This window comes from Archocentrus centrarchus, chromosome 8, assembly GCF_007364275.1.
Source record: "Archocentrus centrarchus isolate MPI-CPG fArcCen1 chromosome 8, fArcCen1, whole genome shotgun sequence".
Taxonomy (NCBI): Eukaryota; Metazoa; Chordata; class Actinopteri; order Cichliformes; family Cichlidae; genus Archocentrus; species Archocentrus centrarchus.
In genome coordinates this window covers 21,171,479-21,241,495 of record NC_044353.1, presented here as the reverse complement: position 1 = coordinate 21,241,495, position 70,017 = coordinate 21,171,479, and the positions used below count along the sequence as shown (strand labels likewise).

The 70,017-nt window shown below is 40.2% G+C and overlaps 7 protein-coding genes across 8 annotated transcripts; 6 read left to right on the top strand and 1 right to left on the bottom strand.

Moving 5' to 3' along the window:
• Positions 1-9,779: 9,779 nt before the first annotated feature.
• notum1a (notum, palmitoleoyl-protein carboxylesterase a) lies at positions 9,780-16,597 on the top strand. The gene is made up of 11 exons (XM_030736099.1): positions 9,780-10,311; positions 12,783-12,835; positions 12,946-13,041; positions 13,382-13,442; positions 13,520-13,578; positions 13,667-13,769; positions 13,881-14,072; positions 14,405-14,502; positions 14,602-14,749; positions 14,833-14,880; positions 14,974-16,597. Exons 1-11 carry the CDS (start codon positions 9,983-9,985, stop codon positions 15,275-15,277), a joined length of 1,491 nt encoding a protein of 496 aa, XP_030591959.1. The 5' UTR covers positions 9,780-9,982; the 3' UTR covers positions 15,278-16,597.
• A 1,855-nt stretch (positions 16,598-18,452) lies between these two features.
• On the top strand, positions 18,453-20,827 carry myadml2 (myeloid associated differentiation marker like 2). The gene has a single exon (XM_030736396.1). It carries the CDS (start codon positions 19,298-19,300, stop codon positions 20,207-20,209), a length of 912 nt encoding a protein of 303 aa, XP_030592256.1. The 5' UTR covers positions 18,453-19,297; the 3' UTR covers positions 20,210-20,827.
• Positions 20,828-21,531: 704 nt separating this feature from the next.
• Positions 21,532-24,871, top strand: pycr1a (pyrroline-5-carboxylate reductase 1a). The gene is given in 9 exon segments (XM_030736022.1): positions 21,532-21,602; positions 21,891-21,962; positions 22,129-22,199; positions 22,332-22,511; positions 23,034-23,255; positions 23,336-23,428; positions 23,752-23,915; positions 24,222-24,265; positions 24,268-24,871. Coding segments are annotated over 8 exon segments (963 nt in total). The 5' UTR covers positions 21,532-21,602; positions 21,891-21,895; the 3' UTR covers positions 24,390-24,871.
• Positions 24,872-25,099: 228 nt separating this feature from the next.
• On the top strand, positions 25,100-39,913 carry LOC115785214 (transcription factor MafG). 2 transcript variants are annotated; one of them, XM_030736721.1, is made up of 3 exons: positions 25,100-25,271; positions 35,495-35,567; positions 35,666-39,913. In XM_030736721.1, the coding sequence occupies exons 2-3, from the start codon at positions 35,532-35,534 to the stop codon at positions 36,116-36,118; spliced, it is 489 nt and encodes a 162-aa protein (XP_030592581.1). In that variant the 5' UTR covers positions 25,100-25,271; positions 35,495-35,531; the 3' UTR covers positions 36,119-39,913. The 2 variants fall into 2 exon arrangements, with proteins under 2 accessions (XP_030592581.1, XP_030592582.1); XM_030736722.1 differs by lacking the exon at positions 25,100-25,271 and adding an exon at positions 25,984-26,109.
• Positions 39,914-42,114: 2,201 nt separating this feature from the next.
• LOC115784475 (ethanolamine-phosphate cytidylyltransferase-like) lies at positions 42,115-54,337 on the top strand. Its single transcript, XM_030735700.1, has 13 exons — positions 42,115-42,455; positions 48,358-48,446; positions 48,864-49,025; positions 49,120-49,186; positions 49,273-49,357; positions 49,459-49,500; positions 50,636-50,768; positions 50,903-50,985; positions 51,080-51,157; positions 51,260-51,325; positions 51,413-51,478; positions 51,563-51,651; positions 52,700-54,337. Exons 1-13 carry the CDS (start codon positions 42,325-42,327, stop codon positions 52,812-52,814), a joined length of 1,206 nt encoding a protein of 401 aa, XP_030591560.1. The 5' UTR covers positions 42,115-42,324; the 3' UTR covers positions 52,815-54,337.
• Positions 54,338-54,575: 238 nt separating this feature from the next.
• On the top strand, positions 54,576-66,352 carry LOC115784910 (guanine nucleotide-binding protein G(o) subunit alpha-like). The gene is made up of 10 exons (XM_030736315.1): positions 54,576-54,730; positions 56,341-56,476; positions 56,559-56,650; positions 56,758-56,850; positions 57,327-57,487; positions 61,629-61,757; positions 64,144-64,273; positions 64,394-64,465; positions 65,137-65,224; positions 66,128-66,352. The coding sequence occupies exons 1-10, from the start codon at positions 54,692-54,694 to the stop codon at positions 66,316-66,318; spliced, it is 1,131 nt and encodes a 376-aa protein (XP_030592175.1). The 5' UTR covers positions 54,576-54,691; the 3' UTR covers positions 66,319-66,352.
• Positions 66,353-66,952: 600 nt separating this feature from the next.
• LOC115785146 (neuropeptide B-like) lies at positions 66,953-67,953 on the bottom strand. The gene is made up of 2 exons (XM_030736630.1): positions 67,696-67,953; positions 66,953-67,081 (listed from the first exon to the last, which is right to left on the bottom strand). Exons 1-2 carry the CDS (start codon positions 67,951-67,953, stop codon positions 66,953-66,955), a joined length of 387 nt encoding a protein of 128 aa, XP_030592490.1.
• Between the last annotated feature and the right edge of the window lie 2,064 nt (positions 67,954-70,017).

The following is a 70,017-nucleotide window of genomic DNA, read 5'->3' as shown; positions in this document are numbered from 1 at the left end:
TGTGCTCATGCCGCTGGAGAGTCTCCTCCTGTAGAGCCATGGTCCGATCCAGGGGGCTGGCGGTCGACGCGTCAGTTTGTGGCTGGATCATTCTGTCACGTCCACAGAACGAAAAGACACAAGGAGGGTGAGCGTTAACAGGTTTATTAACAATAGAATGTGCGAAGGGAAGTGAGCAGGGGCGAGAGTGGTTGAGGGAGAGGAGAGGCTGCCTCCGACGAGGAATACGAATGACGGTGGTCCCAAGGGTCCGCAGGAGCGGGGGGGCAAGACGGTGGCGGCGATGGAGCGCGGGCAGGAATCCACAGCTGACCTGAGGCGAGAGACGAGGAGTTAGATAAGACAATTGGAACAGGTAAGTCATTAGCCTGATACTGAGCCGACACTGACTGTAACTCTGTCAATGATCCAGCAATGAGTCGAGGTCTGCTGTCATCTTAAGAAGGCTGTGCTGATTGCCCCAATGGAGAACAGGTGTGGAGCAGCTCCATGGAGGGACCGCCCTCACAGGGCATGACAACATAGCAGAAAGGGAGGGAACAACAACCAATTTTCTAGCCAGTTTCAGCATTGATCAGTTCCATCAGCACTGATTGTGGCACCAGTGCTAGACAGCTAGTTAGCTAACAGCAGCTATAAACAGATATATGCAGAATCTGCAGACAAGACTTGCTACTCATGGTTTCTGGTTTCTCTTTTTAGTCTGCTTGTAGCAGAGATCTACCGACTAATCAATATTCAACTGCTCAACCATGTAAGCAGTTAGCTGTATGCAGTCTTTGTGGAGAACAAAATGCCAACTGCGTTTGCTGAAATGCAGTCTCAAAACCAACTGCTATCATCTGTTGAAACTACCTTTGACTGACATTTTAAAATTCCTCTACATTCATAAATAATGACCGGTACTCAAAAATAGTAAGTCTTGAACTGGATATCTGCTAGCTACATACAGTAAGAACAAAGCCTACAAACTATATCATTGCCTACATAGGGTAAGTCAGCAGGCTAGCCATTGGTTTCCCAGCAGTGTTAATTTCACTGACGAACTATTTTCATCATAGTTTTTGTCAATGACCCTTTTTTTTATGACAAAAATGAGACAATAACAAAATAAAAACTACCTAAAAGGATAAAAACGATGATGAAATTAATTGACACTTTCGTCAACAAATGAAAATGAGACGAAAATGCTTGGCGGGACAACATCCAATCAGAACTGATTTAATTTTGTGACAGGGCGGGACAAGTTAGGAAAACATCCAATCAAATGCACAGTTGCACAAATATGAACCCGAGAAGGCCACACTAGCCTGTGAATCTGATATGTAGACAATGTCAGCAGGGAGAAAGAGAAGAGCCAATGTATGGACACAGTTCTCCTTTGACGTCATGACAAGCAAAACGATGTGTAAACCATGTGGGGAGACTATCTCGGGTAAAAACACGACAAATCTTAAATGACATCTGCAAGCCAGTCACCCAGATTTCCATGCAAAGGTAAGCATTTTAATGTCATGCAGGGGTAAAGTGTTTTTCCCATTTTAGCGTTTGTGTTTAGAGAAAATCACCACACCACGTTGGATTAGCCTTTCCTAATCTTAGTCCTGAACACTGCCCTGTAGCACTTACATTTTACACCCTTTATATTTTAGTCGACTGAATCGACTGTAGATTTAGTCAACTATATTCTAAAGCTAATTAGTCGACTAAAACTAGACTAAAACTAAAACTATTCAGCTGACTAAATTATGACTAAAACTAAATTACATTTTTGTCAAAAGACTAAAACTAAATCAAAATTTGCTGTCAAAATAAACACTGGTTCAAAGACTGCACATGTTTCGGCATTAACTGGTGCTTATGTATATTAACTTGCTGTTTTTAATATAGAATAATTTAGTATAATGTGTGGGCAGACCCTTGAGTTCTTGCCTAAATGTTTGCAAAATTCAGCAGCTAGTAGTGAAAATCATGGGCAATGTTATAATCGTACTTGTAATCCAATGTGCTACATTTGAAAACACAAACTCACAAAGTGTGGTCCATGGAAGTGTCAAAAAGCATGTATCCTAATTGAAATGCAGTGACTCTAACCTTAAAAGGTAAATAATGACTTTTGAACTTAATTAAATTAAACAAACAAACAAACAAACAAAATTAGTAAGTTGCTGATGAGGGAGATTTAGTTACTTGTAAGCAATCAAGCTGTTTCTTTTGTTACCAGTTTTGTACTTTGCATACGAATGGTACAAATTATCAATCTTTTCATTTAACTCTGAGCAATGAAGTGAATAAAAGATATCTCCCAAAATCTAACATTTCGTTTAAAGTTCACTTAATAAAACGCAACTGTTCACAGATTAATAATATACTGCTAATATATTACTCAAAAATATGATATGTTTTATATGATAATACATGGTCCTCGTGGTATCTGTACTGGGAGGGACATCAGCTACCATAAGGGAAAAAGTGACTTATCTGAGTGGTCTCCAAGCTTTGTTGCTTTTATGCTTTGAGCGGCTTAACAGTCAAGAGAAGACTTTTATTTGTCTTTGATAGCATCAGAGGAAGCAAAGCTATTTACCCCCTCGAGAGAAAAGTCAGGCGGTGTTTTTGTAGTACAAAGTGAGATACTACTGAAATCGTTGAAACACATCTGAAAAAAACCTGTTTATGATGAAAGACATAAAAAAATGCATTGTTGATCTCAACTCGAATGCTTCTCACACTAGTGCAGTTTAATTCTCAAGTCTTACAAAAAGAAGCCTTTGATCTTCTAACCCTATATTAGCATAACTGGCAAAAGGAATTGCAGGGCAAAGATGCCAGCTGGGTCCCCTTGCTCATCATGCGAAGGTCCGAAGGCCTTCTGTCTTTGTCCACATGTTAATCTTTACAGGGCACTCAAGGAAGTGGTGTTGACAGGCTAGATTTGAGGTCAAGAGGGGGCCAAGGGTCAAGCACTTCCTGCTGACATGAAAGCACATCCAAGCACACCTTGCTCTCGGTATCTGTCGCCTGCCCCCCTCACCATCTGCACCGACATAATCTGGGGTTCATCGTCCAAAACAAAAGCCATGTGTTAATTACCTTTGAAGGTGTAATGACTTCGGGGCCACAGCCGATCTTCATCTGGTTTCAAAGTGAGAGCTGGAGAACAGGTTACGCTTCAGACACGTTACAGTTGTCCTTTGCCTACCTGCCTGCCGTGCTTTCATTTGATATGGTTTCCCATATCAAATCCAGAGGTGCATAACTGCTTCACTCTCACTTTGGTGGACTCTTAAATAAGTAAATTAAGTAGAAATTTCTGACACATGAGAAACAGAACTACACCTGTCCTCCAGATGTGACGGCATTCACTTTGATGGAATTGCTTCTTGTTTTTTTGATGTTTGCACTCTACACTTTAGGATTATTACTTACTATTTTTTTATGTACTTCCATTATTTTCCAGGTCTACAGACCTACAGTGAAGAAAAAGGCAATGCTTTAGAGGAAAACTGACTAATGATCTAGACTAAATATATAGATATAATTTTACATTTACTGCCTTCCCAGCTACTTGTCAGGAAGAGTCCATCCCCAGATTCCAGGAATGTGAATTATGAAAAGATCAAAAATGGTCAGAGGCAGTGAACGGTGCTGGCAGCAATCTTCTCATTAGTCATCACAAGAACACGATGTGTCCTAAATGCAGCTTTCTTGTACTGCGTGAGTAAAGCTTGAGTAACACTTTCTTCTTCCCACAAATGACCAACTTGTTTCTGAAAGGGAAGTGGGTGTTGTATATTCCTAAACAGATACATCACCACATTTTGAATAAAGCAAGGTGATTTATTTCTACTATCTGACCACAGGTGACCTCAAAACCAAAGATGAAATCTTTGCAGGATGATGCACAGATTTCACCTGGGGTAGATGCTTTTACAGGAAGCGGTTCTTTACCTCATTTAAATTGCACAATGATACACCTACCAGAGCCGGTAAAAGGATACATGCTCCTGCATCTGACTACATCAAAGGGTAGTGCAGACTTGGCAGCCTCATTAGTTATGTTCTGTCTATCCCACTTCAGCCTCTTGAAGATATGCAGTCATTTTCTACATCCTCTCAGCTGAGAATAAACAAACTCTCTCTCTCTCTCTCTCTCTCTCTCTCTCTCTCTCTCTCTCATCCTTTGAAATGTTTTTCTTTTTGAAAATCCTAAACTCTAGTTTCCACTCTCAGGATGGTCAGGGGTGTGTAGACATCTTCTTGATCTTCAGGACATCTACAGGCGAGTCGCTGTGATGTGGGGAGTAGAGTCAGTCTGCTCCACAGACCTACAGGTGAACACAGACAGCAGTCCTGTGAAGCTGACCCTGGGCAGAGATGCAACGCTACTGGTTTGCCGGCGGAGAAGGAGGTTATAAATATCCACCTCACGCGGCAGTTTCCTCGGTTTCCTCCAAAAGCAAACACTTCAGATTCTACCTTGTAATTTATCACTGCTCGCTCTCTCTCTCTCTCTCCCACTGAGGGAAAATCTCAGGCAGGAAAACGCTGACTTGAATGATTGCATTCTGAAGCGCTGTTTTTGTTTTCCACGTTTCAGTTTGTGTCTTTGTGTTGCCTGTTTATATTTACTGAACTGGTTTTATGAGAATCACAAAGTAGCATTTTTTTTAAAGAATTGTCAAATAAAGCAAATTTCTCTATATTTTCATCTTTTTTTTTCCCCTGCCAGGTTGGGAAAAGTCTTAAGAGAAGCACCTCACAGTACAAATAGTGTACTGTGAGCTTGGATTATAAATACTTGATGTATGCCACACACAGTAATGTGTGCTTCAGATGTGTGTTTCTTTCATTCCCAAAGTAAGGGTGTAAAAGCAGGGATGATGATTTCAGATTCCTAGGAGAACATTCCCAGGCCTGGAAGAGCCTGTGGAAAGTAATCAAGTAGCAGAGTGATGTCACTCTGATGAAAGGCAGCTTGTCAGACAGTTGGCGACTATGGGCGCTCTTTGGCATCGTCTGCAGCCCGCTTTACACCAAAATATGACATCAAAGCAGGTACCAGTCCAGGCCAAGAGGCTGGCACTGATCATTGTCTTCTTTGATTACAGTAGCCTCATCTTCTTGGTGAGAGGATAAAAGAAAACGGCTGCTTGGTGTTAAAAGAGTGTTAGAAATAATGAGCCACATACCATGTGCTAATGGCGTCCCAGTGGTTCAGCGGACTGACGCTCATACTGTGTAGTCAGAACATTATGGGGCTGATTGTCTCAGACAGGGAAATCTGGTTCAAAACTATGATCTTATATTTTTTTACCTTTAGTCTTTTTATGGTGTTTTTTTTTTTTAAATCAATGTCCTCCAAACTGACACTAAAGGGTTTGAACAAATGAGATTCATGTTGCATGCCAACAGCTCTTTCTCTTTGATATCTTTTATTCTTCATAAAACCAAAATAAAACAAAAAAAAAAAAAAAAATGATGGTGATTATCAAATCTTCCTGTCCTGCTGCTTTAAAGTCTACATCTTAAAAAACAGCTACAAATACAGCTCTCACATAATTGAATAACGACCATGTTTTACAACAGGGTGTGGACTTCAAAAGAATTTCCCCATAGAGAATACCAGGTTAAGGGACGGAAAGTGAATAATGTGTTGCGGCTCTACTGTCATGACCTGTAATAAGGGCTTTTCCATGTCCTTTGGCAAATCTGTGGCATAAATAAACATTTCTGAGACTAAAGGGCCTGATTCTCCTTCTGTCTCGGTGGAGATGAGAATAGGCGCAGGGGCAGGAGGGCTGCCGCCTCTCTGATGATAATAATAGCAGGTCTTGAATGGTAATTGGTCTGTGTTCCCGCCTCCGTCACTACCTGGTAGAGGGCATCGAAAAGGGTGATTCAGGCACGAGCCACGAATGGAAAACTCCTGAAGGAAGGCCACACGCTCACGCACCAGTACCTCCAACACAACCTGGTCCACCGCGGTCATCCTCCAGTAGACATTCCTACACACGTGCAGGCGCACACACGAAACACGCATGTGCACCCACCCTGACAAGCACAGACATCCATCTTGCTTAGTATGAATGACGTGACAAAAATGTATAGAGGCAACAGCAGCTACTTTGTGACTGTCACTCAGACGAAAGATGAATAACAAGCAGCTGGACTGTCAGTTGAACTATTTGATTACCCCTCGGTGCCAGAGAGACCCCAAATGCAAGCTGTCCTATCTTGAAAGAGTTCATTTTTATCAAACAGGGCATCATCTGTAACCAATAGACCGCCTCCTCTCACAAAATGAGAGCCTGCTCGACAGATGTCTCCTGCCTTGCTTACTCTCTTACTCCCCATTTACATTCACATCTTAGATGGCACCTCTTGACTTAAGTCAAGATCAAGGTTGTTTACTAATTCTCTGGGTAATATCAGGAACATGTGGTGAGGGCACTTGAAAGGAACTCCACAGTTTGTTAACACCCCCCCCCTGAAAAAAAAAAAAAACCTCTGTACATGTTTGTTTTGGGTTTAAAACAATAGCTTCAACATGAAATTAAGGGGGCCCGTTTCCGGAGGTTTGCCTCAAGGTGACACAGAACAGAAGCCGAGGCTGAAAGCGTTTTCACGGGGGCGCAGCGTCAAAGCCCTCTAGCATTACAGTCACATCAACTTGTAAACGAAACTGTCATTAATGCTACATATTTCTATATAAAAAAAAAAAAGCATCTAAAATGAGTTTTTCTTTTTACGTGCGTCAATGTCAAGCACCTAGAGAAAATGTTGAAATCTGGAGAACAGGAGAAATTAAGAGTCATTACTATAAAACAAACAAATCTGCTGAAGGTTTCGTCAGCTTTTCAGCTAATTCGTAACACCTGAATTGTATCCCAAACATTTTCAGTTCGCCTTTTGTCATGTTTTATTAACAGCTTTCCACATTTAAACACTTTGTGGCTTAACACCACTAAGTCATAAGTTTTACTGTTGTGACCTTCATGGAATTTAGTACTTTGGTTGAGTCCCACAATGCTTAACCTGCCATCACATGTTTTATACTGGCGCTGTGTCGTTTGTGTGTGGGAATTTAAAGAAACTCTTCTATGAAATATAAAATTTTTATAGATGGCTATCTCTCCTTTGTTCTTCTGATGAGGACCTCCACCTGTTTCTGATGATGTGAGTCAGAGCATGTCCCATTCAAAAGGAGGCTGATCCCTCCTGATCTCTTTGATGTAACTTGACCTAACAGTTCCAACTAGCAGGATTTGATGATCGCGGATGGATCCTCGACAACAGCATGTGCAAATCAAAACTACCAGGCATGGCGAGATGGACGATGGGAATGTGCGAGCAGAACGAGCGGGCTGTGTAGACAGACAGAGCTATGATGTGTCTAAACACTAGGCAGGCAATGGTCACATGATCAATGCTGCCAGCCCAGACTTAAGCAGTAAAACCTGTGGATCTGTGAGGGCACATGCAACTGATCGGAGATGAAAGACAAGCTTTGACTTTCACAGGAGGCCTGGAGTTGGGGTGGGGGCTATTGGGGCACTTCTGAGGGACTGCCATCAGAACAGCTGGGTCATTTTCAAATGGCCTAATTCTAGGATTAATCCATTCAGACTTGCATGACTACATTTGTGTCTATCCTACACAAAGAGGATGGGAGGCAAAGAAAAAGGGCGAGAGAGAGAGAATTACTAGTGAAAGCCAAAAAGGCTTAATACTCAGAGTTCATACAAGGTGCTCAGCAGAGAACGAGCCACCGTGCACCAACAGTAGCAGGGTTACCGGGTGTTTCAAAGTTTGCCTGCCGCCTCAAGTTGTTGTGTTCAAATTAAAACAGAGTCCTTTACGTTCCTCTTTGAATCTACAGATTTATACCCTCAGAGCGAGAGCATCTGCAGCTCTCACTACTTCAGTCGGAGGATGTTTCACCGCCAGGGCATCTCCTCACATTAGTGAGTGTGTCAGGGGCCAGCATCCATCTGCGAGTGATTTAAGGGTTACATTTTTGAGAATGACGTGTGATAAAACAGGGCGGTATGGGTCAAAGTGACTAGGCTCAGTCTGTGACAGAGCCTCTTCTCCTGGGCCCTACCACATGTTTTAATCTATACAAGCCTCTGTTTGAAGTTCCCAATTAATACCATCCGTCCTGATGGTGACTTCATATCCATCTTACCTGGCTCAAAACAGTTTGACATACTTTAGGCACGCTGATTAACCGTGGGGCTACAGTTAGTGGGAGGCTCCCTCTGAAAGGATGTCAAGTTGTTTTAGACTGATGGTATTCTGTGTTTTGTGTCTACCTGATCCATCCGGCCTGCCCAAGTCAAACTAGTCTAACTGTATTTCAACATCTTAAAAAATTTTACTGTTCAAAGAGTAAGATACTTTCTTACAGCTTACAAAAATGAAGCTAACTACTGCAAAGTATATATTGTGAAAAAAAGAACACAACATGGAGTGTTCCAGGGTGGCCACAATTTGACCAGCCAGTTTCCAAACAGTTACAGCCCTCTCACAGCAATGCTGGAGTTGTCTTTTCTATTTCAGAGCACTTGCCTTCATTGATAACAGTTGTGATGAGTTGATACGAGGAGACTGGGCTTAGATAAATGTCATGACATCAGATCTCTGCAGTTCTCTTTCTAATCACTGCCGCAAGCTGATACAGCATTAATCAATAAGCTAGAGTTCACATCAGAACTCTTGTAAGCATGACAAAAAAAGTGGTGTAATATCCTTCTAAATTGGTGCAGCCTCATACAAATACTAACCAATGAATATAAATATATGTGTGCATAAGTAGTATTGAAATTGCACTTGACTTTAGAAATCCCTGCAATGTCCAGTCCTGTAAAACTAAACTGAATTTCCCACGAGCTCGAGTCAAAAAAGACAAACGTCACCAAAACACCATCATGAAGTCTCACTTTGATGAATGATCCCTTTTGCCCTGTGGGCTACACTTTAACTTAAATGTGTCCTTAAAATGAAAGGTTGTTCAAGGGAAGCCTACCTCAACTGTAACGAGGCATTCCTGTGTTAAAAAGCTGGCTTCCCATCAGGATGCTCTGCTTGACTTAAAATATACAGTAGAGCAGGAAAGTTTGGAAGAGACTGAAGTGGGAGGGAGGAGGTGAAAAGAGGGGGGAGAAAGAGTGATGGTTGCTTTGATCTTTGGAGGCCCCATCTGGATAAAGAAAAAAAAAAAGTGTCTAAGTCCCCTTTTCTAAATCTAAAGAAAACGTGAACAACTCAAATAGTCAGAGCTGGAATTGATTTTTAAAAAAGAGGTCTGCAGCTTTGTTTCCTGGGGTGGGTGGGGAGCATTGATAACAGAAAAATGCTCAACTTTTAATTTACACTTAAGAGAACACAAGTGCTAAAAATAACTAAAAAAAAATAATACAAATAAAAATAAACTCTAAAAAATAACTGTCTAAATATTGATGGGACCCTGACAGTTTTTTTTTTCCAAGCAAGTGTGTAACAAGATGCATATTCTCACTTCATAAATTTGTGGTGGAATGGGAAATGTGCATTTCAAGGCCAATAAAAGCCACCACATCAAATAAAACATTGCGGATCAAAAGAACCAACGCATGGACATTTTTTCCCTCTGTAAATTAAAAGGGGGGCAGTCTGCCAGGCTCGATCATGCCCTGAGTCCTGCCCCACTCCTGCGATTGGCTGGATGGTCACACAAGGGGGGAAAGTTTGAATAAAAAACAAGAGCATGGCACCAGTGTTGTCGTTCAAGCTCGTGTGCTTGGTCCAGAAGGGCTTGCGTTGAACCAGATAACTGACGGAGAAGTTGTAGGCGCACTCTAAAAATCAGAAAGTATTTCCAGAAATTTCAGCGAGTGACTACAATTGGTCTCAGAGGACTTTTGATTGTAACTGACATTTTTGGAAGCAGACAGCAAGTGTTCTTTAAAGGAGAATTCAGAAGAAGGACGTCAAAAAGATGACACCAATCAGAGTGGTTTTATCAGTGCTGCTGCTGGTACTGATGCAGTCCGGAGCTCTTTGCGCACGGAGGTTTCGGGGTGGCCGCAACCCACAACCGCGACGCTCACCGCCTCCTCCCACATACCGGGCGGACCGGGGTGACACCACGGAGAGCTTCCCTCTGGATTTCACCGCGGTGGAGGACAACATGGATAACTTCATGACACAAGTGAAGAACCTTGCGCAGTCCCTCTACCCGTGTTCGGCGCAAAAGCTTGACTACGACATGAAGCTGAACTTTTTGGAGAATACATCAGTCACCTGCAACGACGGCAGTCCTGCGGGGTACGTACCAACTCACCATAAACATGTATGACATTACTGTCAGGTCAAAGACAGGCCAGCTGAGCTAGTAGGAATTGCTATTTTGCTTAAAGGGCATTTCAAGCAGGAATCACCCGTCATGCCCACATGGATCTGACCTGAGAAAGTGCATCTCCACTGATTTTTCTCAGTATTTGGGTTGCTAAATTGCATGTTTCCCTTTCGATCAAGAAGTATATAAATGTCAAAAACAGGATTAATGAATAAATACAAATAAAAAAGAATGAATGGTAACAAAAATATCCTGATGCCGCGATCAAAGTAAAAGATAAGACAGCTGCTTTGTGTCAGCGAAGCGTGAAATTTGCGGAGAGCCACATGGCCTATGCTTCATTTCCTTTGCTTCGAATTAGAATGCAGGATTTGCGCTGCAGAGAGTTTCGATTTAAGTTTTCAGACCCCCGCCCATCTCTCTGTCCGTCTCTCTCTCTCTGAGTACTCAGACGGTTGAGCTGTGCAGTTTACAGCAATATAACGGTGTGCTTTATTTTACTTGTAAAAATGTAAAACAGGCTATTCATAAAAAATTATAGTAAATTGTTTTGATCCATTTTAATGGATGATTTTAGTCTGTCGCGGATAAGGTACCATAATCATCGAGCCTATATTCATTTTTCAGAGATCTCTATTGCTAATTTGTTGTGAAGTAATAAAAAAAAATAATTTGGAGAGTAAGAGGAATAAATCGTGCCTCTACAACAATAAACGAGGAATGTAGCCTCTCCTACTGTGAAATACAAAAGTCGTACAGACTGTTTTTAATTTGGTTGCAAAATAAAGACAAATTGTGTGTTAAAGTACAGCGGACGGGTCGGTGCATAGTTCTAGAAGGTGTAATGTCTCAATTGTAACACGCGAACATGTCGAAATATTATACATAACTAGATGCACAGTGCTGAAAGCATGTCTTGTAGTCATAATACTGCGCTTCTCTTTCTGACTTGTTTGTTATTGTGCATGTGCACTTATCTGAGAGCAGTTTGTTGACCGATCGACTGACTGATTCACGTTAAAAAAAACAAAAACAAATGTCGGTTACACCGTGGCTCTAGGCTCTGCAAACACGCAGCGTGGGGACGAGCGCATGCAAAGGAGCAATTACTGGCAGATGGCCCTTCATTCACTGTTATCAGCTGGGATGCTCATCCGTATTGTCACCCTTAACACGGGAATACATAAGGATGTAAAGGAAAAAAAAGGTCACTGAGCAGAAAGCCTGAAGTGTGTTTTTCATCTCCTTGAAACTTGTTTAGATGGGTTGGGTTGACACATCTTTGTTTGTCAAGCTTGTCAATTCTGGCTTTAGCGTGTTGGTTGGAAACAGAGTAAACTGCCCTCAGCCTACATTACTGAATGTGGTTCCCAATAATAGTATAAAACATGAACTGCAGCCAAAGTGTGATTCAGTGTCTGAGTAAGCAGCTCAGAGCTTCAGCCAAGTCTGTTTGCCTTAAAGTCACCGAAATGTGTTTGGCAATCTTTAGTGTTGAGTCATTGGTAAAATAAAGCAGATATTCACTGAAATAAGAAGAAAAAAAAATGGCAGAGACATCACAGAAGCACATTCAGAAGCCTCGTGTTTCTGCAGCTAAAGCTACGTTACACACCAAAAAAAATTTAATTTTCCTCATGTCTGTGTGTTTTATTTTTGTTGAATAAAAGATGATGCTGCTTTGGTCAGGAGTGCATTAAAGCATGGGTGCATTGCCCTCTTCTGGCCTGACAACACACAGCACATCTGATATTCTAATATACATTGACTGCCTACAATCGTAGCCTGAAGCAACACTAGCTCAGAGTCACTTTGTTTCAGCCAGGGTGCATTTTAAGGGCATTAAATTGGGCGTATGCGGGTTTGCTGGCATCTACACAAGCAAAAGAGGTTTTATTTCTTATCATATCAGTACTTTGGAAGGGATTTGTTTCATCCATGTTTTGTGTAAGGACTAAAGAATGATGTGCTCAGAGTGAAGAGATGATGGTACATTTATGGAAAAATACCAGCTCCTGGGATCTACAGTGCTATCAGGATATGAGAGAGGATGATGTTTATCTTCTGTCTGATCACTGTATCAGTGTTTGAAGTGCAGCGCGTATACACAGCATCGTTGCTGTCATCCGTGGCACCTTTCTGAGATAAGGATGACGTTCAGGACATCTTTGTTTCTATCACCGATGGTGTCATGTGTTTATATTTTACGCTTGAATGCAATCATCCGTGTAAAAACAATGACCACATTATCTTTCACTGTTTATTTCTTTCTAAATAAAAGTCATAGTCTCAAACCTGTGGGCCGATACGTTCATGCAGGCAGTGTGAAATAGAACTTGAGGAATTTAGAATCATATTCATACATTGTTTAAACTCAACTGTACCTATTATCGTGTGCTCACTTTGGGGGTTTTTCTGCTCCATTCTTTGGCTCTTGTAGGTACTACCTGAAAGAATCTCGAGGCAGCAGACGGTGGTTGATATTCTTAGAAGGTTGGTAGTTTGGACTAAATTGATTCATCTCAATGCATTTCTCATTTTTGTCCAAATTATGAAACCTATATAAAATGATCCACCATTTGTTTTTGTATGTCTGTGTCCAGGAGGCTGGTACTGCTTCAATAAGGAGAATTGCGATAGCCGATATGAGACCATGAGAAGGTTAATGAGCTCCTCCAAGTGGCCCCAAACTAAAACAGGTGAGCCTCGGCTTGAGTTCAGTGCACTTCCGACAGCCCCACCGTTACTCCACCTGTGGCTCCTGAATACAAGTCGAAATACATACCTGCTTTAGTGCCTCAGCAGTTAAAAGGATCGGATGTATCTGTGTTCATTTACAGTGTTATTGAGACTGACACCCATTCATATTGTTGCTGTGGTGTAGGGCTACCTGGCGCCCACCACTATAGGAAGAGAGACGCCTCTCTCTCTTGTTGCACTGTAATAACTGTAATCCATGAGGTAATGATGATGAGTAAGAAGAGGATGTGTCTCAGGGAGCCAGGATGGCTAATGATACATGTCGGTCTGTCTCTGCAGGCACAGGGATCCTGTCTCCACTCCCTGAGGAAAACCCTCACTGGTGGAATGCCAACATGGTGTAAGTTGACTTGTGCTCTTATTGATGCTCACTTTTCAATTGCAAGTGGCATCTGAAATGTTATGTTTGTTGTGCAGGTTTGTCCCATATTGCTCCAGTGATGTTTGGAGCGGCGCCACAGCCAAAACAGAGCAAAGTAAGAGACCTCGCTAAAGTGTCACAATCAAGACTGTATTTGCCCTTAAAGAAGAGCTGTACACTTCCTCTCTCTCTGTTGCACGCAGGTGGTTATGCCTTCATGGGCTCACTCATTATTCAGGAGGTTGTGAAGGACCTGCTGAAAAAAGGTCTGGACAATGCCAAGGTCCTCCTGTTAGCAGGAAGCAGGTGTGTTCATGTGTAAAGCTTTTGCCTGGGCTTTTTAATTGAAAAGCTCCTTCACCTCATACCTTCATAGTATTGTATGTGCATGAAAATGTGTAATGTTTTTGTGTGTAGTGCGGGCGGCACTGGTGTTCTTCTGAATGTGGACCATGTAGCAGAGCTCTTGGAGGGACTGGGCCACACTGGGATACAAGTACGAGGCCTCTCTGATTCTGGATGGTTCCTGGACAACAAGCAGTACCACTGCACTGACTGTGTGGACACTGCCAGCTGTGCCCCCACTGAGACCATCAAGAGAGGCATCAAGTATGGGGTTTAATTAAATTCAGTGTTATTTATATATTAGCTCCAAGTACAAATAAGAAATGGGACAAATCACAAACTCCACAAGAGTGAACATGACATTCATTGCATATAAATAGGCACCGGGAGTGAAAAAGAGGGAAGTGCCTCTCACATCATGTGAGGTCCCTGACAGTCTGAGCCTCAAGCAGCCTAACTAAGGAATATTTCAGGGTCACTTGATACATTTGACCATGAGCTTTATCAAAAAGAAAAGCATTAAGCCTAGTCATTAAACTTAGATCATCAGGTTGCTAATATACTCATCATGTCCTATTTGTATCTGTTTCTGTTAGGTACTGGGGAGGGGTGGTACCAGAGCGGTGCAAACAAGCCCATGAAGGAGAGGAGTGGAACTGCTTTTTTGGATATAGAGTCTTCCCATCTATAAAAAGTGGGTTTATGATCTACTTTGATACATGTAAATGTGCACATTGATATGATCTGCACAGGCTCAAATTGTTTGGCTGATTTTCTCGTTTTCCCTGCGCAGGCCCTGTCTTTGTGGTCCAGTGGCTGTTTGATGAGGCTCAGTTGACAGTGGACAACATTCAGCTGACAGGTCAGCCTGTGCAGGAGGGCCAGTGGCGCTACATCCAAAACCTGGGCATTGAGCTGAGAAACACACTCAAAGATGTCCCGTAAGGCCACGTCTTTCTGCATTTTAAGTGGAAAATTTAAGAATTATTGCATGGACTCACGCTGATTTTTGTTTTTCCTTCAGGGCTATGTTTGCTCCAGCATGCTTATCACATGAAGTTATCACCAGAAAGTGAGTATGGTTCATTTTCAAAGGCCTCTTTCTCCCTATGAGACTTTCTACTTGTGTACTGACAGCGCCCTCTTGTGTTGTGTTGTGTTCTAGCTATTGGATTGATGTGCAGGTTAAAGGCACCTCCTTGCCCAGAGCACTGCACTGCTGGGACCGCAGCCTACATGACAACAGGAACAACAAGGCTCCACCTAAAGCCTGCCCTGTGCATCTGATTGACAGCTGCCCGTGGCCACACTGCAACCCCACCTGCCCCACCATCCGAGATCAGTTCACAGGGCAGGAGATGAATGTCATTCAGTTCCTCATGCACATGGGCTTTGATGTGCAGAAAATGGCCCAGCAGCAGGGCATGGACCCCAGCAAGCTACTGGGCATGCTCAGTAGCGGCAGCTAAAGGGACACAAATGTACACACATTATCTCAAAGGTAAACTAAGCAGAGCTGGCTGGCTGGTCTCTTTGGCCAGTCTCTCATGCCTGATACCTCCAACTACCCATCCAGCTTCACAACCCATTCTACCTATAATGAATTTCCTCTGACCTCCTGTTTACTTTACTCCAAACCTCAGTCAGTGCAGGGACTCAGACTTTGTCCCACAATCCCTTTCCTCACATCTGGTGACAAGTACTAAGGCAATATGCCACAATAACAAGGCACAACTCTTTGCTACTCTCCATTTAATTATATTTTACTTCGTAAAAGAAAATATCATGAATGTAATCCAGTTTTAAGGATGCTCACTGATGTTTTGTTACTAAGTTTATCCTTCCATATAGATTAAATTTAGTCATTGTCTCTATGACATAGGGATGCTGTCTTTGTTAAGTAGCCATTATAAGATCTTTATCAATGCAGTTGTGTCCAAGCATTTTTTTTTTCTTTTGTAATTGGAAATCTCATAACAAAATAACTGACATAAGGCAGAAACAAGAAAATATGATAAATGCTGATCAGGAAGGAAACATTTTAATTTACCTCTTTAAAAAAAAGAGCACTAGAAAGAGACATCTGACACTGAACCTCATAGCATAAGACTGTCAATTAGATTGCCCTGTTTAAGCTAAACAGACACATACCAGTTTTTTTTTTTTTAATTGCTAATGAAAGTAATAAGACAAAATGTCCATATAGAGGTAACTCTTATTCCTGACAGTGTCTAAACTGAACTGGAATATTTTTACTCTCAAAATGTGCAAAGTCCTTTAACGATGCTAACTGTGGTGCTAAAGTAGCCCTGGAATCACTTTACTGTCTATACATAGCTATACATACACCACAGTGCCATTACATCTAAGCTATACCTCTTCCACACAGGCCGCATCAGCATGACAGGACTGTTCAAACACACTCATGTTAGCTCGCCTCAGTAGCTCAGCAATCCTCAAATCAATGCAATGAACATTTAAAGGGAGACAAATATTGTGTATTATATTTTTTTTGAGTATATGTATAGGCTCTTTCAAGTGTTCACCATTGTAACTCCCTTCTTATATTTTCTCATAGAGATCACTTTTTAATATAATGTCAATGTTGTATGTAATGATGTCTTTATAAATGATGCTTTTAAAGGGCCTCTATTTCGCATCACACCAGAAAAGGAAAAGTATTACTAATTGTAATTTTATTCTGTAACATATTTTTTAACAGAAAAAAAAAAAACTCAAGCTACATTGGTAATTTACATATTTATTTTGTTATGTAAATCATATTTATAAGTGCTATTTTCACAGAGAAGTGATTCTTTGTAAATTGTAAATACATTGCTGTTTTTCTCTTTGTGTTGACTGCATGTCTTTGTATCAGACCAGAAGAAAAGACACATAACATAATATACTACAAGGTAAATGTTTTTGTGCAGTCTTGTTATTACCTTTATAAGGTGTATTAATAATACTAGCTGTTGTACTGTAATACTCTTAGCTTTTAGTACCAAAAGTCCTACAGACTAAGAGAATCTCTTTTGGGATATCTGAACAAAAGCTGTGCAAGTGATGCAAAACTAAGCTGCCTTGCATCATAAAGTCTGCACCATTTATGGCTCTTATCCTGCTGTGTCTTTGAACCAGTGCAGCATGTTTATTGTTACCTGGACTGCACGCATCACAATTTAGCTTTCATTCACACATACACTCACAGAGTGATGGTATCTACCAAGCAAGGGCCTGACCTAAACATCAGGAGTAATTTGGCACCTTACTTAAAGTTCAGCAGTTCTTTGGGCAGGATAAACTGGGCATCAAACCACTAATTCACTTTAGCTCCTGAGCCACGGCTATCTTTACACATGCTTATCAACATCTAAATGTTCTTTCCAAATTATTTTAAGTATACAAACTTTCCTCAGAATAACACCACTTTGTCTTCCCATGGTAAGTCCATCACAGACCAAAAAACTTTTTTTTTCTTTTTTTGAGAATAAACAAACACCCTACTGGGTGTAATTTAAGCCAGCAATCTCAGAAAGGAGTACCACTGACTTCACACTGATCTCCAACAAAAGAAACCTTGCTAACCTCACATTCTTAGGCAATAAAAACTGGCTTGAAATTTGTGTTAATGAACCAGAGACAGAGTTTACTGTTAAAGGATAAGCAGAAGAGAATGAATGGATGGATATCACTGTTCTTAGCTCTGCTATAGATCGGCAGCCCGTCCAGAGTGTACCCTGTTTCTTACTCTGTGACAACCCCACCCTCACCCTCACCCACACCCACGTGACCCTGAATTGGATAAGCGGAAGAAGACAGACAGATGGATAATACTGTTCTTCACATTATGCCTACATTACCCATAGTTCCTGTGTTTTGGCTATTACACTGGAACAGCTAATGCAAGCTGCTAGCATCAAACAGAGATGATAACAACTTGTTCAAGTACCACGCCCAATTATATATTTATTTTTAAATTGCAGACTTCAGCAACAACCATTGTTACCTCAAGTGGCATCACTTAAGGCAATTTTGAGCAACTTCCTCCAGAGCTAAAAAAAACAAAGTTACATTTAACTTTTCAAATTTGCAGTAAAACTGAACATTAGTGACTGTAACCCAATTTATAAGACTGGTTCCAGAGTGCTCAAAAATGTACAGTCTATCATTGGACACAATTTCTAAAATTGTTTTAGTAGTGATTTTATGTAAGAATTTTCTTGTAGTGTGTAAATTAAAAAAAATAAAAAATTAAAAAAAATCAGAGCATACTAATATAAAAGGTTAAAGTAGTTTAAGTAATTGCTACTTCATTTCTACCTCCCTCTCATATGCACAGGTCAAATCTGCCATCTCTTGTGTATAATCATCCCTCTCAACCTGTGTGTAATTTATGCCTCTAATGGGTGTCTTAGACCTCCTCCCTGTCATTACACTGTGTGTAAATGCCAGTTTCTTACTGTGGGAGCTCTGACTCAGCCACTCTGGGTGCTCCCTGGAAATAAGACTCCCAAACTGCCCTGCCACATGCAGCCTCCCACCCCTCTGTGGAATATAGACCCCCTATTTATAGCGCTGGCGAGGCCTGTAACTCTGGGCTCGGCACAAACTTTCATTTAAACAGCCACCGCTAGCAGTCCACTGCGTACACACTCACAGACACCAGTGGAGCAGCGTGTGCTTGCGTGAATAAGAAAGAGTGGGAGACCAAGTCTGAGAGGCAGAAGACAAAGAGCAAGCGGCAGATCCGATGGTTTGACTGATTTTGATGGGAAGAAAAGAGAAGAAATTATAAGGACCAAGTTCACGAGGAATTGAAGTTGACTGACAGGAACACAAATTTGTCCACCTGTTTGGCACTGAGGGCTATTGTTAGAGGATTGATCTTTGGATATCAATTTTAAAGGAGAGCTCATCGGAGAAGGCATTACTTCACTTTTTTCTTTTGATAAACCGGACAACATAGTGAGTGAAGACAGCAAGCAAGGGAAAACTGAGATGTCAAAGGACAGACACTGCAGTTTTGAGTAAGACCATCATCGTACTGTTATATTGATATTCCACGGAAAACATTTTGAAAACAGTAAAAATCAACTGACACTTCTGTTATATTATTTACAGAAATTAGACAGAATATGCATAGTTTGTAAACTTGTGCAACCGAGAAGAAACAAATCAATCAGTCAAAACCTATCAAATTATTCTTAAGGTTAACTGAAAATCCTTTATTTTAAGCTGCTGAACAAACTTCTATATAACAATGTACACATGTAACCTGATCTTAAGCACACTACTGTAATTACAAAGCAAGGTCAGGAAAGAAGTTACAGACATTTGTAATTAAGGACCATCTATAAAAGGAAACCAAGAAGAGGGTGAGGTCTGCGCGAAAAAGAAAGAGCAGGCCGCAAGGACACCAAGACAGGCAACGGGACATTAAGATTCTCACCAAGAAAAACAGCTGCTTCAGAGGGACAACGGGCACCATGGATTCTCACGGAGGACATTACCTCAACAAAGAAGCTGTGCTGTCACCTTTAGGAGTAACCCGAATGTTCCAGCTACTGTTTGGCTGCACCATAATGGCCCTTGTGTCACACAGTGCAGGCTACAGTGCCAATTACGGAACCTTCTGCATGTTTGTGTGGTGCTTCTGTTTTGCTGTCACACTGGTAGTTTTCACCTTGGACATTACACGGCTCCACACATGTATGCCAATTTCCTGGGATAACTTCACCGTGGCCTTTGCCATGCTGGCAACACTCATGTACATCACCGCCTCTGTGGTCTACCCTGTTTACTTCCTGCAGACTGAGTGTCCTGGTGAGGTCTGTGAAATCCAAATATACCGCATTGCTGTGACAGTCTGCTCTGCAGTCTGCTGCTTCCCCTACGCGACTGAGGTGTTCTTAACACGAGCCAAGCCAGGAGCTGTGGTTGGATACATGGCCACTGTGTCTGGTCTGCTGAAGGTGGTTCAGGCTTTTGTGGCCTGCATCATTTTTGGGGCCCTGGCTAATGACAGTGAGTACAACCAATACATTGCAACCCAGTACTGCGTGGTGGTGTACAGCCTGTGCTTCTCTGTCACTGTGATAGTGGTCATACTGACGGTTTCTGGTAAGACCTCTGCCCTGCGGCTCCCATTTGATCGGTTTGTGGTCATCTACACCTTCTTTGCTGTGATCCTCTACCTCAGCACTGCACTCATCTGGCCCATCTTCAGCTTTGACAAGAAGTATGGGAACACTACTCGTCCTGAGGACTGCCCACGGGGAGAATGTCCATGGGACAGTAAGCTGGTTGTGGCAGTGTTCACTAATGTCAATCTAGTGTTATATTTTGTAGACCTTGTTTACTCCCAGAGGATTCGTTTTATCTCCAGCTCTGCTGTCTGAAAAACTCCCCCACCACCCTTTAGCCTCGTATCCAAATAAATAAAGTTTGCAACCACATCCAGTTTGCTCTCCATACCCAGGTCTATGTGAAGGATTCACTGCCTTGAATCCATCATTTCACAGTGTTATATAGCCAGTCTATAACACTTTTTCTTGTCAGTATTTATCTAGTTTTTATGTTGCAGTATTCATCTAGTCTTGGGCTTCTGTGCTGGACAGTTCTGCTGTGACCTACCGTAGGGAACATGCACCATGGAGAGGTGTACCGATGAGCTGATCTCAGCAACTCTGTCCTCAGAAGACCAGGAAACACGTCTGTCTCTGTAACAAAGGCATCTCTCTTATCTGGCACAAACCTAAAGAAGTGTCAGACCAGTGTTACATCATTCAACCTTTCAATGACTTAGCAATGTATTTAATGGTATTCATGTAACAAAAAACAGGGTGGAAATACATTTCCTAGATATGTGTAGTATTTGTAAGGTCAACAGTTTGCACTGAACATAGCCACTTTACTGTATTTTTTTTTTTTCGAATTTAGGTTCGTATGTAAATGTAACCTGAGGAATCATTTTTAAAGGCAACTGTTTGACAACAGTATTAAATTTGTTATTTTGTTGTTGCATTACATGTTGACCACAAGCAGGGTGTTAACTTTCATTCTTTAGTCATATCTGTAATCTTTTCCGTGCATAATAAAATGTGTGTGTTTTGGTTTGGTCTTCTTCCATTTCTTTGTGTAAAGTAGGTCTTCAGTTTGTTTAGCCGACAAGTAGGCTGCAATACTGTGCTTGAGAATGTTCATTAAAAAAACACAATAATGCTACTTTGTTATTTTACCATGTTATAAAATACAGAAAGTACTTGGTAATGGCTGCCAGTAAGTAACTTTAAGTTAACATTAAAGGTATTACCTGTCTGTATGACAACAAGCATTACAACCACAGTCGGGTCGAGTGGCTGTCATATAAACAACTTAACCAATGGACTTAATAAAATGAAGCAAAACGGGAAACACCTAACTCAAGGTTGCTACTTACATCAGTCTGTTAATTAGGCTTCTCTCCCAGAGGATGTCTGGTCAGCATATGTCTGTGTGTCTGAGCGTCTCCATGCTGTCTCTACATGTCTTTCAAGCTTTTTGCCAGTAGATGCTAGTATAGCGCCCGCGTCGCCTAACCAGCTTTTCTTCCCCGCCTGACGCAACTGGTTGCTTTACAGCTTGCCTCAAAGTTAACGTTGCTTCCACTGTGATTGGTTACAAATGTTACGTGTAAGCCAAGGGTACAAATTCACTGGCTCGCTCGCTTGTCAATCAAATTTGTTTCTGGTCGCTTGTGCAGAAGCTACAGCGCAAAACACCTGGGCCACGTTGACGGCGTGTTAAATTCAGGTACTTATGTTAATAGATCATTGGTCAGACTGTTGGTCAGCTTAGAGCTTCTTCCGTTTCCTCTATAAATACACTAAATGTTGCCGTTACGGCTGCTGCCCTTATGTGTTTTAGGGTTTGCCTAGCTTTTGCTTCAGTTGATAATACGGAAGTATGTATGTTTACGCGCTGCGCTGCGTATCAGAGCAGGTATCAGAGAGGGCACACAGCTCCTCTTTTCACAGATCAGCCGTCGCTGGTGAGGCTAAATGCTGAAGTTGATGCTTTATACTTTTTGTGTTCTCACAGGTAGAATGAGCGTGGGTTTCATAGGAGCGGGCCAGCTGGCCCACGCTCTGGTGAGAGGCTTCTCAGCAGCAGGTGATTTTTCCTTTTTTTTTTTTTTTTTTTTTTTTGAAGCATACTTTTTAACCATATGTGCATTAATTTTATTTTATTTGTGTTCTTGATGTATGTAGATTGCAATCAGGCACTGAAATGATTTCTGATTTTTCTTTTTTTTTTTTTTTTTTTTATCCCCTTCAAGGCGTGATTGCCACGCATAAAATCACAGCCAGTTCTCCAAACACCGATCTCCCCACAGTGCAGCAACTACGGGTGTGTAAAATGTTGTTGTATTGCTATATTCCATTGGTGTCCCTGTTTAATTGTGAATATGGAACATGTATATATTATGGAAAGTGTATTTTACCTGTCTAAAGAACTACTAAAATAAGTGCATTTGTGCAGAAACTGGGTGTAAATTTCACCACCAGCAACAAGGAGACAGTAAGCAGGACTGATGTTCTCTTCCTGGCTGTGAAGCCCCACATTATTCCTTTTGTACTCGATGAAATTGGACCGGATATTGAAGACCGTCACCTTATTGTGTCCTGTGCTGCAGGTGTCACAATCAGTTCCATAGAGAAGGCAAGTCATAGCCCACTGTCTTTTCGTGTTGCTGAGTGTTCATGGTTGGATAATAAAAACTGAACCCATTTAAACATATGCAGAGATTTTTTTTTTCTTTTCTAATACCCAGTGCTTATTAGTTACAGTATCTCAATTAATGTAAGTACAGTGATTATCCACTAGTATTTGTAGTGATGAGGTATGGTAGATCCTAGAGGATGCATTTACTCTGCTTGTAGATGCATCCAAAGTGAAATAAAGACTAGATCACTTAATCGTGATTTAAACATCATGGTAATGCAAATCTAATCCAGATGATTCTGAGTTTTGCACACACAAGCATTATTAGGAGAGGGCTTAGATGCATAACTTGAAGTCTTAATAAGGACACTGGTTTGTAATTTTCAGTGCTCACATCGTGCCCATATATACATCAAAACAGTTTTCGCTTGCTGCCTTCATAAGAAACTTTAAACTCATACTTTGATTCATGACCCCTTCGGTGTAAGTGTATGAATTAACACATTGCTCCTTTTGCAGAAGCTACAGCAGTATCGCACTTCTCCAAAGGTGATACGTTGCATGACCAACACTCCAGTGGTAGTCCGCGAGGGGGCCACTGTCTACGCCACAGGAACCTATGCAGAGGTGGAGGATGGAAAGCTCCTGGAGCAGCTGATGGCAAGTGTTGGCTACTGCACTGAGGTAGAAGAGGACCTGATTGATGCCGTCACCGGCCTAAGTGGCAGCGGACCCGCTTATGTGAGTCAATTTTACCTGTCGCTGTATTTTGCAAATCTCCATTTTTCGTGATAGTAATGCTGATGATTTTGACCTTGCAGGCATTCACAGCTGTAGATGCTCTTGCTGATGGTGGAGTGAAAATGGGCCTGAATAGGAGACTGGCTGTACGCCTCGGAGCCCAAGCACTGCTGGTATGACCATTATAGTTTGATGGAATACGTGTTATACGTTTTCTGTCAAGCTGTGTTCTCTTGTGTGTTGATTTATTTGTGTTTTTTGAATGGTTTTCATGCTGCTCTGCGTTCCTGGATTTCCTGGTTTTTATAAGTTGTGTTTAAAAAAAAAAAAAAACAAACAAAAAAAAAACTGCAGATAATAAGTAACCTAGGTCATGTCTCACTGAATGCTGTTCTATTATATGTGACCTGCAGCCTGTCTTATCCTGGATTTTTATTATCACACGGCGTGGTGTATATGACTAAATCAGTGGATCTCTCTTTGTGTCTCTTCTAAGGGGGCTGCTCGGATGCTGTTAGACTCAGAGCAACACCCTGGGCAGCTCAAGGACAATGTGTGTTCACCAGGGGGCGCCACCATCCATGCCCTACATGTCATGGAGAGCGGTGGCTTCCGCAGCCTGCTTATCAATGCTGTAGAGGCTTCTTGCATTAGGACTAGGTAGGTTGGTGAGAGAAGTGTTCCACAAAGAGACAAATGTTTGTGTCCTTCCTGTAATAGGACACCAAAAAAGAAAAAAAAAAGCCTTCCACTTAACTGACCAGTTAAGTGGAAGGCTTTTTTTTATTTTTTTAAGTTTATTATTCAGACAGCAGATGGAGCTATGTATGTGCAAATAATTTTACATTGAGCGCCTCTCTGGTTGCTAATCACCTAGTTTTGAAGTTATTATTACACTGCTTCGCTATGTTGTGATTAATATATATTTTCCATTCTTTATTTATTTATTTATTTTTTTTTAAAAAGGGAACTTCAGTATTTGGCTGACCAAGAGAAGATCTCCCCTGCTGCAATAAAAAGACAACTCTGGACAAAGTGTTGCAGCAACCAGGAGTCACTCCAGAGGCTGTCGCAGTCGGGCCTCGTGGGATCAGTATCTTCAACAGCAGCAGCTCCAGGACAAAAAATAAATAATTTTCTGCCGAGTCAGAAAACTTTAATGCAACTTGTCATATCACTGATGATCCAGGTATATGCTGCCGAGACCACTGCTGCCAGGTAATTGTTGACATAAGGAAGTAAATCACCTAAAAGTGAGGTGAGAACAGACAAAAAGAACAGTGTGAGCAATAATAACTTCCTTTTGTAATAAAACCTCTTTTTGTTACCATAAAATGTCCCTGTTCATATCCCTGTTCCTCATCTTTTAGTTGACTCATGGAATAAAAATGTTGCTGCTGTGGCTTTCTAAATCTTATTTCTGTTGATCCCATTTCATGCCAAAGTGAGGTTTACTTAACTGTTTTTCTGCAGGTGGTATCCCATTGCAGCTTGGATTTTGACTTTGTACCAAAATGATGTTTCACCATACTAAAGATACTGTTAAAATGCTCAAAATGCCATATTTTGTACTGCAGATAAGTGTGCTTTCAAAATAGTCTTAGTCTATTATTAAATATGCCTATTTAACTAATTTTGTGGTTGTGATTTATTTGTGCCCGTGTGCACAGCGCCAGCAGAGCGGATTCTAAGTCCCAGCAGGAAGCATTCGCAGAAACAATGTAACAAAGGAAGCTGCATTTTTAGGTTTTTTTTTTTTTTTTTTTTTTCCTTTTTCCTTGCGCGCAAAGAAAATCTTTCATGAATGGAGGCACGTGACCAAACACGATGACGTCTGGCTTCGGTACAAGAGAAAGGAATCAACAAGGAGAGCACGAGCTGGCGTTTGGAAGCGCCGTCGCTTCTGTCAGCGGAGCCGAAATCCAGCCGTGCCTCGAATGTTTGCTCAGCCGCCTGAAGCTCTGAGAAGAGGACTTTAACAGCTACAACTTCCGAGGGGCGTCGTTTTGAAGGCAGGTGGGTCCGTAAAGCAAACAGAGCTCCTGCTGCTGCTGGTGGTGCTGTTGTTATGCTGAGTGTGCATGCCTTCGCCTCACCGCTGTCAAGCTGGCCACGGCTAGCTTAGTGGGTTAGCATAGCTAGCCTCTTATATGCATATGTCTTCGTAAAGTTGGCCTCTTTCATGACAGAAATATTTCAAACTAAAATGCCCTAATTATTCAGATGGTCAGCACATATGCTCTCGCAGCTAAGCGGTTTATTTTGAAAGTTTCCACATAAAATGCTTGGTTGTAACCGAGAACATTTGTGCTCCTACTATGGTGAGATGGCAGCTAATCCCTTACACACAGACACACACATACGAGCTGTGAATAAAACGTGTCATTCTGATTTTCATGTAGCAAGGGGGGCGGGGGGGGGGCTGCCAGCCAGCCATTTCGAGCTTTAAGGGTAATTTCCCCGAGCTGTGATTGCGCTTTCGGGGCTGTATTGCTACAAATAGTAGGAAGACTGAACACACGGGGATTTCCTCACTTTGCTTGTTTTGTAGGCGGGGAGTTGTTTGCCACTTTTTCACGAGCGGGGCGCTGAGAGGCTGGAGACGAGAAGAGTCTTGGAATGTCAAAAAACCTCGTGACCCTGTGTTAGGTCGCTTCATTTATTTATTTATTTTTTAGTTTAAAAATAAATAGTTTGTAGGGACGCATTGGTGTCCGCTGTGCCGCTACGCTTTCTTTGGTGGTTTGTCAACTCATGCGCTTCTTGCTGCTCAAACCTGCTGCTTCATCACCTCGCTGTGGGGGGAGAAATAAAGGAGCAAGCGCGAGCCGAGCCAGCGGTTTAGCGAGACCAGGTTGGTTGTATTATTCTCTCATGACATTTCTGTCAAAGACGCGATTGTGATTGTCAAATCGGAGCAATGCGTTGTCCCTTTTCTGCGCGGCTTTTTAATAAATGCGTTTATTTTATTTTTTTTATATTCCAGGAAATGCGCTCAGATCATCGTTTCGAATTGAATTGCTTCACCTGAAGTGACAATTCATTTAACCACTAGTTACATTGTAACAATGGCAGAGCCAAATCAAACCAGCCGCCCTTGGCTTTAATGCCACAGCCAAGCAGTTAACAGCACAGCATTGTTTTATTATCAAAGCCTGTAAACAAGTAGCGGTATTTTATATCATGCTGAATCATCACAATGATGTATTTAGACGTTCTCAGAATCCACCCCGAAATATGGCACCACCGGACAAAGGTCTGCTCGGCTGATAAGGGTCGATGTTTATCACCAAGCCTCCGTTATTAGGGAGATGGATCGAAATGGTGCTGATCTTTCCTGCAAGTCAGTCAAGCCATGAGCATCAAGTGATGACCATCATGCAGTTATCAATAGCCTCATCTACATTCAGCTGAGAATGTGCATTTTATGGCAGCACTGTCATGATGTACATCAACAAACAGGCTGCGAGTATATTTAGACTAAGTGCTTAGGTGTCAACTGCGATGTCACATCCATTTAAAAAAAAAAAATGCACGATAAGCAGATATTATGCGTGTGTTGCTATTATATAGTCCTGCAATGAGTGGATGTTTAAACTGGGTCAGGTGTAATTATATGATGTATAGGAAGTTAAAAACGCCACCCAATTTGGGTAGTGAGTGAAACATGTCCTCTAGAAAATGTTAAACGTGGCTTCTTGTAAATGCCTTTTCATCTTTGTTGCTGAACAGCAGTTAAATGCTATAGAGAACCAGTTTTTTCCTGACATTATTTAATGCAGCGTAACACTTAATTTCTCAGATTTTGGGTTGGCAGATGCCTTTGTTTTCTTATGTGTGACATGATGAAATTTGCTGCCTATTAGAGTGCACACTTATGGAGGGCGCAGGTAATGAATTATCCATGGAGAGTCTGTGCAATTTGAAAAGTCACCTTGGAAACTGTTGAGCCCATATAGGCAAGGCTAAACAGATAGAAGTTGCCCATTCTTGCTCAGATACCCAACTTATTTCATCATCTCTGTTCATGCGAGCAGGGCATTGAAGTGTGTTTAGCAGACAGGCCAGCCCTACATCAGAAGCCCGGCTTTGCAATAAAGCGTAATGCTCATCTCTGCCTTTCTCTGCAGGTAACAAGAACAGATGATGGTCCATATAAGAGCCCGGTGGGGCTGGCAGTGGCGTGTGGATGGAGGCAGGGAGTGGTGTAGATCAGCACTTAGATTTATCGTCTCTTTCATTGAGGTAGCAACGATAAAACAAGGCTGGATACCATAGAGGTGAACTGAATGCACAACTTATACCCAGTGGTGTTGCTCAGGATGGGCAGGCGGTGGAGGGTGGAAGAGGATATGTGAGGTTGACGAAACATGAGGCAAGACTTTACACTGCATAGAGTACAGTCTGGCCACCAACACCTCTGTATAGCCAACACAGCTGTGCCTTGGGAGTAGTTACGCCTATTCAGGACAATTTATAGCCTCCAGAAAGGAACACAAATGTGGGATTTGTCCACAAAAGTGCTGCTTAAGCTGCGCAGGGCAATGGGAATGCCCGGAAGGAAGGGAGAAAAAGATCAATATATTCCCCCCACCACCTTTTTGCAATAGGGAGGGAATGTTGGTGATGAAACCTCTTGCAAGTGTAGTGCGGATTATGATTGCTTAGCATTGCGATATGCCCGCTCCACTTCTCAAAGTAATACTTTCATCCAGTCAGAGTGTGTTTGATAAATTTCTGTTTGGAACTTGAGTTACATTTGGCATGTTCATTACTGCTCCCGTTTGTTCATAATTTAGATTAGTCAATATCAGACAGCATGGTGAGCATAAGCACAGAGCTGTGCACTGGCTGCTGTTTTTCATGTAACCTACTTTTATCTTGGCTAATTCGTGTGTGGGACACATCAGTGGTAAACTGACATTAAGAACAAGTGATTTTTCTTTTTCTTTCTTTCTTTTTTTTTCTTTTTTCTTTTTTTTTTTAAACCTTACCCATGTAAGAAGCCAAGTCAAATTAAAGTGGTGAATCACTCTGCATCACTTTAATTGCATTTTCATGAGTTTTAGGATATATTCTGGTTGGATAAATATACATTTTTTTTTTTCCAGTTTAAAGATTTTGGACCTTTGTTCTAAGGTCAATGCTGTGCAAGCAGATCATTAAATTGCCATTAGTACTGCCTGTATTGGTTTTTGATAAACTTGACAGATTCTTTGTATTAGGTTTCCAAAAAATATCTACTACACCCGGTTAAATCATGCTGCATACAACAGGATCTAATATTAACAATGTGGCAATCTATACCTGTGTTAAGGTGACAGAATGCTACTAATCTTACTTGCAAATTTGAGGTCTTTATTTCTACAAAATAGCCCCGTTCACATTGTGATTGTGAATAGTTACAAATGAAAAGTGACAAAAATAAAATCAATGCAAGCTGTCCTTGGTCGGCCTCTTTTGCTAAACACAGCAGACATTTATTTACTTGATGTCTTTTCAGATATTCATTTTTATTTGGCTCAAGCTGCTCTCCTACACAAATAAATCATATTTCATTATTTGTGGACAAATGCACTGTGTGCTCAGAGGATCAATTTAGTGGCCTTAGTGTTATATAATATTTTCAGTCATAAGACAGTTTACATATCTTCTTTCTCCCCTTTCGCTGTGATTAAGTTTATCATTTCTTTAACTACCACAAGCTTTAGTTGTGGTCAGAACATGTGAAGAACTACTAAGGAGGATTACAATGAGGAACACCGCCAGTTGTATGATTATTTACATTTTTAATATTTGTCTTTAAAATGTATTATTATTATTATACTGGAATTATGCATTTGATTTTTATTTATTTATTTTGTTTTGTGGGACAATCATTAGGTCTGAGGCTCCATCAGATATCCTGTAGCCAGGCCTCATCAATCACTCACCATAATTTGAACAGAGCGGAGGCAGTCTTATTAATAGAAATTAGCATCTTTGATATTTTCAGGTAATAACTCTGCTATCACGCTGCAGTTGAATCAAAGCTCTCCACAGGAGAACATGCAATGATACATTTGTTTTGTTTTCTTTTTCCTCATGCTGCTGAGATCTGTTTATTTGATGGGTTTTTATAGGAGAAGCCTGTTTTAAATCATAGCCGCGCAGCAGAAGTAATCAAATATGTGAGCCATTTTACTATAATTTCACTTGAAATGCATTAAAATGTATTGACCCGGTCTATCAATCCTGCGTGCAGCAAAGACTGTTGTGGTTGCGTTAGGTCAAGGCAATATGCATTTAATATAAATTCAACCAGTGTAGTGAACCTCCTAGATATTTTGCCAGTGTGTGGGTTGCCTGCAACCCTTACTTCCTCTGCCAGTGCAAGACTGAAGTATCAAGAGCTATTCTCTTCCTGTTTAATCAAGTCCTCCAGGCAGATACTGTGAAAGGCCAGTGAAGTCTCTTCTTCTGTCCTACTAGTTATACCAACAGAGCAGCTCCAGTGGATAGCAGCTGCTGAACATGGAAATGGATTCTGTATGTATCAAAACATTGGTTAGTACAAACAAGTCCCTTTAAATAAGCCTTCCATTATCAGTGACTTAAGAAAATACACAATCCCTTAAGGGCAGTGATTCATGTTTTCACGTTAAGAGACATGCACTGGATGCAAAATTCAGACATAAATGTGCCACATGCTTTTCTGCATGGTATAACCTACTAGCTTCTACATGTGACATTTTTTTTCCTCTTTGTTTTTTTTTTTTTTTTTGCAAGGGAACTGGGTTACATAAAGTCAGTTTATTTCTATTCATCGATCTCTGCTTTCTTTGCCTAGTATCTACCTCCTTATCACAAATAAGTGCCTTTGAATTTTATATCAAACAGGAAAAATATTTTGGCAAATGTCTTTAATTTGTTTACATGATTTTTACAAACATAAGAGACAGAAAATCCACATATTTGACTTTGGAAATGTAGTAAAGCCCTAAAGCCATTGTACTTTTTTTTGGGTTTTTTTGACTAATAATCTAATTGGACACAACATTGCAGATTTCCCCTGCATTAGTTATACAGCAGGTAGCGATTCTTTCTTTTTCCTTCTTTTTTCCCCACATCTTCATTCACAGTATGTGTGAAAACTAAACCTCCAAAGCAGAGTCACTGAGTCCTGGGGTAAGAATTTAGTGATTTATTTCAATGTGGAGTTTTTTTTTTGGTTGTGGTTCAAACGGTTTTTGGTTATCAGTGCTTCTTTATAGTGTGTTTTTAATAAAGGTCAAATTCAGGATGGTTTTATTTATCTGGTATCATGGTATTTGCCAACCACAGCAGTAAGAGGAGGATGTACAGACATGATTAACTCCTGATAAATATATTAAAATAACTTTGTGTTAAATTTTGCTCTAGCCTCTTCTTTAAGTTTGTCACTTGACACTACATCTCAACAAAATATTCTGAAGCATGTATATATGAACAATCATGCAATTTATTGTAAAAAGTATGCTTGGCCAGTGAGTTATAAAGTAAATTTCAGATGCTGTGAAGAGACTTTTGCAGCAACCATTTAACCCTATGCTCTAGGGGTCAGTTATTATGGGAAGCTGGCAATTTTGGTTAGTTGCTATTTCAGCATTGCCCAGAACCTCCACTGGTCAAAAAGCATTGGCTTAGTATTTCCCCTCTACTACAAGCATATCACATTTCCCTCTGAAAGCTGCTGAATGATTTCCCCTCTCCCTCTTTTTGTCACTCTTATTTCACGCTCTGAATACTTAGTAGTTAATAGCTTCCCTCCCCTCTTCCCATCGTACCTTTCTCAGACGCACTCACACACTGTTTTCTGCACAAGTTCCTACCACTCTTCCAGTATCTCTTCCAGAGCTATCAGAGGAGTCTGATTTTTAATTTGCAGTTAAATGGCGCCCGACACATGCAGCTTGCTTGATAATTGACTTAGCTCAGCTGACGGGAGGAATGATTAGATCTGAATATCTTGGCGATCTTTTCAACTCTGTCTTAGAAGTGAGGGAGTAAGAGCAGAGGCTCTGATCAGGCATAAAGTCTTGAGATTGGCTGTACAGCATGAAAATGTTGGCTCACTGCATTAAATGTGTCAACCTGGAAAGAGTAAGTGGAAAATAATAAAGCCCAATCATAAGAAAGAACTGACATTTCTTTTATTTTTCAGGCACTTACCATGCGCTTTTCAGTTTCTTTGTGGTTGTCGTTCTGTTTCCTGGAAGGTCTGTGACAATAGAGTGAGAGGCTATAGGTCTTATACATTATTGATCAGGGAAACTGAATAGGTGATCGTACTGACTTTACAGCCAGCTCTCTTCTTTTGTGTTTAGTTAATCATCAAAGATTTGCAAAGACAATGAGTTGAAAATGGTACTAAGCATTCTATCGCCATTCTGTCGGGTCTAATTTACATCTGGGCCACAGCTCTAGTTATTCAGTCTTGTACAAACTGTGCAAATCTTCTTTACAAGTCCATGCTGGTCTTAGAAGGGAAAAGAAATTAAATTGGGCATACAATCAAAATGAGCCACTTCGCGGTCCTTTTTGGAGTGAAAATTGTCGAAATGTATTGTTTGGTGTGAGATGAAATTCAGCTGTTAGTTTCACAGAGCTCAGTTGCAATTGTTGGATGCTGCTTGTGTTTTGTTTTTTTTTTTCTCTCCTGAACACAGTCTTTCATCAGCATGCACCTCCACCGTCTACTTTTATTCACTTCATTAGCAAGCTGCCAGTGCCCAGTGCTCGGACGCTTCTTTTCAGGAATTGATCATGACAAGTTAAATTTGTATGCATTTGTGTGGTTTTGGTGATCTGTCACTGTGCGGATGCATGTGCATGTGATTAGTTACATGATGTGCCATCCACTGTCCTGTCTCAGCAAACCTTGTACCCTGTTAGTCCTTCCCCAGCCGTGTTTAGTATTCAGAGAGCAGGCGCTGTCGTAATCTGGATTCCGAGGCAGGTTGCTGGGGTTTTTTGTTTGCTCTTATGGCCCTGATAATCTTGTTACACTGCTGTCAAGTGGAGCTGGCCCTCCCTGCAGCCCTGAACCACCATGTGTGCCACCTCCGGTACCAGAAAGGCACTCCCCCCACCCCCTCACTTCCCCATCCCCACCAGACCACCGCCATTTTGAGACAGTGGGTGATGGAAGAGCCTTGGATGTATCCTTGAAGAATCACCTCCTGAGCATCTTTATTCAGCCTCCCACCCACACCCCGTCTCCCACCCCCACCTTAGGCAGTGAACGACAGTAATAAATATTCATCAGGGGGATGCAGTGTGTCGAAGCTGTAGCCTCGACTCCCCCTCAACAAAGAGTCCCCTGGCTAATGGTGTCCATCCTTGGCATCTCCCCTGGAGAGATCCTGCAGAGGGGACAAGATCATTAAAGCAAGCCACAGGCTTAAGGCTGGACCTATCATGTCACATCAGCATTTATTGCACCAGAGTTTTTTTTTTTGTTTGTTTTTTTGGTTTTTTTCTCCCCCCTCTTTAGAGTATCAACCTAAGCCGACCCTACCTCTGTGAGCTGCACTCTATAGGTTTAGATGAACAAAGACAGCTTTTGAAGGTTGGCTGGGTTGCTCTCGTTTTGTTAGTTCAACTTCACAACTTCCTAATTGGCACCTTGGTTTTGGTCCTTGCTGAGATCAGGATTTTTTTTTTTTTTTCTCTACAACCTGTTCTTCTCAAGCTCCTCTAAATGTGTCGACCATGCATTTTACATAAAGCTCTCTCTCTCTCTCTCTCTCTCTCTCTCTCTCTCACTCTCTCACTCTCTCTCTCTCTCTCTCTCTCTCTCATATATTCACTCACTCATTCCCTTTCTCTGGGTGACCACACTCAGCGTTTTCTATTTCCTGTGGGTGTGATGTCTCTCCTCCACAAGCAATCAGCTCTGATTTGTCAGCGTTCTTCCAGGCGATTCATAAAAATTCAGCAAGCATCTACAAAAGACATCTATGTCCCTGCACTTGCTCCCTACCTCCAATGCCCCCGCACTCCAAGCTGCAGCTTTCGCCTCCTGCTCCTTTGGCTAGAATTGCACAAAAGACCTGAAATCATTAATAAGAGGTAATATATTAGTGCAAGGAAGACATCAGTTTCTATTGTTCTAAATTGTGACTAGATTTCTTATAAATTTGTCAAATATAAGGGCATTCTGTAACAGATCAATGCAGCAAGTCTGAAATTTCCCTGTCATTCTTTACGGAAAATTATAGGTGTGTTTTCCTTTCTTTGCCTCTCTGTGTTTATGTGAGCATGCCTCTTTGTCTCTGTGAGGTATGACAAGCCTGGTAGTGGAAGGGAGCAGCTGTGCATTGGACCTTGTCTGTGTTGTTCTGCCATGCCCTGTCATTGGTAGCCGTCTGTTGGCAGCAGCCTGTGCTGGAGGCTTGCAGCCTGGGTGAAGTCTTTCCACAGTGTCATATGGTGAGCTTTCAATGTGCCAAACCATGCCTACTATGTTACCCTACACAGATGTGTGACAGAATACGCCTCCTCAACTTGGACAATGTGCCGTCTCTCTGCATTTTCAAGATTCCAACTGGTTTTTGAACAATGTTGGGTCTAGGCTGCTGAGGGGAAAATGATAGGCTTAATATGAAATTTGGAAGATGCAACCTTTTTTTTTTTTTCCCCTCCTAGTCTCATCCCAGTAGCTATTAGTGTAGTACTTTCCTGTCTATTTGTCCATTATCTGTGCATCATCAGGCAGACCATTATCCCATTATGTTTTGCATCTGTGGTCCAAATGCTTACTGGAAATGAGTCACCACAAAGGCTAGTGAAAGGTACGTGTTACTATCAGACAGCTATTCATAGCCAGCCCATCAAAGATGAAAGTATCACATTTGAAAAGTCCTGTGCAGAGCATGAAAAGCTTTTTATATGGGCATCTGCAGCGCAGAGAAACATTTCTGTTTTTATAAGAAGCCAGAGGACTTTTTTTGAAGTGAAAGCATCAAGAATTCAAGTCACAGTCTGACCTCATGTTATGTCCCCCGCCTGTGTGATAGTGTCGTATTCAGGTCATTTTTAACAAGCGGCTGTCTCTCCCTGTTTGGCTCAGGTGACCAGTCCACCTGTAGCACCCTTTTGTTACCATGGAAATATCCTGGCCATCTTAGTGCACTTTGGAGCTACGACTCATCTGTTTTTCTTTTCTTCCCTCACTGAGCTTCTCTGCAGACGACACGCATTTCCCTGATGACTAGCTTAATGTGCATGCATGCTCTAAACTTCTGCACACGCTGACAGTAATTCTTTTTTACATTCTTTTGTTCGAATGCTTTCTTTCCTGTTTTGATGTGTTTAAAAAAAAAAAAAAAAGCTGTAAGAGCTAGCATTTGTTTATGTGCTCAGTATAAACACACACTCCTGGGCTGTGTAAATCAGCTTACCGAGGCAATGTGCTGGCTGGGCTGACTGTGGTGGGTGCCTGTATTGCTGACGCAGCATTTACTGCGTGTGGTGTAAAGCACCCAGGGCCACAGCTGTGTGTGTGTGTGTGTGTGTGTGTGTGTGTGTGTGTGTGTGTGTGTGTGTGTGTGTGTGAGTGTGTGTGTGTGCGTGTGTGCGTGTGCGCACACATACTTATCCTGTGACAGAGCTCACACAATGGAGTTCACCTGACCTTCTGTCTGTCTTAATACCAGTAGGTTGTATTTCTCACCTGTGCAGCTTCTCTTGGTGTTCCCCCAGTATAGACATGACAGAAGAAACTGCAGTGCAGCCCTCTTGTTCTGGAGGGCTCTGCAGTAGTTACAGTGGGTTCCTTTTTCATTGATTTATGGGATTATAGTTGGACACGGGCCAAATCTAGACAGGTGTGACTGTCTAGACTGGATAGCTTGTATAGTAGATGAAAGTCTGCCCCATCCTGTGAGCATGTTGTGGCTGATGGATACACTGTAGAAAGGCTCAGATCTGTTTTGTTTTGAGCCAGGGCTATGCTACTTCAAGTCTGTATTTAAGAGAAGCGACCAATTAAATATCATCTGGAAATACATACCACAAAGTTATTTGTTCTTGGGATAGGTGCACAGTCTAGGTACCACTTTTTGCAATTACTTAGAAGGAAATCTGAAGTCCTTGACCCACTTTGAAGTGTTTTCTGCAAGAAAAAGCTACAGCATGACTAAGTGCATAAAATACAGTCTGCATTTTACAGAAAATGTTTAAAGCATTTTCTGTATTTGTGACTCTTCTTTTCACAGATCAATCGGCAGTACAGGTGGACGCTGCTCTCGTGGCATGACTACCACAAACAAGGGAAACAAGGCCTTGAAGGTAAAGCCTGTGCAATGCAAAGTGTGTAGAATCGTATTTTATTTATTTATTTTTTTTTTTAATTCAAACGACCAGCACTAACTAACTTCCACATGCAGGTGAAGCGGGAACCGGGGGAAAATGGCACCAGCCTAACAGATGATGAACTGGTGACCATGTCAGTGCGAGAGCTGAACCAGCATTTACGGGGGATGACAAAAGAAGAAATCCTGCAGCTGAAACAGCGGCGGCGTACTCTGAAGAACCGGGGCTATGCCGCAAGCTGCCGCGTGAAGCGTGTCACCCAGAAGGAAGAGCTTGAAAAGCAAAAGGCTCAGCTGCAGCAGGAAGTGGACAAGCTGGCTACAGAGAATGCCAGCATGAAGGTGGAGCTGGATGCTCTGCGTTCAAAGTACGAGGCCCTCCAGAGCTTTGCCAGGACTGTGGCCCGCAACCCTGTCACCTCAGCAAGGGGACCTATGGCTTCTGTCATAGGTCCCCTCATCCCTGGTAAAGTAGCTGCCACCAGCGTCATCACCATCGTCAAATCCAAAACAGAGGCTAGGTCATAGTAGCAGAAAGAAGATCTTCAAGACTAAACTAGTCAGTGCATTGTAACATGGCACAGGATTGCCTGTGTAAGTTCTCAGTTTTACCAATGGCACTAACACTAACAAAAGGCTTCCCAAATTCACCCATACAGTCTGAGACAGCAGTCTGTGCTTTTTCAACAGGCATGTCACCAGGGTGATAAAAATACAACTGTTGGATTTATGATGTCACAGTTGGTGGAATATTGCAATATTGAAACATTTAAAGTGAACAACTCAAGAAGACTGCATCAGGTGGCCGAACTTCAGACTGGAGTTTGGTTGTTGATTTTTGAGAAGCTGTATGTAACTTGTCTGTTTCCCTAAAATTGGGCCTTAAGTCTTCTCCATCCCAAGAATTGGCATTTGTAGAGTCTCGCAGGTGGTCCAAACGAGTAAGAAAATAAATTGGAGCCATTATACCTCACAAGATCCACAGTACAGACTGGGGGGGCACATATCTTACTAAGAACCCATTTCCTTGTTATTATGCACTGACTTAAATTAGGATAATTGACAAATGGTCACAGACTCTTGGTCTAAATGCTACAGATGTCTTCAAAACAACCTGACAAACCCAAAACTCATAAATTAGTCCAATTTGTGATTCTGTTGGTTGTCTGTTGAGAATATAAGCATGAAATGATGCTCCCAAATATAGCATTCATTTCTGTTTATGCATCTGTGACAGGCTTCCATGAACTTGTCATTATCACTATGACTGGTAGATGCAATAATAATATATGTATGCACTGAAAATACAAAGAGGTCTTGCATATTTATGGTTAAGTGGAAACGTTAAAAAATGATCAGCACTTCTTAATGATATTGTTCCAGAGCTGAGTGCCATTCCAATATGACAAGATTCTTACGATATCTGAAAACCTGAATGTTATTACAGTAATATCCTCATGTTTTGTGGGGACAGTGAAATCCACAAACATTTTGAAACATGATTTTTGCTCATAGAGGAAATATGTTGATTTTTCTTTAAAATATATTGCGTTTTTTGTAATTACTTGTTGACAGGGCCGTCAGATATTTCCAAAAGAAAATCTTTACACAAGCTTTACTGTTTGAATTGTTAAGCTGTAGAAAACTTTGTCTAAAGTTGACTTCTTGGTTTTTATTACTAGGTAGATTACCTTCCATTGTTTATAGAAATACAGAAAAAGAAAACATAAAAAAAAAAAAAAAATCCTGTGACATCTTTTTTGCAATTGTACCGAAAGTGGCTTACTATTAAAGTCTGATAGCTTTTTCTAGTGACTAGGCGCGTACTGTGGGGTAGCGCGTGATGTGACGTGTAAGTGACAAGTTGGCAGTGTTGTTCACTGTATAGATGTCAATGCTGTGCTATTTAAAACAAATCTGTAGAGCTAAACTAGATGGTGTAAACAAGGTCAATTGTCTTTGTGCGTATTGGCATATGTGATATCCTCCGCTTCCTTGGTGTTAGTTACAAATCATATTGTCATTACGAGTTTACCACATTGAGCCACGAATGACAGAATTTGGTGAAATGGCATTAGTGAACATGAACTCAAAAGCCTTTTGAAGCTTAAAGTGGTAACTGAATAATGGTTGCATTTGGTGCTGGATGCCCTCTAAAAACATCCTCTGTAACCGGGAAGTAAAGGATTTTATTATTACTATTACAGCATCCTCCTTGGTATGAATTTGCATTGCAGGGATAGAATGCCCTTAAAAGCAATCTTTTCGAATTTACCTGTGGGCATGCAATTATTCTGCAAATGTTGTTGACAAGCCTTGCAGTTTCTCAAGCCAGTACAAATAAGATTTTATTGCAAGGTTAACCTCGAAAAGGTATGGCATCACTCTTCTAAATCTACCCACTGGTCTTCAGATGGTCTGATTAAAAGCAGAAGGGTTTGGCTGAAGGTTTGTATGCACTAAAAGCTCCTGCTTGTTTTGCTCAGGACAAAACAGGTCACTTAAAATGAGCAAACAATTCTAGATGAGAAGCAAGAAGGCGGGGATGGCAGCTCTGTTCTTTTCTTCTTTCTTTTTCTCCTTTCTTCTTGTTTTTTTTTTCTATTAAGCATGTCATAAAGGGCTTCAATCCACACTCAGAAAGAGGCACAGTACGACTATGTAGAATTACAATCAACAGCTGCCAGCAAGAGCTCCTTCTGTGCCAAGTGTTGCATCACTCTCCTGGTCCTCTAAAAGGAATTTAACACTGAAGCAGGTCTGCACCTCAAGGTGAAAGCAGTTGTTTAATGACATTAACAGAATGCACTTCGTCCAGATTTCCCTCTCCTGCTGGTCAGAACGTCTTACAGTGTCGGTCCAGGTGTTAATCTACAGCCGCTCTCAGACAACATGCGGCAGTGAAACTCCATGCCGGAGGTCTGAGTGCTGGTTATACCGTCTGTATCCTTTGTCAACATGCTTAGCTATCTGCATTGACTGGTTAACTGTGGGATAAAATATATATAGCTGACTCTTGACATAGCCCAGTATCGATGTTGGCGTCCTTATTGCTGTGGCAGTCTTGTGGAGTGAATCTTTTTTTGTGTCAAGTGTCTTTAAGGTGTTCGAGTGGCACTGTTGACCAATCTCTCAATCTCCTCTGGGGATGATTCTCTTTCTCACACATACAGCTGTATAGTATGTAGCTACAGTAGGTATTAATGACCGTTGTGAAAAAGTGACCCTTAATATGCAACTCAGTGGAAAGGTGTGAAAGAGTAGATGTAAGAGTAATCAATATTGTCAAAGTTACCGTCTGTTCTTTAATAATTCTTGATGTTTTGTAGATTTTATTTATTTAATTTTTTTTTGTAAGATGTGTTTTTATTTGTCCTTGTGATTTTTTTTTTTTTTTTTTTTTTTGCATTCCTTTGTGGGAGAGCAACTGGCCCTCGGTTACAGTCGCTAACAAAGGAATCGTGTAACAGTTGCACTCAAGCCTTACTCAGTTACTCTGGTCTTAAATCATCTGAATTACAAATCCATAAATTAGGATCTTAACTGAAAGGAACTGCTATTATTTAGATGTTTATGCACTAAGTAAAGAGGATGCTACAATGGATTCTGCCACAAGGGGCACTTGCAATATATTTTTTTTCGTGTGTGTGTGTGTGTGTGTGCGTCTGCGTGTGTGTTTGTATGGTTGAGGTTCCTCTGCTGCTACACCAGTCATTAATGCTAGTTGTTTGCTGTAGCGTCATCCGCAACATTTCTGTTCTCATTATGTGTTGAGTATGTATTTGAAATTGATCTTAACACTGTAATTTGTTCTGCAGATTTAATTTTTAATTGGTTATGGCTTTTTCTTGTTTATTAGTTTTTCGTTTATTTATTTATTTTTTTTTAGCAACATGTTAGAGAGGATAAATAGCAGCACTTGTGTGGCAGTTGATTTTAATAGCTCTGAAGACATTGGCTTTTTTCATGAAATTATGCTTTGTAAATGGTTGACTGTGCAGGTTTTTTTCCTCTTCTCTATGGAGTGGGTCTGTGTTTCAAAGGTATACAAATCTGACTAAAGCGAGTAATACAAAGTTAATAATCTGTTTTGTTATTTTTCTGTATGGGTTGTAATAAAATATTGCAGTACTTTGTATGAAAACAGACAATAGTTAATTGTAACTATTTATAAATTAAATTATTGTACTTTTTGCAATCTGTAGATAAGTACTATGTATTCATATATACAGTAACAACTGTGGATTTAAATGTGATTCTCTGAGGTGTCTAAGTTATTGATGTATATATTGTATGTTTGTTGATACAGCTTACTTTATTTTCTATAAGACCAATAAAATGTTTTGGAAAAGGATTTTCCGCACTGCTACTCTGTCATTTAAGGCATTTAAAAAGTGTCGAAATTAGGTTTTGTCATATTCTGTGGCGTCATTGACCCAGTTTGATACTTTTAAAAATAAACTGGCGGGGAAGGCTTTTTGCCATCCAGGGTGGGTTTTAGAAGACAGCGATCATTTAGATGGCACAATTTCTTTTTCTGTGATCCAAAAAAAGCCGTTGGGCGACCCACTTTGGCTAACCTCAGTGGACATATTTTTGGCCCGACACGAGTAAAACATTAGAGTCATGAAGGATGTCTAGGTGTGCTTGTCCTAGATTAGGAGAAGTAGTGAGTTAGTCATCTCAGCTCCCTATGGAGCTCCTACACCCCCCCCAGTCTCAGTGCACCTCATCAAACATCAGCCTCCTCAGCAGCGCTTCAACCCCAGCACAGTCAAAACACATCTCATGAGAGAACATGCAAAGACAAAGAGACAGATGGCTGAAGACAAGCTACATCTTACCATACCATCCTGCAGGGCATGTGTAAACCCCAGTGCCTCAGCATAGTTGCAGTGCTGTATTGTGATTTAGTTCTTTTAGATGGAGGAGGCTTCTACAGGTACGTGTGACCTGTGCATTAAAACAGCCTCCTCTCTCCTCCTTGGATGCCTGCCCCAGACAACCATGCGGCCTCTGAAGAGTTGATTAATTTGGCAGGATGGGTTAAGGTGAGCTGGTGGGCAATCTAGGACAGCATTCTTCATCTTTACCCACTTCTGCAGCAGGTGCCTGCCCCAGTTCTTAGACCGCAACCTGCTGTACAATTAATGTTGCCATCGCCATCAGTGAGGCCATTGATGTAACACGTATGCCCTGCCAAAGCTTAGCAAGGGGCTCTATTCTGCAAAGACCACCATGGTGCAAGACATGTCTTTTTCCTCGTATTATTCAAATGAAGGTTGTTATGGTGGTGCATGTGTGTGAACAACAAAAATTATATCCCCATAAGCATTAAGATTTATCAAAGTTGGTGCAGTCCCAACCATAAAATAAATGCCTAATATGCATTCCTATCCTGATTAGAATATTCAAAGCAGCTGAAGGTACAAGGCGGGATACTGAGTATGAGTGCCTTTCTGGAGCGTGCACCTGTTCAGAAATATGTGGTTTTGGGTTTCCCTCTGCTGGCACATCAGTGTAAAGCTTTTATGGGTTTTAACTGGGTTTTTCCCACAAGATGGCACCACTTCTAAACAGAAGGATTTCCCCACAGTGGAGTAATTTAATTATGGAATGTTTCACAAAACCAGTTTTATTCAGCAAATGAGAGTATGCTGTAGACTTGGAGCACTTTGTCATGCAGCCTTGTTATTTCTATGGTTAGATGGTTAGTTTCTACTATTAGTTTCTAACACACCTATATATTAGGAACACTTAGAATCTAATGCAACACTTCTGTTGTAAATCTTTAGCCATCCATCCAGGCATATATCTTTAGGTGCTGCATATACTGTTGGGGCTTTGCTGACAGTGCTGAGGCCTTTATTGATATACTGTCCCTGTTAAATGAGCTTGGACAAGTTATTAGACACAGTACAACCCACAGCTAAATCATCTCAAAGTGGAGTGAACAGACGACACTATGATAAATACAAACGCTGAAGAGTGCAATATTTAGCGAGGTTGGATGCATACATATAATTAGGAAAATAAATCAGTGTAGGTTATAAATTTCATTAATTACACAATTATAAATTCAGATGTTGACTAGAGCTTTTTTTTAAAAATTAATTTGGTTACCATAATTTATCAAAAAAATATATTTTTCGAATGTTTTAGAACAAATAAAACGAGGGACTGGCTCTAATAATATTTTAATTCTTATCTTTATTATGGTTGCTATATATACAGAGATAATTTTCAGCCAAACAGAGGTAATAGAGAGTGTAGACCAACATCGCCGCTCATCAAAGACGCACAGCCTGCAATTTTATATGGAAATCCAGATATTGTCACCTGACAGTGGAAAACGCCGCTATTATGTAACAATATGTCGGCCGCGGCACCATCGCACGACGCGACCCTTGTCAAGTAAGCCTTAATAAACTCGAAGCTCTGGACAAGATTTTTCAAAATAAAACTGACATAAATCGATATAATAGATTGGGTTTTAATAATGCGCCTTTCCTTTGTGGTTTATCCTCATTTTTGGCCAACTTGACGCAAAGGTCGTCGTGCGTCCCTGCGTCGCCGGTAGAGGAGGCATTGGCGCAACGCACTACTCCCGCTGCTGCTGATACAGAAACCGGCTGTCCTGCTGAAACGGGACACACAACCGACACGGTCCGGTAACCACCTCATTTGACGAGAGTTCATCTGTCGCTCCAAGTTGCACAGTCAGCAGCTTCACCATGATCAAGAACGGGCATCACCACCACCAAGTGAACACAGCAGCCGGGAAAGACGCAGGCACGACCCCGGGCGCCGCAGCTTGCAGTCCGGAGAAGAGGAGGCGAAGAATCCGGGTGTGGTGCGATGGCTGGTGAGTTCTTAGCGGAGTACTAATGATGTGATGAAGATACCACAGCATTATCCTCATTGCATACGTCGAGCGCGTTTCACTGGCTGTGGCAGCATTTCACCTGCTACTGGAACAGGCCTGCTGCAGGTTACTGGACGCTGACAGCAATGCTGCCTCATTCTTCAGTGGTATCAGGATGCATTCAACTTTTCACAGTCGAGTCTGTTAAAAGCGAATATCCTGCTATTGATTTAGTCGCATCCACAATTTAATTACATCATCATATCTAGTTATATTGCTTGTCTCAGTAAGGACACTGTTAAAACATCAGCACAGATGCGATCTTTGCTGCTGCATTTGATCATAACCGAGTTCTGTAGACCATTTAACCATGACCAGACTTTGGACAAAGTAGTTCACTTTATGCTGGATTTTGTAAAAGTTAGACTACATGTGAGAACCAAGAGGATAAACCAAACTAGTTAGTGCAGCATCAATTTTTAGCAAGTAAGATTTCCCAGGTTTATTTTAGGCTGATGCTGCATTTCCCTTGCCAAAATTATATTAGAACATCATTAATTACTGTTTTATAGTTTAATGCAACCGTCTGTCAGTGTGAATAGTAATCTTACTTTTACCATGAAGGTGCTTTTTTCTTCTTTTTTTTTTGTTTTCATGTCACAGTAGAAAAAAAAAACTGGTATAAATTATTAAATGATTAAACTTACTCCAACCAGGTGTTTGAGCATAAGGCACTCAAAGGAGAAACATGCTTGGACACTTATCCTTATCTTGACTCAGAATAACTGTAACTTCCTTAATGACAGCTGTAAAACAGGGCGTCTTCCTCGGTGTGATGTAACGGAATAACAAATAATCATATTAGATTTGAGTAAGGCATTCACATAACAGCAGGTGCGGTCTTTGATGTAATACATGTGATGGATTAATATGAACACAGAGCTGTGGGCAGGATACGGCTTATCGCACAAAATTAACTCGTCTTGCAAAACAGCAAGCATGTACAAGACGGCGCAAAATTAGATTTGCTTGCTCTGCTTCTCCAGCTCCAATGCCGTACTTTATAATGTGATATACAGCACATCACTGCTCTCCCCCTGCTTGCAAACACACTAACAACAGTTAGACTGAGAGGTGAAACTGCTGGTTGTCTTTGTAACTCCAGTTTTAAACCATTTAATTAAGCACTGTGGAAACACTGCACATGCTTGGGACATATCAGTGATGTTACAATATCCAAGTAAATCACTTAGCTAGATGAGCCACAATAATCACAGTTAATTGTTGTCACCCATAATGCAATGAGCACACTAAACAGGGTTTTTGGACTGGGCTAGATGGAGTTCAGCATTTCATGAAAATGTCACAGAGAATTATTTAAAAAGCACTTTCCCATTTATTCATACTCATATCTAACCATGGTTGCATTTGCGGGGGTTTTCACATCTCTGATACACAGGCATGTGTATGCCCATCCCAAAAACAATGGATGCAGATGGAATTTTGTTTGTGGCGCTCGTGGCATCTCAAAAACTCGACAACAGCACCGCTTTTCACGTCCATTGACCTCTGTGTTAAAGGTTAAAGTTAAAGGTTAAAAAAAATAATGGCTGTTTGCACCAAGATTTGTAGCTTAAGACTAAACAGGGAAACTCTCTGTATTCAGCTGACAGCAGTGGATTTCTCAGAAATTTGGATGAAATTTAAAAAGTTGCAAACATTTACTGAACTATCTGAGACATTTTTTTCCCCCATGAGAAATGTCTCATATTAGCTGGTTTCATATGAAAGCATAATAAAACAAGCTATATAAACCTGTTGCTGGAAAATGTTTGCAGTCATAATGGGATTTTGTACGACACAAATAGCACAATTAACTGAGAAAAAAAATAAGCTGGCTGTCAAATATCTCCACTGGGAGAAAGACCAGACTTTGATGGTGCCATGCTGCAGCGGCAAAATAGATGTTTTGAGTTTCTGTGTATGAAGGCCAGGATTATGGCGGCTTTCTCTTGTCGAAATCCTGCCATTTTTGTGTAGCTGTTTGATGGCATGTTGCAGAATATTTGGGATGCCGGAATATTAACCGGTGGGGTGAGCATGCAAAGAGAGTCAATGCCAACAGAGCTCTTGTCATTAACCTCTTTAACCCCTCCAGCCCACACCTGCTCAGGCCAACCGTGCCTCTCACTGAGCACATTGTTCCCCGAAGCCTGACTGTACAGTACATCTCCATGTTTCTACTGATATCCTGCTGTGTCAGCTGCTTGTGAGGAAAAAGTTCAAGGAAAGAGTGCATTCAGTTCAACTGTTGAGATATTTATGACCCTCCCCCGTCTTCTTCTTCCTCTTGCTTCTCTCTGTTCTTATTTATCACTCTGAAAGAAGGTGACAGGGGTTAAAGATCAATTGTCAGAGAAGCATCATCAAGGAAGAGTGTAAAGTCCATTTCTACTATCTGCTGAGGTAATGTGTACAAAGAAGACTATAAACTAGTTATTTAAAGCCTTTGTGAAATAGTGGTGTCTTAATTAATTCCAGGATTATCTCAGATCATTAGTGTCCTGAGAGTTGACAACTGAAATCTTAATCAAAAAATCAGCCTCATAAAGTTGATGATTGTATTGTGTACATCCTTAACGACTTTAAATAATTAAAACAAGAATTTGGTGCACAAGTTACAATTTATTTTGAATTTTCTCGAATCCACGCAGGGCCAAAATTACGCATATAGGCTCAAATATATGCATACACCCCCACTAATATTTGGTTAAATGTCCCTCAGCAAGTTGCACCTTTTGGTAGCCATCAACAAGCTTCTGGCATAATTCTGGCTGGATATTTGACCACTCTTCTTGGCAGAATTGGTAGAGTTCATTTTAATTATTTGATTTCCTGTATGGACCGGGCTTTTAAATATAGTGCACAAATTTTCACTAGGGTTGAGGTGGGAGCTTTGGGAAGGCCATTCCAGAAGCTTAATGTTAACCTGCTTTATGGATTTTCAAACCAGTTCTGATGTGTGTTTGGGATCGTTGTCCTGTTGGAACACCCAACTGTGTCCAAGTTTCAGCCAATTAGCTGTTGGTTTGAGATGAAGTTGAAGAATTTGGAGGTAGCCCTCCTTCTTCATTATTCCATCCACTTTATGTAATGTACCAGTACCACTGACAGCAAAACAGCCCCAGATCATGATGCTACCACTACCATGCTTGACAGCTGGTACAGTGTTCTTAGGTTTGACAGCCTCACCTTTACACCCCCAAACGTACCTCTTGTTATTGTGGCCAAATAGCTCAATCTTTGTCTCATCTGAAACTTTTCTCCAGAAGGCATTTGGCTTGTCCTTCTGGGCAGCTACAAATTTCAGTTGAATGTGAAGGTGTCGATTTTGGAGCATGGGTTTCTTTCTTGGTCGACACCCTCTCAGTCCACGGTGATTACCACAACATTCATGTCCATGACGAGTGTATGTAAATTTCTGGCGCTGTTTATTCAGGTAGTTCTAATATCGCTTCTCACTATTGTGGCATTACAGTCAATTTATACCAATTAAAGATTATAATCTTTGCAGATCCACTATTTTCTATACCTGTGTACAGAGATGTTTGGATGTTATTCATAATGAGAAGCTTAGGTGCTGTTTGGGTGTCTCCTAACAGAGCACCCTAATGAATATTTCATCATCCCTCGGTGATACGCTTAATGATCCCTGCTAAAAGATACAAGAGGAATATGGTCACATGTTGGGCATCTAGATAGTTTAACACCAGGAAAAGCATTATTCCTTTCACTGTCTGGGTCTCAGTTTTCATCTCTTATCATCCACCTTCAAATGCTCCTCTGTGTCACTTTGTCACACTCACTTCTGTTGCTTCAGAGCCTGCACACGTGGATCCAGTTTCAGCAGACTGACAGCACAAGACACCAACACAAAATTTCTTTCTGATGAGCTCTTTGACGAGCCTCTTTTGCCTCTAGTGTGTTTGGTCATAATGAGCAGTGATCACAATCTAAATTGTGGTTATTTTTTTTTCAAATTTCACATTATTGCTCAATGCCGTTCCGGCCATTTACTGCTTCATTGTGTAGAGTGACATTGCAGAACAACATGGGATCGGTTTCTGTTGCTGCCCTGGTGGAGCTGTTTTCTTATTGATTTTTTTAGGATGCTATTCATAGTGCTGTTCTGGGCTTTACTCTCAAGAGTCCAAATGTGTAATACAGTTCATAGGTGCACTGATTTATTGAAATGTGGCAAAATACATGGTAGTATATAAAATAAAACAGAGTTTGTACAATTCTAACAGCCAATATCTGGTATGACCACCTTAATTCTTGAACACAACATGAACGCAGATTTCTTGTAATTTCTTTAAGTAGTTTTCAGGAATATTTCTTCAGGCTTCTTGAAGGACATCCAAAGCTTTGGATGTTGGCTCCGTTCTCTGTCAAGATGATCCCACACTGGGGAGCTCAATTGATGACTGATAGTGTTCCATTGTGTGTCTTCTATTCAGGTATGCTTTTACTGCATTGGCAGAGTGTTCGGGATCACTGTCACGCTGAAAAATGAAGCCAGTGCTAATCAGATGCTTTCTAGATGGCATTGCACGGTGAATCAAAATCTGAGAATACTTTTCTGTTCATTTCAAGTCCATTCATTTTGACAAGATCTCCATCATCGCTGTCTGAAATGCAGCCCAAAACCATGACAGAGCTGTTGACACTCGCTGTTCTACCTCTCTCCTGATCTCCTTCAGACATATTGATGACAATTTGATCCAAGAATTTCAAATTTGGATTCATCAGTCTATAAGACCTGTTGCCACTGATTCTCAGTCCAGTTCTTATGTAATTAGGCATACTTAAGCCTTTTTGGTTTCCCTTCCTTTAGAATGGCTTCTTGACAGCTGCCCTTCCACTGAGACAATTTTGGATGAGTTTTCAGCAGTTTTCGGCTAGTGGCTCTTTGGGAATCATCTTTTTATTTTATGCCTGTCAAACTGTGCTATTTTTGGCATCTTTCACAGATTCAATTAAAGTAATGGGAATAAATTATGTTTTTGTGACAGGCTGCTAGTAACAAAGACAGTTTAAAATTGGTTCTTCACAATGTTGGTTCATCCCTTGGACCTTTTTTATGCTTGAATAATTCATAGATCAGTGTGAAGTGGCTTAATAAACAAATAAACAAACAAACAAACAAACAAACAAAAAACATCGGGTACAAGGATGAGTGAAAAAAGCAGCCAGTGTCCATAGAAAACCTTAGAACGACCACCAGGAAGCTGGAGAACTATTGCTTAAAACCCTTTTGACTCAGTGGAAGCTAAATATAAAGATATGAGGTGTGGATCAATACTTGTGCACAGTATGGTATTTAATGTACTTTAAGCCTAATCTACCTCCATTAAGTTTCAATGTTACCTTCAGGTTCCTTCGTCAGAGTAGATGTTTACTCTTGTTCATATCAGCTGCCAATATCATGTTCAAAGTAGAACAGGAAGAAAAAAAAGGATGTCGGCCGTTGGCAGTAGTGATAGTGATTGAGGGCTAATGCCCGTCTGTTCTTTATCAATGTGCTAGATCACTGTGTTACAATCTCAGTGTCCAATATGTGCTAATCTAATTATGCACAGATGGTATCATACAATGGGAGGGGAGAAGAGGGAGGGAAAACACACAGCCATTAACATTTTACTTTGTAATTTTGAGACTTTGATGAAGTTAGTTTGGGGTTTATGCCGATTGATTTATAATAAAAGAACACTGTAAATATTACAAACATTAAAAACATAGTATGTCGTAACCCGTAATCCCTACAGCCACTGTACCTCACTACAAAGGTGCAGCTTTTGTGGACATTCATACTCTTTCTTCTTGCGTTTTTCCTCCACAGCTATGACATGGTGCATTATGGCCACTCCAACCAGCTGCGGCAGGCCAAGGCCATGGGAGATTACCTCATTGTTGGAGTACACACTGACAGTAAGTCTCAAAACCAAGACCCTGATACACAGATACTGCTTTCCACATGTACAGCTACAACAGAAATCCTCTCTTTGCACTTTTTTTTTCTCTTTACTGTACATCTGCATTTTTTCTTTACTATAGCACCTGCAGGGCTTATATTTCTTCTTCAGTCCTGTCATTAGCAGGCAGGCACTAGCTGCATGCACTGCACTTGGAAAGAGTTGTTGTGACAGTAGTGGGGCAATTTAGCTGTGCCCCACCCTCCTGTGGTGCACTGGGGTGCTCTGACATTGTGATAACACAGAATGCATCGACAGTCAGAGCCAGCACAGATCGCAGCAATGTTTCTCTTTACTTAAGTGATAGAAATACATCTGTTTTATTAGTCTCAGCTGAGATTATTCTGTTACACTCTGCTCTTTTGTTTGCAAGGTGAGATTTCAAAGCACAAGGGTCCGCCAGTCTTCACTCAGGAAGAAAGATATAAGATGGTGCGGGCCATAAAATGGGTGGATGAAGTCGTGGAAGGAGCTCCTTATGTCACCACCCTCGAGACCCTCGACAAGTATAACTGTGACTTTTGTGTGCACGGAGGTACAGCATATGACCGATGCATGCCCTTATTTAGACACATAGCTGGATTTGTAGTCAGCTAACATTCTCTAAAGTATGCATGCTGTTCTTGCAGATGATATAACATTAACTGTGGATGGAAAAGATACATATGAAGAGGTGAAGAAGTCAGGACGGTATAGGTGAGTTTTCCTTTCCAAATAAGCATGGTGAGGGCCAGGTGTGTGTGTGTGTTTTTTAAATTACATAGCGTGGCGTGATGTTACAGGGAGTGTAAGAGAACCCAGGGAGTTTCAACAACAGACCTGGTTGGCAGGATGCTGCTGATGACCAAAGCACACCACAGCAACATTGTGAGTTTCACCTAATTCTCTCTATATAGGCTCAGTTCAGAGTACAAACCTCAAGTTTCCATCTCCTCTTTTCTTTGTTTTTTTTGTTTGTTTTTTTTTAGGACAGTTCAGACTATCAAGAGCACACAGACAACTTTGGAAAAGTAAGTTACTTTTCTACTTCCAGCTTAATACGATGGGTTGCTCATAAGCCAGTTAATATCAAAACCTCAGCTCAAAGTGAAGCTTTTCAGCTGGGTCTGCTTTCAACAAAATTCCTGGCTCTTTGACTTCCTCTAATTTAACTGTTTTGTTATTTAAATAGCAAGCTTTGGTGTTTGGACCAGATGTCAGACATAATTAAATAAAGCTCTTTACTTTAGAACCCACTTTGTAATCAAGTGGTGGGCCTTTCCAGTCAATACTGAATGCCACTTCTGTTCCTGGATGGGGAAAGGAACTCAAAGCCAACATGCTGTGGTTCTGAACAGCTTAAAAGAAGTAGAGGGTCTCTTCACATTTAAGACTGGAAGAGTAATGCTGTGAATTTGGCGAGGGATGAATAAATGCATTTTGGGTTTGTAGGCCTGCTATTGACCAAAGGTGACATTGCTACTCACACCACTAGGTGGCAGTGATGTGGCACAAGATTAATCCTGGTCTGGTATGGATGTGGGGATAATACTCAAGTCGGATTTGTTCCATTTTATTTATAAAGCACCAATTCACATCAACAGCTGCCTCAAGGTGCTTTATACTGTAAGGTAAAGTCGCTACGCTTTTAGAGAGAAAACCTCCAAAACATGTCCTATAAGCAAGCGCTTGGCAATAGTGGAAACAAACAACTCCCGTTTAACAGGATGAGATCTCCAGCAGAACGAGGCTCATGGAGGCGCAGCTATCTTCTGCACCCACTTGGATGTGATTGGAAAGAAAAGAGAAAAATGAGTGTTTAGGGAGAGAACACAAACTATGGAAGAGAGTAGACTAAAGTTAAATGTAGGAGAGACATGTGATGCATACTCTCATTAAAAAGAGAGGAGTGGAGAGAATGCACTCAGATCATCATGGGTAGTCCCCAGTGGCTTCTTTATGATGATGATCATTCAGGATTTTGTATATTAGAATTTCAATTCTGGATTTAACAGGGAGTCATTGAAGAGAAGCTAATATCAGAGAAATATGATTGCTCTTTCTAGTCCCTGTAAATACTATTATCTACACTGAGGTATATCTGTCTTATTGCTACTCATCACATCACGCTTCTTTTCTTCTTTTGCCTGTTTCTTGATCGATCAGAAGGGCCATAGTCCCTGGACAGGGGTGTCTCAGTTCCTTCAGACATCTCAGAAAATCATCCAGTTTGCTTCAGGCCAGGAGCCTCAACCTGGAGACACTATAATCTATGTGGCAGGAGCCTTTGACCTCTTCCGTATCCTTTGTTAACTTCATAAGAATTGCAAGAGTTTATTATACACAGACCTTGTTTTTCCCTGTAAATGATAAAACAGTTGCTACAAAATGGTCGGCCTTTTTGAAATGCATCCCTGACTAGTCTCCTGTCAGACATTGGCCATGTGGACTTTCTGGAAGCCGTGCATAAGCTTGCAGAAAAGCCTTACATTATAGTGGGGTTACACTTTGATCAGGTGAGTAGTTTTGTGCTTTTTTTGTGTGTCTTTGTGAGACATTTAATCCCTCCTTCTTTTGAAAATTTTCAATATGTCTGTTCATATTTTCCAGGAGGTGAATCGTTACAAAGGGAAAAACTACCCCATCATGAATGTCCATGAAAGGACTCTGAGCGTCCTGGCTTGTCGAGTGAGTTCTGTTTAACCGTTGTCAATCAGCACAGTACAATGAAAGTTTATTTTTTATGCATAAATCCATGACTTATATATGTATTTTTTTCTATTTTTACAGTATGTGTCAGAAGTGGTGATCGGCGCACCTTTTGCTGTCACAAAAGATTTGCTGGATCATTTCAAGGTATGTACAAGCACTAGTTACCTCTTCCACTGCATAGGCAACAGGAAAAAGTAATATAATGAAACACGCATGACTTAATTTCCATAGGTGGATCTTGTTTGCCATGGAAAGACAGAAATATATCCTGATAAAGATGGATCCGACCCTTATGCTGTAAGACTCCAGTTGCTCCCACATTATGCAGCCATTTAAAGAAAAGACCTTCGTAGCAATTAACAGTTTTTTCTTAACATTCAGGAGCCCAGAAGAAAAGGAATCCTGCGTACTGTTGACAGTGGGAACAGCCTCACTACGGATGCCATTGTGCAAAGGATAATCAAAAACAGGTAAAATAGTCAAATTTGGCAAATTTATCCCACATCTTGTAGCATTCGCAGAATCTTTTAAGGGGACAAATTGGACTGCTAAACTAAAAAAAGTTGGTACACTGTATAAAATGTATAAAAGTTACAATTTACAACACAACATGTTGAAGCTAAGGTGGTTTGGGGGAATTATAAATGTAATAGACAATCACTGGCCAGTTCATTAGATACACCCTGCTTGTATTCTTTGTGGCATAGATTCAACAAGGTGCTCGAAATATTCCTTGGTCCACATTGACATGATAGCACCCTACAGCGGTCGCAGATTTGTTGTGATCTAGTGACTGTGGAGGCCATTTGAGTACAGTGAACTCATGTCATGTTCAAGAAACCAGTTTGAGATGATTTGCGCTTTGGGACATGGTGTGTTATCCCGCTGGAAGCAGCCATCAATAGATGGATACACTGTGGTGATAAAAGGATGGATACATCAGCAACCATACTGTGGCTGTGGCATTTAAATGATGCTCAGTTGGTACTAAAGACCCAACAGTGTGCCAGGCAAATATCCTTTCAATAATCGCAGCAGAAATCGAGATTCTAGACGAGTGGTTATTCGAGTTACTGCTGCCTTCCTATCAACCTGAAGCAGTCAGGCCATTGTCCTCTGACCTCTGGCGTCACTGAGGCATTTTTAATCAGAGAACTGCTGCTCACTGGATATTTTCTCTTTTTTAGACCATCTCACTGCAACCTTAGAGATGGTTGTGTAGGAAAATCCTAGCAGATCAGCAGTTTCTGAAATACTCAGACCACCCTGTCTGGCACCAGCAACCATACCACTTTCAAAGTCATTTAAATCACCTTTCTTCCCCTCTGATAGTCTGAACTTCAGCAGGTCTTCTTGACCATGTCTACATGCCTAAATGCACTGGGTTGCTGTCATATGATTGGCTGATTACACAGTTCCATTAATGAGCAGATGAACAGATGTACCAAGTAAACTGGCTGGTGAGTGAATATCTGTTTGACACCAGGGCTTACTATATATTATTTCCACTTAAATCAGGTTGCTATTCGAGGCGAGGAACCAGAAGAAAGAGGCCAAAGAGATTGCAGTGATCCAAGCCATGAAGCGACAAGAGGAAGAAAAGACTAAAGAAAGAGCACAGGCTGTGCTGTAGGCACCTTCAGCTGACAGTGACCCTTTCAACTAATATAAACTCATGTACATTATAATCAACCCTTTTGTAAGTGCTATGACACCCTCCACACATGATCCTGACTAATATCAGTAGTCTTTACAGCAGCCCCTTCTTTAACCAGGGTGACGTAATCTGCTGTGGGATCATCAGGTAATAATATAGTGTGCAACGAGGGTGTATCAATATGTTCAGCATATGCAATTATATGTTTGTGTCAGTCAACAATCACACATGCAAATGATAAGATATATTAAAAGTTTGGAGGAAGATGTCACTATATATTCAAATGTCTATTTTATGCCATTTTTAATTCTTTAAATACTTTTTCCTATTAAAAAAAAAGCATTTTATCTTATTCCTTGGGCATATGCAGTGTGCGATCTTGAACTGTTGGTTAGACACTTGATTATATAACAAGAAGTGATTTGATTTGTCATTTCAGTGGGGCTGATGCTGCTGTTTGCCCAGCAATGGGCTAGCCTCACAACTAATCTATTACACTATGTGTGTCTGTGTGTGTTATAAAAGCGACTGCAGGCTCTCTGGAGGATGCTGACAACACGCGAGAATCAGGAGAGAGATCTCTCCCTGCTTCTCTGTTCTGTACATACCAGATTCTGTTTCGGATGGCACAGACTGCACAGAAAATCTAAACATTTTAAATGAAGTTTGTTATTTTTGTTTTGTTTTTTTTTTTAACTCAAAAATGCACATTGTTGAGATCTGAACATCTGGCCTTTTGAGTGCAGTAGCTCTAATTTTTTTTTTATTTTTTTTATTATTAATCAACACATGGCACATTTATCCTAACATACAGAAACTTATGGTTTTAACCTTTAGCTTTCACGGTATTACTACAGAACTATGGCAGATGCTCAGAGTTGTTGACTTGATCATGAAGTAGACCTCTTACTGTCTCAATTTAACGTCTGTCTCTATATCAAACAGGATTAAATTATATATTTTTTTGTAGATGTATATTTTACTCACCTCCTCTCCATTAATTCCTGTATAGATGTTTTCATATCGTTTCAAAAACATTGTCTGTATGTCAGTTTGGAATGTATTAAGTATAGGCTATAATCAATATGTTACGTATGCTGCAGAAACTGATTGGACTGCAGTATATTATTGCTGATAATAACAATTTATTCTGAAAAGCTGTTTGTCTTTTATACACAGTGTGTTGTTTGTCTTCACAGTTAATGCGATTCCTCGGTTAAGGAAGCAGATGACGAAGCTGCACATTAGTTACATTATAAAAGGGTAAAGTCATGTTTTGGACACAGAAACGACCTTTGATTAGAGAGCCAGAAAGAGATCATCTGATCTGAGTTTTGCAACATATGAGTCACACAGAGCTCGTTAAATGTCAGGCCATTCATGTAAGTTTATTATAGCAGCTGATTAGTGCCCAGCACAGTTCTGTAAGCTTTCCAAAAAGAGAAGAAGAAGGAGAGAGTTTGATAAAATACGTGTAAATGTTTAAAACGGAGGCATGAAGTTACAGCAAGAAGCCGTCCTAAATTTCAGTCATTATTAATTATGATTTAAAGCAGGGATGGGCAATTAATTTCCTGCACCAATAAGTTAAACTCAAGTCTGATCAATATTAATATTATATCTTCATAAGCTTATTGTTGCGGCCCCGGGGAAAATTAATTGCCCACCCCTGCTTTAAAAGAATATACCTCTTACACGTCAATACGTAGCCTACTCGGTTGAGTGTACCTGGTCCCCGTCGAGCCATAGGCGCACGCACGTGGCCCTAATTAACGCCAATTAGCTACTCCCTTCATCACCCCGAAGAGAAAAGCTGGTAACGCCATCCCAGAGTGAAAAGCAACAAAGCAGTAATGTTTTCATGTCTTAATGCACTGCCAGCTCCCCTGCAGGTAGGTTGTTGTTTCATTTAAGTAATTTAAGCCTTTTGGTACAAAACTAAAAATATGAGCAGAATTGTTTAGCAACAGGCTAACAAAGTGTGAAAGCGGTGTGGAATATAATAAATGAATAACACTTTACCAAGGTGCTAACGCACTCAGGTTTAACCCTTACATACTGTTCTGGTCAAACTTGACTCGTTTTGACATTTGGCAGCAAAAAATGTTACTTTTCCTAAAGTGACCCAAAATACACTTAAATGAAAATATTTTTTTTGAAATTTTATGGGATGTGCTCTCTAGTCATGAATTTGAAAATAATCCATGCACAAAACACTAAAACGTGCATTTGTTGGGTAAATTACCTGTCCTGAAACAAAATGCAAACCAATTTTTTCGGGGGGGTTCCAAAGTAGCATGTCAAGTATATAAAATAAAATAAGTTAAATCCACTTTTTTTGTTTTGAGTTGTCTTATAAGTAAACAATTTTATGTCCAGCTGTCCTGCCTCTGGCCCTGACAGCTGGGATAGACTCCAGCCTTGCAACCTTGTTACATACTACAAACATGTTAAAAACACATAAAATGTTAAGTATTTCTATGGTCCTGAGTATTTGTCACATTTATGTCATAATCTACAAAAAAAAGTAATGCATCATTTAGCCATGTTAATCTGTGCAACCTTTTTATATCCTTATAAATAAAATAATAGCTTTTCTTTGCCCACAAGGATTTAATCAGTTGCCTCTGTAATATTTTATATATGTTTTATATATAATATTTTATTATTTTTATTATATGAATTGTGTATTTGAGCAGAGATTTGAAAATACTGAAATTGCTTTAAAAACTGGTGAATCTGAAAAGTTGGACAACTTAGATTTTGAAATTGAGTATTCAGCATGAGGGTTATTATCTTTAACTTAATGATCAAGAATTAATCAAACAGTATTTTTAAAATCTACTTTTTCAGGTTCTGGCGTATTTGTAACGAAGCATAGCACACAGCAACTAAAATATCTCATCAAAAGTGTGCCCTTAGATGCCTGAGCTGGACAAATCTAAATTTTTATGGTTTATTATGTGGCTTTCTTAAATGCATAGCAGAATATTATCAAAGTGTCAATTTTTTTTTTTTTTAAAACAATTTCTATTTGTCCTCCATTTGTAGAAAGACCGTTTGATTTTACAGGTTCTACAAATTTTTGTACACTGAGGCTGTTCTAGATCAAATGTGACTCATATCTTTTTTTTTTTTTCATGGATTTTGGCTCCGCCAGTGTGGATCAAACCAAGGAAAGTGGTGGTTTTAGAGAATCTTCAAAGTGTAAAACACACATACATGCTATGTCTGTGTGTATTTTATTTTATTTTTAATGTGACAGTAGTGACAGAGTTCAGGGGCTACTTTGCCACTGTCATGAAAACTGTCTTCAACACATTTACCCAGCTTCAGTCACAGGCACCTGCTGATATTTGAAGGATTGTGGGGGAAATCTCAAAACAGTGAAATTGTAAAACTGCACAGAAGTTATAATACAATGTCAAAATTAAAGGAACACTTGAAAAACACATCTCAATGGGAAAATATTATATATATATATTTTTTTTTTTCTCCTTAGCTGTGCTTCGGAATGTGCCTTCGCCAGGATGTTGCAGAGGAGCGTAAAAAGGCAAAACTCCAAAGCTCTCAAATGGAGCGGGACCTTAATGAACATGCCAGCATTGAGAATAACGTGGTCAAAATTCTTATGCTCGGTATCTGTCCATTTATATATGCTATATGTATATATGTTAAGTTTTGGGACGCTAAAAGAAATTATTAATTTTGGTTTGTCAGGAGCTCCAGAGACTGGAAAGAGCACCATCATCAAACAAATAAAGATCATCCATAATCATGGCTTCTCCAAAGAAGAGCTTATTATTTTCAAGGTAATGGACAAAATGAGTTATTTCCCCTGCGTAAGGGCCAAAACAACTTTGTACATAATCACTTATGTAGATAAATGACACAATGTCTTCTGATGTGTTCCACTCAGCCTGCAGTACTGGACAACCTCCTGACCTCTATGAAGACTGTTCTTCAAGGCATGGGGATGCTGCGGATAAACCTTGCTAACAAGCAGAATAAGGTGAAATTAAGAGGTCTTGGTAGTCCGTTTTGATTGCAACTCCTCTTCATTGCACTAGATGGCAGTCTTTATCCATATGTCACACAGCATCAGTACAGAGGACTGATCATTATAATCCCCATTTAACATGGAATCAAATGATGCAAAAGGCAACACGTGGTATCAGTGCATGCAGAACAATCTTGGTTCATGATGCAGTTCGATCTGTCCAAACAGTAGACACAATCAAGATGGCAAGAACACATTTAACACCACATGTACGTGTTTGTTTTTCAGATATCATACAGAATATCCTGCCACAGTTTGAGTAAATGCCAAATGGGTCTATTTAGTTTTAAATAAATGCAACAAAATGAGGGTATAACCTGGAATGCAGTACTTAAAGATGGGAGGCAAACCAGGTTTACCCCTTTTATTTCCAAATGAAATCTAAAGTGTCTTTGTATATATGTCTGTGTATATTTTGTCCCTCTCAGGAGCATGCTCGCTCCATCCTGTCCTGCAGCCAGTGTTTAGGAGACGATCAGGAGCTCCTTCCTTTCATGGCTCATGCTTTCTGCGCGCTTTGGGCTGACCAAGGGGTCCGAGCAGCTGCAGCCCGAGGTTATGAGTTTGAGCTGAATGACTCTGCTCTTTAGTAAGTAGATTGACATTAAGTGACTTTATGTTGCGCAACACGCCCAATTATGACTGGTGGCAAATGTCATGGGAAATCGCTCAGTAAGAAGCATGGCGTCACATCTTGCCAATACAGAACAACAGTAAAGAGTGTGCCGAGAATAACTCATGCTCAGGAAATGATTTCTGTGACATTTGTGGAATAGGAGGCTTAATTGGACCACATTTATTTAAAAAAAAAAAAAAAAAAAAAAAAAAAAAAACTGTTTACAGATATCTAGGGAGATGAAAATTAGGGTGGAGCAGATAAAACAAATATTAGAGTTTGCTGGTTTGAGAAGTCCAAACACATTCGTCCAAAGCTGTACTTATAGGAGACTTGGAGTATGAATCAGTGCTTACACAACTTTTCTGTATTTGTACGTTTGGGAGGAGTTAGATTAGTGTTTTCATCACTTTTTTTTTTTTTTTTTTTTTAATTTAAGCGGCCAGATCTTGTTTTTCCCCTATTGCTGTCCTCAGAATGTGCAAATGTAGCTGTTCAGTTTTAAAAAGAAGACACCCTTCAAAATGTCATGAATCCTACACAACTACTCAGCACAGATTTTGTATGTTGTCATCAAGTGAAGTGGGAATTGTTAATGTGAGTGGAATCTATTTTAATAAATGCCATTATTTTCACTGCAAGTGTAATTATGATACCCCACCACCACCCACATACACACACACACAAAATGTAATTTATGTAGTGAATATCAGCTATTCCACTGGGCAACTTGGTACATGTTGATTGTTAAATGCAGTGTTCTATTGGAGCCATTGTTGATGTGTCTTTAATAAAGGCATCAATGATGGGAGCTGATAAGTCAAATGCAAGTTGGATTTAAAGGTTTGTGAAATGCTACCTTTTTTCTTTTTTCTGTGTATGCATTTATTGGATTTTGGGTCTAGCCTGTCCCTCCCATTTAGTCCACATTCATTAACATTAACTGTTACCATAGTGCACAGACATCATCTAATGACCTCTGCTCCACATTGAATTAATAGTTTAATTTCAATAGGTCATTCATGAGGATGTTTTGATATATAATTTTTTTTTTTTTTTTTTTTAATATATAAAAATTTTGGTCACTTGTTGCAGGTTAATCTAATTTAAAAAATACAAGACTGTCAGGTCAGTGTCGGTTTCATAGTCTTTCAAAGTAAAACTGGAATTTCTTCAGTGACTGTAGAATAAATGGATTGAATAGAAGCTCTTATCTTCGAGGCAACAGGGAGTAGATCTGTCAAGATAAAATTTCTTTCATGTGGCCAGTCTGAGAGTTGTGACGGCTTCATTATCAGAACTCAGGACTTAGGAGCTGGAGCGTAATGTGAAACCGACCAGCTCTTTGTCAGTGTTCTCACACTGCTGGACCCCGCATTGATTTCTCCCTCTGGAAATGTTGGATTAGACTGTTGTGATATATTTGATTTCCTCAGGACCCGAATGTGTAAAATGACTTCTGACATCAGCTTCGGCGTCAACAGAACTGTTCATGTTGCCAAGTAGAAATTTGCTGTTAATACAAGTTAAATATTGACAGAAATGTGTTTTAGAAGTCGATCCTAGTCAGCAGTACCTTTTAATCAGCTTGAATTTGCTGCTGTAAAGGGATGTAAAATTCTGACTTTGTGTCCATGAGGCATAAAAAATGCAAATCAAGGGCAGATATGGCATTTCATTTGTGGTTGATTTTTCTTTAGTTTTAAGCCATTCTTGGTGTTCCCCTTTGATCTACCACTAAACTACTGTACACTTTTGTCTTTCTAAAAAAAAAAAAAAAAAAAAAAATTATACACACACCATTATGACAACTGACTGCAGAGAATAATACTTTCATCATGGCACCTGTTAGTGGGTGGGATACAGTGGCTTGCAAAAGTATTCATACCCCTTGAACTTTTCCATATTTTGTCACATTACAACCACAAACATAAATATATTTCACTGGAATTTAATGTGAAAGACCAACACAAAGTGGTATACAGTTGAGAAGTGGAAAGAAAATTATACATGATTCAAAACATTTTTTACAAATAAAAACCTGAAAAGTGAGGTGTGCAGAAGTATTCGGCCCCCGAGTCAATACTTTGTGGAACCACTTTTTGCTGCAATTCCAGCTGCAAATCTTTTAAGGTATGTCTCCACCAGCTTTGCACATCTGCTGCCACCACCATATTTGACAGTGGGGATGGTGTGTTCAGAGCATGTGCAGTGTTAATTCTCTGCCACACATAGCGTTTTGCATTTTGGCCAAAAAGTTCAATTTTGGTCTCATCTGACCAAAGCACCTTGTTCCACATGTTTGCTGTGTCCCCAACATGGCTTCTGGCAAACTGCAAACGGGACTTTTTATGCTTTTCTTTTAACAATGGCTTTCTTCTTGCCACTCTTCCATAAAGACCACATTTGTGCAGTGCACGACTAATAGTTTTCCTGTGGACAGATGGTTGTAATGTGACAAAATATGGAAAAGTTTAAGGGGTATGCATACTTTTAATTATTGGAGAGCAAGTGAACATTTTGTCTTCAAAGTTGATCTGTTAGAAGCAGAAAAAATGGGCAAGCATAAGGAGTTGAGTGAGTTTGACAGGGGCCAAATTGTGATGGCTAGATGGATCAGAGTGCCTCCAAAACTGCAGCTCTTGTCTGGTGTTCCTTTTCCGCAGCGGTCAGTATCAAGTGGTCCAAGAAAGGAACAGTGGTGACCCAGTGACGGGTGTCATGGGCCGCTAAGGCTCATTGATCCATATGGGGAGCGAAGGCAGGCCCACACGGTCTGATCCAACAGACGAGCTAGTGTAGCTCAACTTGTCAAAAAGGTTGCCGCTGGTTCTGCTTCCACTTTGTTATAATGCCACTAACAGTTGACTGTGGAGTATTTAGTAGTGAGGAAATTTCATGACTGGACTTGTTGCACAGGTAGTATCCTATCACGGTACCACGCTGGAATTCACTGAGCTCCTGAGAGCGACCCATTCTTTCACACATTTGTAGAAGGAGTCTGCATGCTTAGGTGCTTGTTTTTATACACTTGCGGCCATGGAAGGGATTTAAAATGACAGAATTAAATGATTTTTAGATGGTGAGTGAATACTTATGGCAATATAGTGTGTGTGTGTGTGTGTGTGTGTGTCAGGAACTGCCGAGAATGCAAAGAGATAAGAGAATCTATAAAAGGTTTTTGTGTCAGTGGAACTAAACTGTAGTCAAATTGTTTCTAGGATGTATCTCACTTTAGAATAGCTGACTTGAACATTTTCACTTTCTCACATGTTGGCAGTGTAAAATAATTGCTGGGATAATGGATGTGCTTCCACAGTATGACTCATAACAGACCTGCAGCCACAAATATTCATGCCCAACTGTAAGCACATCTGGTTTGCTGAGGCTTGTCTCCATTTGCATTCCAGTTGGTCTTGTTCTCAATGGTCTTCATCTTTTGGCTGAAGTTTTCAGTGTGTTGCTTATACTGAGCTTGGATATAGCAGTACCCCAGCATGACATTTAAAATGGTCATCAATCAACTGATTAACACTTGACTAATCCGTTTTAACAATATAATTTTACAGGTTTGTGGGATTGCCTTATTAAATCGTTACCAGCTGCTTGAATAATGGCCTGAATGGAACAGTAACTTGTTTGTACCTAATGCCACTAAAGATCAGATTACAATACCATAACATGGTATGCCTAAAAATGCCAGGTCTTACACTGGTTGTACAATCAGAAGATGTGTGGATGTGTGACAATTGTGGCGACTTTCTGGCAACGATTTGTCACTCAGGAAACCTTGTAATTGCTTTGGTTCCTAGCATATTGCTGCTCAGCCATTTTTACAGACAAACATGGAAAAACTACAGGCAACTGTGGCAGTTTGCTAGCAACCAAAGTGATCCCTAGGAGATTTTTGGTGCAGCACCTTTGCAACTGTTTCCACCCAGCAAGAGCCAGCAACCTCCAGGAACCACTGCCAAGCAGCTGGAGAATGAACATTTTCTCCTTGCAAACCGGTGATTGTATCACATCCGATGGTTATATTAACTGAATAAACTCTGCCAAAAACAAATGAGTTGTAATCTAAAGTTTAATTTGTTTCTTTTCTCTCCCTATCCAGCTTCTTTGAGAATATGAGTCGAATTATTGCACCAAACTACATTCCCACAGATACCGATGTTCTGAGAGTCAGAGTGAGGACCCGAGGAATCATCGAGACAGAGTTTCAAGTTAATAAAACTGTCTTTCGGTAAGAAATTAAGTCCAAATTACACAGTGCACAGATGAAATAAATGCACCTGAAATATCAAAATAAACAGTGCTTTTTAATGGTTCCAAATGGACCTCTGATTTGGGGGGGTGTTAACATTTGACAGTAAAATTAATTTTTCACATCACTTTAAGGGACAGTTGAACTTTTTGCATCTTGTACATTTACGTAAACAATTAAGTATTTGTTATCACAAGATTCCTTTAACACTTCCACAACAAAGAGGAATAAAAATGTATTATAAATCGACCATTAAAAGCATCATCAATCAAATCCATACATACACTGCAAATGCAGCTGACTCAAGGTCTACAGTATTTGGTAGGGAGAAAAACAGGCAGACTATTGAGAATATAACTGTTTAAGTGATTATAAAAGGAACGTTGATGCAGGACTAGAAATGACTGATTTGGTGACTTATTTCTGGAATCTTATAGTTGTACTTTTTTTTTTTTTTTTTTTTTAATTTAAATATTGGTGGAGCTGTAGAGAGCCATGATTTGTTGTTGCAGAATGCGCACAAGCACCAAATCCATTATTGGACAGTTGAGTAATGACAAAGTCAAAGAAATGAGCATTGAGAGTGCAATAAAATGCTACAAAGGCATCCAGAAGTGAAGTGAGAGAAATCACTGGGTCATAGTATTTATTGAAACTGCCTGAAGGGTGCTCGATTCAGATTTTTTTTTTTTTTTTTTTTTTTTAAACAAAAAATAATGTAACTTTAGCATACTGTGCTAAATTGCTGGTCATTATGATGGATTATCTACTTGCAGCACACATCTCAACATTTTTGTTTTTTAAATTCATTTTTGTAAAGGTAAGAAATGAATCTCTTGCATATCAGCTTGAGATAATCAAGATGCACTCTGTTCAACTGAACAATCCTGAGCTGAGGGAGGCGGCTGCTTGGAATGAATCAGACGTGAAATATGGATGAATTCCCTCTCCCTGCATATTCCACAAGTACTAGCATGAATGTAGAGAAAGTTTAGCTATGAATCACTGAAATCCCAACTTTCTTTCCCCAAACTGTAGTTTTTCAGAATAACCACGCATTCATGATGCTTGTGTACTTTCCCTTTATGACTGCATTCAGTGTGTGAGTCATAAACAGCATCCAGAACATGCCAAGACTTGAATATGAATACTTATGTACTGCTTGTGCTTATGTGCTGCTTTGAGAACTGCAACAGCACTTTTTTTTTTTTTAATAAATATGAATTTATAAACTTAATAGTTTGTAATCTTGAAATTTGATCAGAATACACAATTTAAATTTTTTTTTTTTTTTTTTTCCCCTTTTTCTCTTTCACCAACCATTGGCAAGACCAAAGGTGACCTTTTTTTTTTTTTTTTTTTTTTTTTTTTTTTTTTTTTTTGATTACTTAAACCTTCTAGTGCTGAGGGGGGGGGGACCTTCTAGTGCTTACTTAAAATGTAGTTGCAATAGATGTAAAAAAGCTCACAAAGTTCATGCCGCACTTCTCTGTACCAGCTGATGTGATGTTACCATCGTTCAGTGGTTTATTTAAATACTGTATAAAGTTTCTTGGTGGTCTGATTCTGTTTTTTTTTTTTTTTTTTTTTAAATTGATCTCAAATGCTATTTTGGTGGATAATGAATGCTTTGTTGCTCTTGGTGTGCAGACACGGTCTCATTTCTGTGGCTGAACTCAATGTGTTAAGTGAGTTGTATTGTTCTGATCCTGTTTTTTTCACTCCGTGGAAGTGACCATAAAAGCTCTCTTGCTGTCGTAAACGATTTTCTTTTTTTTTTTTTTTTTTTTCTCCCTTGTTCTCACTACATAAACTACTGCTGTCAAATGTGATTGGTTAAAACCTGTCGTCCAGCTTGTTAACGCTGCTTTGACCAATGGGGTAAATGCTTCATTGTCTCTGACATGAGGACAGTAATCATTCCCCAAAATGGGAACTCATTACCTGTGTCACCAAGACCCTTAGCTTCACTTGATGTAGAACCTTGTTGGGAATTGCTCCAATATTTTAAGAGTGAAATGTTATTTGTAAGTGCTGAGCACCCTGCCGTATGAGTTGGGTGCTTATCGAGACCTGCACAATAAAAACCGCTGATGTGGATTTTAGTGACACATTTCCTCACCTATAAAATGCAATAAAACAGATTGTTGCCATGTATAGTATGCTATTCTAATTTTTGTAATGACATTCATATAAATAAATTACACAATTTCCAAATATAAAATGCTATCAATCACTTGCAGATTTAGTACAGGATGACACCAAGCCTTAGCAATTTAATTTTAAGCTCTAAATATGTGGAAGATATTATAAAAATACATCTAATGTGCTTAAAGGAAAAATTGAGGTGTTTTCTTGTTGACAGGCTGTATGATGTCAGAGGCCAGCAAAGTGTGAGGAGGAAGTGGCTGCGCTGCTTTGAAGGTGTTCAAGGTGTGGTGTTTGTTGTGGCCCTCAACAGCTACGATAAGACGTTGCCGGAGGATCCTTCAGTGGTATGTTGTTACAAACCAGCTGTAATAACATAAATCCAGGGTAATCCTCTTTGTCTTATTGACGAGTAAAGCCAGTGAGTTTTGCTCAGGTTGGTGTAAACTGTACTCTTTCCTGATTAGAATCAGCTGTTGGGAAGTCTTGAACTCTTTTCATCAGTCTGTGCCAACACAGTTTTCCAGGGAACTACAATGGTAAGTTTATCTGCAGTTAATAATTTGAATAAGTTTCTGTAAACCTTTCAGGCCTAAAACTTTGTGGGAAAGACTGAAGTAATTTTTTTTTTCCTTTGCTTTCTCATTTGTAACTGGCTGCTCTGAGATGCAGGACATTTATTTATTTAGTAAACTGTAGGCAATGTTTGAGAGGCAAGTAATTTACTTTCTTTCATACTGAGAATATTGTGAATTCTTTTCATGGGTATGAGTCAATATCTGGATTTGATGAATGTGAAACACTTAGTCTTTCAGGCATTTGAATAATTTCTACATGTTTTTTTTTTTTTTTTGTTTTTAAAGCTGAGCAGTTGATTCTAGTGTTAGCAGTATGAAGAAAATCGATTTCGGTGTTGAATTAAGGGTAATGCCACAGTGACTGGAGATGACCTGAAATTAGAACATGGATCTGAGCTTGAACATAGGTTTTGCAAATACTGTATTAACAATCAGGTATAATGAGGCATAATACTGACTCTAAAACTGCCTAATATCCTCAAGTTTAAAAAAAAAAAAAAAAGACCTCAGGTAGATAATTAATTGTATCTTATGATAGGTGATAGTTTGAGACTGCAAGTCATGATGATGGAAATGCTGCTGAAAGGGTTCAACTGGAATAATTTAAATATCACTTTATTTCTCTCCTCCAGATTCTGTTCATGAACAAAGCTGACCTTTTCCGAGAGAAGATCCTAAAATCTGGGAGACATTTGAGACTTTACCAGTCCAGTTATAAAGGTACATCAGAGCCCCCCCCCCCCCCCCCCTTAAATTTTCTTTTGAAAATGTCTCTAAGAGGGCAGTGAGAGTTGTCAAACCTTCACAAAAAAGCATCCCAAACTCAAATTTACATGAACTTATTTTAGGGAGATTAATTTACAAAAAATACACAAACTATGGCCACTTTAAATACACCTGTTCAACTACTAGTTAATGCAAATGTCTAATAAGCCAGTCACATGGTAGCATTTCATCGTATTTAGGCCTGTAGACATGGTCAAGACAACCTGCTGAAATTCAAACATTGGAAGAAAGGTAATTTAAGTGACTTTGAATGTGGCTTGATTGGTGCCAGATGTTAGTCAGTCTTTACGAAACTGATGATTTACTGGAATTTTCCCACACAACCATCTCTAGGTTTACAGAGGTCTGAAAAAGAATAAATACTGAGTGAGCAACAGTTACTCAAACACTTCTTACACCCAAGGTATGCAGAAGAGCATCTCTGAACACTCAAACCTTGAAGCAGATGGGTTACAATACCACAAGACCACACCAGGTGCCACTCTTTTCAACTAAGAACAAAAAACTGAGGCTACAGTTTGCACTCTACCACCAAAATTGAACAATATGTTTGGGGAAAAATTTACTGGTGCATCATGTTGTACATTTGCTGGCTGAATCAGTCCATCCTTCCTTCTGGTCAGAGATCAACATAGTATTTTCTGAAAGACCTTTTTATTTGTGTCATTCATTGTTTATGGATCATGGCCATATTTCAGAGCCGTCAAGACATCGAGCAAGTGAGGCAAACCCTCAGTGCATTTGGGGATTGTGAAGGAAAACGTACCCACGCCTTATTTGACATGGACTGATTTTAAGTTTGTCCTGTAACTTTGTTTCATTTTCACTGCTATCTAGGAGCTGATGGTGATGTGGATGCTGCAGCCCACCACATCACTGCAATCTTCTCAGCATGCAACAGCAGTCCTGGCAACCCTGTGTACCACCACTTCACCACTGCCATAGACACAGCCAGCATACAGGTGGCCTTTCATGTGGTCGTTGATCAGGTTATGAGGGAGAACCTAGCAGGTGTTCAGCTGGTTTAAGTCTTCCGGAGACTTGGATTTTTAGTCATTCATTGCTGTAATTTAAGTGTTCTGTTTTTTGTTTTCTCAATGTTTTTATTATTGTGATGTTAGTCAAAGTAACACTTTTTGAGTTTAACATTTTAAATAAAACATTTGCTTATAAGCATGTTTGATCATTTTATAATTTGGCTCTTTCCCCTTACATTTTTTCTTCTGAAAAACCCAAAATGTACACTCAGCACATTTCTGTTAAATCACGGACAAAGATTAACTACAACTTTGGAAACATCTTGTTTTAAATTGATGCATTCATTGCTCGCTCCTGTTCAGCAAGTTGTCATTGCACTGCTTGAGCAAAGGTATTTGTCCTACTAGAAAGACTGCAGCAGGCAATTTTGGGTGAAGGTGTCAAGTAACAAAAGTCACATTGTAAACATTCAACAAGGATGAAGTATTACTTTATTCAAGAAAACTCATATACATTAATACATTTCTTTTACAGCTTAAAAGTTTAGAGCAGGTTTATCAAATCTGGTCAAATGATTCATAAGGGTAGCCTCTATTGCAACACCTATTAAAATGTCCAGTTTTAAAATGTTACTCTTCGTGAAGTATATGCGTGGTCATCTGTCCCGGCTGTCGGATTTACTGCTCAGGCTGCCTCACAGTCTGAGGAGTCCAGAGAGAGGAAGATGTCCGCTTTGCACCGAAACGAACCCTTGATTCCCTGGATGTGTTCACAGCTCTGCAGGTTTGGTGTAATATCTTTTATACAAACGGGCTATTTGGAGAGGAGAAAGACAAATGGGATTGTATAAGAGTGCAAAAATATTTTCCTTTTAATCTAGATACCTAAATCAGCTTGAGGTTGTTTAAAAAAGGATAACGTACTCCTGTATGAAATTTTAAGTTATTGGTCAGTGTATGGACCCCATCAGGATTCTTTGAGGATTCAGTAGAGAACTCAAAATGTCAAATCGGGGGTACTTAACAAAACCTGTTACTTTGCTGTTTAAAAATTGTATTATTCATCTGATAATTTTTTTTAATGCCTTTATTGTTCACTGATGAGGAAAATGTGAATGATAGATTATTTTAATACCATTAACGTTGTTACAACCTAACCCCCTATCTAATTACCTGCACTATAGAATATCCCAGTGGTGCTGAATGGACAGCGCCTTCTTCACTGAAGTGACCGTCACGCATCATAAAACCGCCTCTAGGAACAACTTAACTGCCAGACGTTTAGTAATTTTTCCACTATATTTTTACAACTTGCCAAAGGTTTGCTATTATTAATGGAAAAGAATATTTAAAATTTGGATATTTGCGCTTGAACGCTTATGTACAATGCGTAAAGCAATGGCGCACACATTAAAAACGACCACTGACCATCGTCTTCAAAATGGAACTGGACGCAGGTAATTCAGAAAACACGTCTTTGATTGCAGATTCATCGAGCTCTGAGTGGTACGGCTCCTCTCTTCTCACGTATGCTGATCTCCGGGTACCGGACAGCAAACCGGACGCCCTGCCCACGGAGTAGTAGCTCGGACCGGCCACCTGCTTGTACCATGCCTCCGTCGGACTGCAAGCGACCAGCACTGAGATCACTACGATGGGGAGCGTGAGTTTAGAAAGCATCTCCATGTCGAGCACTGACGCTTGGATCTGCGCACCTTTACTCTACAGCAACTAGTCCTCCTGGAAGTTACCACTCACTGCGTTTTCCGAGTCTACTTATAGGGACCCGTGATTATGCTGCCAGTTTTCGTCACAGAAACCTGCGCGATCATTGAGATCCTATAGGCCAGATTGTGCTGCGAGAGGTCTGTTTGATGTGTGTGTTTGGAGCTTCACGTATTTGGGCAGTGACACAATTTCTAATTTAGTTTTGTAGGCTTTAATTCAAGGGATTCAACAAAATTATGGCAACAGTTTATGAATTATCATGTTTAGCATTGTTCCCTCCATTTACACAGGCTCCAAAATAACTGGGCAGTTGACTATGGTATGGCCTTTTTCCCTTTTATTTAACCATTATTTAGTTGGATAGGTGTTTATATGTCAGTATGACAGTCCATCTGTGGAAAAATTGTCAGCTGTTTGGGTTATGACCAATGAGAATAGTCCCATATTTTTAGTTTTCAGCGTAGACTATTTGTCACTCACCGCATTGAGTATTTATGCATATAAACATGTCATAGGCCATAGTCTGATAACTTACCAACTCATCATCATCCAAACTGACTGCTGTGGCCTCTCTATTGAAGTCCCAATGTCACAAGTCACCTGTGTTGCATTAGGTCTGAAGTTTAATTATGTGTCTCTGTGAGGAACTCTCAACAAACAAAACAGGCTTATAAAATAAGAGCAGAAACTGCAGTATATGAGTGGAAAAATAATCAATTTTGGAATTCTTAGAAACAACAAATGCACTGACACTGCAGATGAAGGGAAAGTACTTCACAATATTTAATCATATCAATAATGCTGGAGGATTAGATGTATTTACAGAAATGTAAAATACAGAAGGTCCGCATACAGTGCAAACAACAAGTGACATCTAAAAAAAAAAGTCCAACCCGGTTTTGGAACATCATTCTTTAAATGGATGAAACCAAGATGAGCTTAAGAACAGGAAGCGCTCATGATTCAAAGTATACCACCACATCTGTTCAACATGGTGGAGGCAGCGTGATGTCACCTAATTTGGGTCACTAGTGTTTAGTGATGATTTGAAAGAAGATAAATGCAAGAGCAACCAAATGTTGCCATGTGCTGCAAAAAATATTCTGCAAAATAACCCCCAAAACATCTGAAGGCAAATAAATAGATTGCTCTTAAATGGCTGAGTCTGTCACATAATCACAAGCCAATAAAGCACAAGTTTCAGACTTCAGTCACTGACTTAAAAGGATATCAATCCAAATAATAAAATTAATCCTTATAATTATGTTAGCATGTCCAATTACTGGGCTTGTGTAAATGGAAGATCTATGTAAAAAAATACCTCTAATACAATATTAATATAAGTAATTCTAGTAAAGTTCTCATAAGTCTCTATCATCTTGAAATGTGTCACAGCAGAAAAAGATAGGTGTCCTGTAATTTGAACCTCTCAGTCTGAAGCTAATGCAATTGTGAGACTTTAATCTTACAGCAGTTGCACAACAGTGACAGTGGATATGGTGCCCCCACTTCTAACTGGCACATTGTTAAACAGTCAAAAAAAAAAACTGAGTACTAACTCTGCTCCAGTTCTGCTTTCACCACAGTAAGGACACGTCAGACTATCATGCACATGCACAGGACATATTTTTTCTCTGTAGTGGTTTTAAACATCAAATGGAAAGAGATGCACTGTGTATTGAAGCTGTGGTGTAGCTGACCTGATTTTAAGAACTGGTAATTTGAGTTCTGCAGTTACCCATTTCCACTGAAGGAAGCAGTGCTTACAGCATCTAGAGGACAAAAAATAGTAAATAGTGGGGGGGGGTGCTAATTTTGAGAATAAAATAGCTAATACAAACTATAACGTTTTGTAAGCATTTTAAAATCAATTGCAGCCTTGCTGGTAGGTAGCGGGAAGAGTTTCAGTATGTGTGAAGAACACAGAAACCTGACACGGACATTAATGCTTCTGTTTCTGACAGGTAATTGCAACTCTTGTATCTTGTTTAATGTTGTACAAGAATGATAAAATCGTACAGG

Excerpts from the sequence above, each read along its gene's own strand:
- notum1a (XM_030736099.1), top strand. The coding sequence starts at position 9,983 with ATGACACCAATCAGAGTGGTTTTATCAGTGCTGCTGCTGGTACTGATG. Across the intron at positions 13,042-13,381 it reads GTGGCCCCAAACTAAAACAG|GCACAGGGATCCTGTCTCCA; the intron begins GTGAGCCTCGGC and ends CTGTCTCTGCAG. Across the intron at positions 13,443-13,519 it reads TGGTGGAATGCCAACATGGT|GTTTGTCCCATATTGCTCCA; the intron begins GTAAGTTGACTT and ends TTTGTTGTGCAG.
- myadml2 (XM_030736396.1), top strand. The coding sequence starts at position 19,298 with ATGGATTCTCACGGAGGACATTACCTCAACAAAGAAGCTGTGCTGTCA.
- LOC115785214 (XM_030736721.1), top strand. The coding sequence starts at position 35,532 with ATGACTACCACAAACAAGGGAAACAAGGCCTTGAAG. Across the intron at positions 35,568-35,665 it reads AGGGAAACAAGGCCTTGAAG|GTGAAGCGGGAACCGGGGGA; the intron begins GTAAAGCCTGTG and ends TTCCACATGCAG.
- LOC115784475 (XM_030735700.1), top strand. The coding sequence starts at position 42,325 with ATGATCAAGAACGGGCATCACCACCACCAAGTGAACACAGCAGCCGGG. Across the intron at positions 42,456-48,357 it reads CGGGTGTGGTGCGATGGCTG|CTATGACATGGTGCATTATG; the intron begins GTGAGTTCTTAG and ends TTTCCTCCACAG. Across the intron at positions 49,358-49,458 it reads AAGCACACCACAGCAACATT|GACAGTTCAGACTATCAAGA; the intron begins GTGAGTTTCACC and ends GTTTTTTTTTAG.
- LOC115784910 (XM_030736315.1), top strand. The coding sequence starts at position 54,692 with ATGTTTTCATGTCTTAATGCACTGCCAGCTCCCCTGCAG. Across the intron at positions 54,731-56,340 it reads CACTGCCAGCTCCCCTGCAG|CTGTGCTTCGGAATGTGCCT; the intron begins GTAGGTTGTTGT and ends TTTTCTCCTTAG. Across the intron at positions 61,758-64,143 it reads GTTAATAAAACTGTCTTTCG|GCTGTATGATGTCAGAGGCC; the intron begins GTAAGAAATTAA and ends TCTTGTTGACAG.
- LOC115785146 (XM_030736630.1), bottom strand. The coding sequence starts at position 67,953 with ATGGAGATGCTTTCTAAACTCACGCTCCCCATCGTAGTGATCTCAGTG. Across the intron at positions 67,082-67,695 it reads GTTCCATTTTGAAGACGATG|CCCGTTTGTATAAAAGATAT; the intron begins GTCAGTGGTCGT and ends CTCTCCAAATAG.